General features: G+C 62.5%; 1 protein-coding gene across 2 annotated transcripts; it reads right to left on the bottom strand.

Moving 5' to 3' along the window:
• Positions 1–12,600: 12,600 nt before the first annotated feature.
• MUC5AC (mucin 5AC, oligomeric mucus/gel-forming) lies at positions 12,601–43,347 on the bottom strand. Of its 2 annotated transcripts, XM_085010421.1 has the most exons (50): positions 43,243–43,347; positions 41,732–41,806; positions 40,992–41,051; positions 40,555–40,816; positions 40,157–40,271; positions 39,826–39,916; positions 38,995–39,104; positions 38,691–38,901; positions 38,471–38,596; positions 38,168–38,285; positions 37,751–37,889; positions 37,460–37,570; positions 37,032–37,101; positions 36,637–36,774; positions 36,390–36,554; positions 35,977–36,071; positions 35,508–35,634; positions 35,068–35,326; positions 34,938–34,990; positions 34,592–34,692; positions 34,269–34,420; positions 34,003–34,141; positions 33,798–33,911; positions 33,533–33,712; positions 32,213–32,452; positions 31,880–32,036; positions 31,397–31,525; positions 31,026–31,188; positions 30,569–30,612; positions 30,290–30,478; positions 29,035–29,643; positions 20,347–28,320; positions 19,844–20,046; positions 19,191–19,365; positions 18,605–18,855; positions 18,328–18,511; positions 17,696–17,903; positions 17,139–17,317; positions 16,685–16,772; positions 16,478–16,581; positions 16,243–16,274; positions 15,704–15,875; positions 15,305–15,406; positions 15,155–15,192; positions 14,650–14,772; positions 14,463–14,561; positions 14,071–14,190; positions 13,868–13,928; positions 13,644–13,752; positions 12,601–13,209 (listed from the first exon to the last, which is right to left on the bottom strand). In XM_085010421.1, exons 1-50 carry the CDS (start codon positions 43,313–43,315, stop codon positions 12,942–12,944), a joined length of 15,105 nt encoding a protein of 5,034 aa, XP_084866547.1. In that variant the 5' UTR covers positions 43,316–43,347; the 3' UTR covers positions 12,601–12,941. The 2 variants fall into 2 exon arrangements, with proteins under 2 accessions (XP_084866547.1, XP_020938242.2); XM_021082583.2 differs by having other exon boundaries at positions 20,347–29,643.
• Between the last annotated feature and the right edge of the window lie 24,377 nt (positions 43,348–67,724).

Below are 67,724 nucleotides of genomic sequence, written 5' to 3'. Positions count from 1 at the left end.
TTCTCTTTCACCTTGAGTATGATTTTATCTTTGGACCTTTCATACATGGCCTTTAATATATTATATTGTATTTCCTTCTAGTCTTCGTTTGTTGAGTGTTCTTTTTTTAATCATAAAAAGGTATTGAATTTTGGCAAATTCTTTCTCTGCCTTAATAGCAAGATGGGTCTTTTCCCTCTTCAAATTATTAATGTGAGGCCTGGTTGACTTTCGCGTGTTGAACCTCCTTGCATTCTGGGAATAAAACCTTCTTGGTCATGGTGTATAATCCTTTTAATATACTTCCGAATTTGTTTGCCAGCGTTTTGCTGAGGATCTCTATTCATAGGGGATGTTGGTGTGTAGTTTTCTTTTCCTGCAGTGTCTTTGTCTGGCTTTGGCGTCAGGACCATAAGCGCCTGATAGAAGAGTTAGTAAGTATTCCTTCCTCTACCATTTTTGGCAAGCATTTGAGAAGGATTGGGATGGATTCTTCTCTAAATGTTTGGTAGAATTCTCCTGTGAAGGCCTCTGGTCGGGGCTTTTCTTTGTGGTGGGGTTTTTGATTATTAGGTACAGGTCTACTTAGCTTGTCTATTTTTTTGTGAGTAAGTTTTGTTAAGCTATACGTTTCTGGGAATTTGTCCATTTCTTCCAGGTTGTCGAATTTCTTGGCATGCAATTGTTCATGCTCTTTCCGTTCGTCATATTTTAAAAGTGTTGCCTGTGTTATATTTCTTCGTTAGTCTCAGCGTTTGTGATTTGGGTTTTAGTATTCTATATTTCCCTTGCTAGAGGACACCTTCATATTCACAGAATGGCATAAACCAATGCCGATAGTAATGATAATACTGGGATACAGAAGATCCTGAAGACTTTTCTCCTTACCTTTTCTTTTTTGAGCAACCGTACATAGTATTTTATTATTTTTATTGAAGTATAGTTGATGTGCAATATTATCTAAGTGACAGGCGTCTAGCGTAGGTGATTTACAATTTTTAAACATTCTGATTCACTTGCAGTTATTATAAAATATTGGCTATATTCCCCGTTTGTACAATATATCCTTATAATGTATCTATTTTATACACAATGGTTTGTACTTCTTAACCCCCTACCCCTATTTTGACCCTCCCCACTCCACTTTCCCCAATGTTGTTCGTTTCCTATATCTGTTGTTTGTTTCCTGTATCTGTGAGTCTGTTTCTCTTTTCTTTTTCGTCTTTTTGTCTTTTCTGGGGCTGCACCCGTGGCATATGGTGGTTCCCAGGCCAGGGGTCTAATCGGAGTTGTAGCCACCAGCCTACGCCAGAGCCACAGCAACACCAGATCCGAGCTGGGTCTGTGACCTACAGCAACGCTGGATCCTTAACCCACGGAGCGAGGCCAGGGATCGAACCCACAACCTCATGGTTCCTAGTCGGATTTGTTAACCACTGCGCCACAACGGGAGCGCCAGTCTGTTTCTTTTGTTAAACTCACTAGTTTGCTGTATTTCTTGGGTCCCACACACGAGTGAGATCATACAGTCTTTCTGTCTGACTTACTTCGTTTAGCGTAATACCCTCCAAGTCCATCCGCGTGGAGACCCTGAAGCATAGCCATTTCTGTGAAATAACTCGTAACTTCCCTTTCAGAGTTCCCTGGTGGTCTGGCAGTTAAGGATTCAGTGTCGCCACTGCTGTAGCTCTGGTTCGATCCCTGGCCTGGGAACTTCCATCGGCCGTGGATGTGGCCAAAAAGACGTAGCAGTGTTTCTCTCATTTCTGGTTTTAAAATCTGATTCTTCTTTCTGTTTGTCTTAGTGCATCTCACTGAATGTTTGTCAGTTCTGTTGATCTTTTCTAAAAACCACATCTTGGTTTTGTTGTTTCCTTCGTTGTTTTTCTATTCTCGGTTTTATTTATCTCTGCTCTAACCTTTATTATTTCCTCCCTTTCGCTCGTCTGAGCTTGATTTTCTCTTTTTTTCCCCCCTAGTTCTTTAGGATGTAAAGGTAGGTTATTGACTTGAGATCCTTTCCTCTTTTTGATGCAGGTTTACGGCTATAAATTTTCCTCTTAGCACTGCCTTTGCTGAGCCTCAGGTTTTGGTAGGTTGTGGTTTCGTCTTCATTTATCTGTAAGGATTTTATCATTTCTTCTTTGACCAGTTAGTCGTTTAAGAGTATGTTGTTTACTTTCTATGTGTTTGTGGATTTTACAATTTTTCTTTTATTATTGATTTGCGGGTTCATTCCTTTGTGGTCAGAAAAGATACTTTGTATGTTATTAATCTTTTAAAATGTACTCAGACTTGTTTTAGAGCACGGCAGTTAGTCTATTCCGAAGGCTGTTTGAGAAACTGTCTATGCTGCTGTGATGGTTACGTGTTCTGCAGAGGTACGTCAGGTGTAAGAGGTCTATAGCATTGTTTGAGTTCTCTGTTTCATTATTGATGTTTTTTTTTTCCTTTCTAATGATTTTTATTTTTTCCTTGATAGCTACTGCAGTGTTCTGTCAATTTTCTACTGCACAGCAAAGTGAGCCAGTCACACATACACATTCTTTCTTCTCCCATCATCAGGCTCCATCGCAAGTGACCAGACTTAGTTCCCAGTGCTTCACGGCAGGATCCCGTTGCTTATCCACTCCGAAGACAGTAGTTCGCATCTATTCACCCGAAATGCCCAGTCCATCCCTCCCTCCCCCTCTGCTCTGCATCCCCAAGTCTGTTCCCCAAGCCCATGGTCGTCTTTTCTGTGGAAAGGTTCTTTTGTGCCACACATTAGATTCCAGAAATAAGTGATACCGTGTGGTATTTGTCTTTCTCTTTCTGACTTACTTCATTTTGTGTAAGAGTCTCTAGTTTCATCCATGTTGCTGCAAATGACATTATTGATCTTAACGTTCTAGTCATTATTTCAAGTGTGGTATTGAAGTCACCAACTATTGATAGTAGTTTTACTATCTGTCCCTCCTTTCAAGTCTGTCAATGTTTGCATCATATATTTTGGGATTACATTGTTTGATGCATGTATCTTTACAATTGCTGTATTTTGTTGAAATTTTTTCTCTCTTTTTTGACCACACCCATGGCATGCAGAAGTTCCTGGGCCAAGGATCGAACCTGTGCCACAGCAGCAACCTGAGCCACTGCAGGGACAACACTGGATCCTTAATCCACTGAGCCACAAGAGAACTCCAAAATTTTTTTTCTTTTATCAGTAAGTATTGTCTTTCTTTGTCTCTTATAACCTTTTTTTTTTGTTTTGTTTTTAACTTAAAGTCTATTTTGTCCGATATTAGTTTAGCCACCCCAGCTCTCTTTTAGTTTTTATTTGCATGGAATATCTTTTTCCATCCTCTCACTTTCAACCTATTTGTGCCTTTATTTCTAAAATGAATCTCTTGGAGTTCCCGTTGTGGCTCAGTGGTTAGCAAATCCGACTAGGAACCCGTGAGGTTGTGGGTTCGATCCCTGGCCTTGCTCAGTGGGTTAAGGATGTGGTGTTGCCACAAGCTGCAGTGCGGGACGCGGCTCAGGTGTGGGGTTGCTGTGCTTGTGGTGTAGATCTGCAGCTGCTGCTCCGATTTGACCCCTGGTCGGGAACTTCTATATGCTGTGGGTGCAGCCGTAAAAAGAAAAGAAGAAAGATAAAGAAAAGATGCTGAGAGGGGAGTTTAAATCCATTTACATTTAAAGGGACTACTGGCAAGAATGAGCTTACCCTGCCGGGTGCCATTTGTTTTCTGTGTGTCTCTCAGCTTTTCCTTCCTCGTTCCCTCATTCCTGCCTTATTTCATGTTTAGTCGATTTTTGCAGTGACAGATTTTGATACCTGTATTTCCTTTTGTGTGAACCATGTAGATATTTTCTTTCTGGTTGTCACAGGATTACATATAACACCCTAAAGTTATAACAGCTGAATTCGAATTGCTACCAATTATGTACAAAACTCTACTCTCCTATAGCTTTATCCCCTCCCTTTGCTATGGTTGAAACAAATTACATCTTTAAGACTTGTATGATAATAACATAGATTTGTAATTCTTTTAAGCATTTGCCTGAAATCATAGAAAGTAAAAAGTAGAGGTACAAACAAAAATTGCAATAATATTGGCTTCCGCGCTTGCCCACAGACTTCGGCCTTGTCGGAGGTCTTTATTTTCCTGCAGAGCTTTAGCTTACCGTCTAATGCTTTTCGTTTCAACCTGAAGGGCTTCTAACATTTCTTGCAGGGTGGGTTTAGTGGTGAACTAAACGCAGTTTTTGTTTATCTAGAGATGGCCTAATTTGTCTCTCGCTTTTGAAGGATAGCTTTGCCAAATTTAGAATTCTTAGTTGAGTTTTTCTTTCATCACTTCAGATAGATCGTCAGTGCCTTAACGGCCTCGGAGGTTTACGATGATAAGTCAGCGAACAACCTTAAGGCGAATGCCTTGTGCGACAAGTCTCCTTCTCCTTGGTGCTTCTGAGAGTTTTCCTTCGACTTTTGACTGTGCGCGTGTAAAGTGTGTCACTGTGGCCTCTTGGGCCTTATTCCACCTGCAGTTTGTTGAGCTGTCATCTCTTCACACAGTATTTGTACCTCTTTCTCTTCCCTGCTGGGATTCTCAGAGGTCGACGTGCTTGATGCTTTCCCACAAGTGCTTTGGACTCTGCTCATTTTTCTTCATTTTCTTTTTTCTGTTCCTCAAATTTGATCATTTAAGTCATCCGGCCTTGAACCTATCTACAAAATAGAAACAGACTCATAGGCATAGAGAACAGACTTGGGGTTGCCAAGGGGGAGGGGAGGGAGTGGGATAGATGGGGAGTTTGGGGTGAGCAGACGCAGACTATTGTATTTAAAACAAATAAGCCATGGCATCGTACATTACAGCGCAGGGAATATACCCAGTCTCTTGTGATAGAACATGATGGGAGATAATATAAGAAAGGAAATGTGTACATACGTATGACTGGGTCACTTGGCTGTGCAGCAGAAATTGGCACAACATTGCGAATCAACTATATTTTAATTAAAAATATAAATAGATGCAATTAAAATTACTTTATGCAGAGATGCAAAAAAAATCGTCCTGTCTTGGAGTCCACGGAACCCGTCTTCTGCCTGACCAGGTCTGCTATTGAACCCCTGCAGAGAATTTTCCATTTTAGTCATGGAACTCATCAGCTCCAGAATTTTTTTTTAAATAATTCCTATCTTGTTAATATTCTCGTTTTGTAAACGCATCATTTTCCCGATTTCCTTTGGCTTTTGTCCATGTTTTATGTTAGTTCTTTGAACATAACTGAAGACAGTAGTTTCAAAGTCTTTGTCGAATGAGACGGATGGCTCAACTTCCTCATGAATGATTTCTGTGAATGTATTTTTTCCTTTGAATAGGCCGTATTTTCTTGCTTCTTTGTAAGCTTCGTGATTTTTTTGTTGAAACCTGGGGAGTTGACCCTTATAATCGATAACTCTGGAATTCAGAGTCTTCCCTTTCCCAGTATTTCTTTCTCTTTTTCTCTTTCCTTTTGCTTTGTTGTTATCGAAGGCTGTGGTGGTGCATCTGTTCTGAGACTTTTCCAAACAATTTCTGCAAAGGCCATTCCTTGTTGTGTGTGATCATTTAAACTCTGTTCATCTAGCTTGTGTTCAGCTAGTGTTTGGGGAGAGTCGCCTTGAGTAGCAGGCGCTTTCCCAGTCCTCCCAGCCTGGATCCGTCCTTCAACACCTAGTAGACCTGCTCTGAGCCTGGGCGCCCGCCCAGAATGGAATCTTGCCTGGGCCTGGGTGCGGCTTTCGGATTTCCTGCGCACATGTGGCCGCTTTTCAATGTCCTGACTTGCCAGAGTCTTCCTTGAATTTCTCCAGGCCTTAGGTGGTCCTTATGCATCTCCAACTGCCATCTCTTGCCCTAGGAGCCCGCGAGTCTGTCGTCACCTCACAGCTTTTATGAGCAATGCCTGCCACTTTTGCCACCTGAGTTCCAGGTTAAACGAATCGGATGTGTGTCTTGTGTCGCTCGTCCACGCATCCGAGAGGTGTACACAGCCCTCTACAGATGTGGTCATCTCTGCTCCTTCTGGTTCGGGGTGGAGGAGAGGAGTGGACCTGGGCTGGCAATGCAGGATCAACACTGCCTCTGCCCTGGGGGTGGGCCAGGATGGTGAAAATGCCGCAAATCTTTCCTACCCTCCTGAGGACGGCTTTTGCATTGGATTTTGGCTGGACTGTCTTTGGAGCTCTGATAAAGTAGCCCAGACAGATCATCTGTCTTCTTCTTCTTCTTCAACTTCGTGTGTGTGTGTGTGTCTTTTCAGGGTCACCTCTACAGCAGGTGGAGGTTCCCGGGCTAGGGGTCAAATCAGAGCTGCAGCTGCCGGCCGACACCACAGCCACGCTAATGCCGGCTCCTTAACCCACTGAGCGAGGCCAGGGATCAAACTCACGTCCTCATGGATAGTAGGCAGCTTCATGACTGCTGAGCCGCGGTGGGAACGCGGTCTTTTTCAGTGTCTCTGGGGGAATGAGATCCTAGAGCTTCACCACCCACCATAGAGTTATTTTGCGAATAGAAGTTCATGCGGCTAAAGAAATAAAAGGGAAATGGCTAGATAGGAGCAATGAAGCTGCAGAAGGCAAATAAGAGGAGAGAACGTGATTAGAAAAGCGCCAGTGGTGCTAACACTGGTGGCGACGGGCCTCGAGGGTGGGGGCCCTCCAGCAGCCCCCAGGCACCTCCCGCAGAGGCTCATTAGCTCCAAGGGGCAAGCGGCCACGCTCCAGTGGAGACGCTGCCAGGCTCCCCACAGCCAAAGCGAGCATCGCAGTGTGGACCCGGGGGTGCCCAGGAGTGAGGCCTGAGAGGCGTGTGCCCCACCCCCAGCACGAGGAAGCCAAGGCAGCCCCAGAGGCGGGGGTGCGGTCCGACGCCTCAGGCAGGTCGTGGTCAAGGAGCCCAGAGAAGGGCTGGGGACAGGTTCCAGGGTAAAGTTGCCAAGGAGGCGGCACTCGCGTGACCCCAGACGGGCAGCAAGGACGGGGGCAGGACAAGCGAGGGGTGCAGAGGCCTGGCAACTGGGTGTGGTGGGCGGCACGGCGTCATCGCTGACCCCTGCCTGGACCCACGCCCTAATTAGGGCAAAGGGGCAAAAGCTTCGTCAACTCCAGTGGCACAGAAAAAATATGTGGACGCAGAGAGGGGAGAGGGCAGGTGCCCAGAGCCCGAGAGCCAAAGGACAGCAAAGCGAGAAACCCCAGCGCTGGTGAATCAGGGCCAAGGGCAGGTAGGACGTCTAGGCTGTTTCTGCCCCTTGTTCATAAACTCAAACTCATATCAGCACGTTCTCCAGAAAGCTCCGTGCTGGTTGTGACTTGGGGAGCGGACTACAGGGAGGCCAGTGGGGGGGCCACTGCCGTTGGACGTGGCTGGTGGTGAGTGGTGGGGAGGGCCGAGGGGAAGGCGGGGAGGACACAGGGAGAGCAGGGGAGGGGCCGCTGTCCTACCTCCGGGCACAGCCAGCAGCACAGGCCCTGATGTGGCAGGTCCCCAGGCGGGTGCAAGACATGCCTCCCCACCCCACCCCCCGCCCCCCGGTCCCTTCCTCCCTCTCCATCCCTCCCCCAGCTCCTCCCCCCCCGGCACCCCCCAGGACCAGGGTCGTGGGGAGGGCCGTGGGGTCCTCCGAGGGGGCACAGCCTGGGCGAGGGGCAGGCCTGGCGCAGCGTGGCCACAGCGTGGGCAGGCAGGTGTGGTCAGGGGAGACAGTCAGGCCCCCGGGCCCACGTTTGCTCAGGATTAGGACAGCATGAGGGAGAATAAACAGTGGTGGGGCAGGATGTCCTGGCGGCGGGCAGAGATGACCAGGTGTCAGCGGGCAAACGTGCCCGCCCTTCCCTCCAGGAACCCCAGTGTTGACTCGGCACCGCACTGCTGGCAGCACGGCTCCAACGCAGCCCGCACATCCCCGCCACCTGCCCCCTCGGCCCCTGTCGCAAGGGGCGCCTGGCACCGAGGCCCCACCTGCGGGCCCTCCCCCAGTCTCAGGGCCCCGGCGGTGACCAGTGACCGGAGTCGGGGGCCGGGAGGCGCACCACCGTCCTGAGCCCGGCCGCCCTGCCGTGGACTCAGGCCCTGGGTGGAGGAGGGTGCACAGCAGGGCGCGGCCCCCCCCGTGGAGCCCAGCCCTCCCCAGGTCACAGGCCCAGGCCTGACCTGCCATCTCCTGGGGCCCCCGACTCACTCTTGCTTTTTCTTGGGGGGTCGATGGGGGTCCCTCCCATCCGGTTGTCTCGCCTGTTCTGTCACAGCCCCTGCCTCGCCCCCACCTCTGGGTTGTGGTCGATGCGGTCAGTGAAGGGACACCCCGGCCACTGGTGAACTTGGACTCTGAACCGTAAGCAGAGGGCATGTTGGGCAGCGGGGGTCCTGGTGGCCTGGAAAGACCCCGAGGGGCCGGACTGAGGGGGCTCAGACGGAGGCGTCTCAGGCGCCCCAGCCCGTGGGAGGACACGCTGGAGCCACCACACCCGCGTCTGACCCCACGTCGTCTGCTCCATCAGAGCTCGGGCCCCTCAGGAGCCACCTTACTGGGCAGCAGAATGGCAGGGCTGGCGGGGGGTGGGGGGCAGCAGTGGCCAGAAGCCCTCGCACGTAGCCCCCTGCCCCAGACCCCTGCCCAGGGAGGCTGCCTGGCCTCTGGCAGAGGGGCTTCTGCCCAGGGGAGCGGTCCCTGCCCTCCATTCCTAGGGCTCTGAGGCGGCCACCCCGTGTCCCCGTCCGCACATCGGGCCAGAGACTGTGAGTGACACACACATCCAGGCGCGATGTGAGCAGAGACACCGGAGCGGACCTGGCCGGCCATCCCAGAGCAACTCCGCTTCCTGATGCCCAGACGTGGAGGCCTGGCCGCCGCCCTGGGGGCAGTTGGTGGTGGCGGCCCTGGGAGCAGAGAGGGGCTGGGTGGGAGCTCTGAGTGGAGGTTGTCCAGATGCAGCCAACAGGAAACAGAGACCCCACCCCAGGGACAGAGCCCCAGGCCCCACCTCCTGCTGAGACCAGTTGGGGCTGGAGGCTAAGCGCCTGGAGAGGCTGCAGGAACCACCCATCTGGAAGTCCCTCCACCCGGGGCTCAGCTTGCGGCCTGTGAGACGGAGTCTAGGGGCCACGAGGCCCAGGCCAGGGCTGTCACCTGGGGGACAGTCTCCAGACCCCCAGGCTCCAGTGGGTGCTCCCGGGTCTGTCTTCGCTGCAAGAGGGGGGCTGTCCCTGTCCCAGCGGATTGCTGGTACTTCATGGCCTCCAGTGGGCTGGGCCCCTCGGCTCGGATGGGGCCCCTGATTTGGACGCAGGCTGTGTCCCCCGAGGGAGCCCCACCAGCTCTTCGTTGCGTGGGAGGGGGTGTGTCACTCATGGGACAGGGTGGCCCTGAGCTTGGCACGGGTGGACCCTTCAGGACCTGTCAACTGTGGGGGGCCCGAGTTGCCTGAGCCCCGCAGAGGGTGGCACCCAGGCTCTTTGTCCCAGAGGAGGGGAGGCTCCCGTCCAGCCGTGTCAGCTCTGACCTGTCCTGGGGACCTCCCTGCTCCGCCCCTGGGCCCCTGGGGGTGGCTGACGGGTCCGAGTCCACACGGCCGATCACACCCTTGGTCCGGTTCTGGACTGGCCTCCGGGCGCCTCCCTCGGCATCATCCGTCCTCGTCGGGTTCTAGGACCTGCGCTCCTTAGAGGGAGCCTCAGTCGCCAGTGCCTTTCCTCCGGAGCCCGGAGCCCCGGCCCCGACAGTAAGGCCCCAATGTTTGCTTTGTATTCTGTTCTGTGAGGAGGTGGAGCTCTGGGGAGGCCCCTCCAGGCGGCTCCTGTCACCTTGACAGGCCCCCAGCCCAGCCCCCAGCCGGTGGCCCGGGCCTCCTGAGCCCTGCCTGTCCTCTCTCAGGTGGGGGGGGGGGTCCTGAAGGACAGAGAAGCGCCTGGCTGCTTCCGGCTGACCCCGGCCACCTTCCATCCCCTCTCCCTGCTGGGGTCCCTGTGCTTCCGACCTCTGACCTCCGACCCTGCCTGGCCACCTCCCCTCAGCTCCCCCCCCCCCCCCCCGCCTCCCTCGCTGCTGAGCGGGACACCTGAGCACAGCCGCCTTGGGTCCGCAGGTCCCTGCACTTGCCACTTCCTCAGAAGACCGGCCGTGCTGGCGGAGGGGCCTCTGTGACACCCGTGTCCCCGGTGTCACCGCCAGGTCGGTTGTGAAGGGCCAAACCGCTGCCCAGGCCAGTGGCCAAGGAGGCCAGAGCTGTGGCCTGCGTGTGCCCAGGGCCAGGCTGGCCGCGGGAGCCTCCTCTGGCCTGAGACCAAGCGACCCTCTCCTGGGGGCGGGGCCGGGGGGGCCCTGGCCGGGTTCTGAGTGTCCCTGGGTGGGGTGAGCGTGCTGGGGGCAGAGGTTGGGGGGCTGCAACCCGGCCTGCCCACCCCGGTCACAGGCTCCCCAGCGCCCGGGCCCCCGCCATCCCCTTCCCTGTTTCCAGGAGCCCCCAGCGCTGTATCTGGGCAGGAGCTGCCCTCGGTCTGGGCGCCCCCAGCACGAGGTGGGACACCCCTTCCCGTCGACTGGGGCAGGACCCAGAGCCACAAACACCTCATCGAGCCCCTGAAGGGATGGCCTGCCAAGGCCAGGCTCCAGGGGCCACAAGTGGTGGGGTGGGAGCTGCCCAGGCCAGCCCTGGCCCCGGGACCTCTTCTGACCCTGAGTGTCCACCCCGGTGGTGACAAGTCGTCCCCTTCTCTCCCAGCATTGGGGGGTGGGGGGCACGCGCTGGCTGGAGGAGCTGCCCTGCGGGCAGAGGGCCCATGCCCGCCCCTGCAGCCCTCCTGGCGTAACCGGCCAGGCTGCGGGTCCAGGGGGCAGCAGGGACCCGCTCTCTGCTTACTCCTGCTGCCGGGTCTTGGTTCCAGGCAGGGGAGGGGCGTGTGCTCCGCGGGGGGTAAGGGATTAGTCACCCAAGTGAGGGCACCCAGCCCAGGAGGAAGAGGAGGCTCCCTCAGACACCCAATCCCCCCCGTGGGGCAGTGGCGCTGATTAGGCTGCCGCCTGCGGCTGTGGGGGCAGCGGGTCACTGGGGCAGCGGCTCCCAGCAAGATGTGGCCAGGAACTTCCTGCTCCCAAGAAGGCATCCCATGGGGGCCACAGCGAGTTCCCCGTACCTGCCCCCGGCTGCGTCCGTCCACCTCCCAGTCAGGCCATCTCCTGGGCCCAAGGGGTCATGGGGTCATGACTGCGGGAGCCCCTTGGCCCCTACCTGGTCTCTGCCCACGTGGCTGGAGCCAGCATCTGGGTCAGGCAGCCCTGGGGGCTGGGCCCATGGCACCTGGCGCTTGCTGGTCAGGATGCGGCAGGCAGCGGCGGGAGGGGGCACGCCAGCCAGGGGGGTGCGTTGCTGTAAAGGGTGGGTCCCTCCCTTGACCCTTGAGACCCCTGACCCTGCTTCCTGAGCCCCAGGCCCAAGCTGGAGGCGGTGGGACCATTGTGCTGCCGCCTTGTGAGGGCCTCAGGGACTGCAGCCAGGTCCCAGACCTGGCTCAGCCTGGGCCTGGTTCTTGTAACAGAAGCAGCATGAGTGGACGCAGCAGGTGTCAAATCCAGGAGCCAGGGACTCAGCTTCCTGTGTCCCCACAGCTGACCTCCAGCCAGCTGCCCTCCCCAGGACTCGGTTCCCTTTGTGCTGTGAGGGGCCCACCCCCTCGTATTGTCCTGGAGGACAGGTGGTGGGCGTCTGCCCCCTGCCCTGCATCCATGCCCGGCCCCTCGAGCCCACTGCCTGGTGTTCACAAGTCCCTGAAGCCCTCTGGCCCAGCAGTGGGGTCGGGGGGAAGCCCAGCCGGACCCTGAGCCCAGCACTGTCCAGCGCCCCCTTCCCTCCCAGCTGTGGCTCAGGTCAGCTGGCTGGCGCCTGGCCCTGTGGGCTCCTCTGCTCTGGGGGCCCCTCCCACAGTCAGGCGTGGGGAGTTTGGGACGCCCCTGGGCACTGCCGGGCTGGACCCGTCCCACCACTCTCTGCTGCCCTGCTGGGCAGTGGGCTGCCTCCACACCTGGGGAGGCATGTCCCCACAGCCCCTGCCCTGGAGATCCCTGGCCAGGCCCTGGGGCACAGGGCCAGCCCCGCTTGCTGTCCCAGTGCTGCCACGGGCTGGGCCCAGCCTGAGGCCGCTGTGTCACAGGGCAGGTTGGGGGTTCCCGGGCCTCCAAGGAAGAGGGGGCTGGGCTCAATCGTGGAGGTTCTCAGGGCAAGAGTCAGGGGCCGTGGCGGGGGGCGGCAGGAGGATTCCTGGGGACTGGGTCTTCCCTGGGCCTGAGTGTGCATGCGCCCGCACACGCAGGCTCGCCTGCCCGCCCCACGCCAAGCTTGCTTGGAGGTGATGAGCACGGAGGTTGGTGCAAAGAAGAGCGCCCCCTGCTGTCTTCTGCTCGGCCGGATGGATCCAGGCCTTGAAGCCCTGGCGGGCCCCGCGGGCCCCATCCTCCCGAGCACACCCCCTGTCATCTGCACTCGCAAGGACGAGGCAACGGGCCTCCCCAAGCGGTCCTGCGCCGCCCCCGCCCTGCACCCCACTCCTGAGTTTTATGGACAAGCTTAAAAACCACTCGGGGTCCACAAGCTGCAAAATGCTCCAAGTTTATTGACAAAATCGAAGGCCCTTTCCTGAGGCCCAGCCTCCAGGTGGCCGGCCGAGCAGTCCATGGCCACGTCCGCGGGACCGCGGTGGAGCAGACCCTTCTGTGACGGTGAGGCCTGGCAAGAGGGAGCTGGATGCCCAGGCTGGGCCCCTGGACCCTGGAGAGGGACCGGGTGGGTGGACAGTGCATCTTAGATTCAGTCACCTGGACCGGGGACTCAGGGGCCACTGGCCTTGGAAGCTGAGATTTGCAGAGACCACACAGACGCTCTCGTCAGTGTGTCCAGGAGGGAGGGCCCGAGGGCAGGGCTGCGTCCGCCGGCTCTACTGGAGAGGCCGGGGCTGCGGGGCCCCTGTCCTCCAGAGCCCGTGCCCAGCATCCCGGCTGAGCTGGGGCGCCTCCTCCTCTGAGAGGCTGAGGTCGCCGTGGGAGTCGCACCGCTGGCCCACGCAGCCACACTTCTCTACCTCGGTGTAGCTGAAGGCCCGGCTGGAGCCGTCGGGGCAGTGCAGGGTCACGTTTCTCAGGGCCACCTGCAGCTCCTGGCAGCACTTGCACCTGTGCTCTACGGCGTTGGCCTCCGGGGAGTACCTGGGGGCAGAGCCCACTCAGCGCCAGTGCCACGCAGCCACCCGGCCTCACCCGGACGGCACCGTCGCACCACCCGTGCTGGGGGCACACAGACGGTGTTTGATGCTGGCCCCACGTGCTGGTCACGTGCTGGTGCCCCTGTGGCTCGTTCCAAGCCCCCCCGCCAAGGGCAAGGGAGGGGGGACGAGGGGCTCTCACCAACCAGTTGACCAGCAAGTCACCAACGGGGACCCTGAGCTCAGAGCCTCAGTAAACGGAAGAGCGTGATTCCAGATGGGCTGGGTGGGAGCCACTGTCCCTGGACCCTCAGCCCAGCCCCCCACCCTCATCCACTGGCCTGAGCCCTGGGCGGGCCCCGCTGCGCCTCCCCAAGCAGAACCCTCTGTGGGTCGGGTGGGGGCTGGTCTGCGCCGGCTGAGCCAGGGCTCACTTACATGGAGGCGGTGTCCCCGCAGTTGCCCTGGCAGTAGGTGAGGCGCACGGGCCCCGCGGAGCGGCAGCTCTGCTGCTGGAGGACCTGGTGCTGGTGGTACACAGCGCAGCCTGGGGAGGAACATGCCGGGGGCAGGGGGGTGCCAAGGTCAGCGCCGGCCTGGCCCCCCGGGGCCTCGGGGGCAGTGGGACTCCGTGCCCCCCCCCCGTAGACACGCCCACTCACTGCTTTGGTTCGACGGGGGACAGAACAGGCAGCAGCCATCCTTGCTCAGCTGAGCCTGGTCCTGCGCCAAGAAAGGGCGCTGTCAGCGCTGGAGCAGCCCAGGCGGGCACGCAGGCCGGGTGCGGGCCTGGCCGGTGCGCGAGGGCAGGGCCACTCCGCCCGGGCCTCCCCCGCCCCCCGCGCTGTCCTCTCCCGGGACTCACCTTAGCGCAGGTGAGGGGGGGACATGCCTTCCTCGTGGTCACCACCACCAGCCCCTCCTGGTGCTTCTCACACTCGTGTGTCACGCAGCGGTTCCCTGGGTCTGACCAGGACTCGCCGGGCTGCAAGGAGGCCCGCCGGCAGGTGAGGGCTGTGTCTGTCCGTCCGTCCGTCCGTCAGCCCCGGCTGCGGGCTCCCCCAGCCCCTGCCCTGCACGTGCCTCGCATTGGCACTGACGGCTCCCTAGGACGCTGCCCGCATGGCGCCCCGCTGTCGGTGTCCCAGCCTTCTGTGCAGGGCTGGGGCTGGCCTTCCTGGAGCCCAGGGTCTAACCCACCCAGAACCCACCCTAGGCCCGGAAGCCCTCTGCCTGGGCCCTGTGGCCGCCACTCACGTAGAAGAGGTGGACGGAGCTGTCGCTGGTGTTTGTAACACAGGCCACCTGCTTGCAGAACCCACAGCACTGCCCTTGCCGTTCCTGGTACTCGAAGCCCTGGGGGGAGGGGGGCGTGAGGCCTGAGCCCCGGCGGGCGGGCGCTGGCAGGCTGCAGCCGGGGGAGGGCGCAGGGGAGGGCACTCACCACGGGGCAGTAGGTGCTGCAGATCTGGGTCTCACAGCTGATCGCGAACGTGTCTGACTCGGGGCCCCCAGGCACCTCACATCGGCAGGTTTCACACAGGGTCGAGGAGACCACAGCCCCGGGCTGGGAGTTGGGTGGCGTGTGAGGGAGCCGGGAGGAGCCTGGCGGCCCAGCCCTCCAGGACGTCCCCTCCAGGCCTGGCCCTGCCAGGCTGACCCGTCCCCCTGCGGTGACCCTCTGCCATGCCTCCTGGCGGTGGTCCTGGACTTGGGGCTGAGCCCCCAGGCTGTGCCTGCAGGAAGGTCCCCTGCTCCAGAGGACGCGGCCCAGAAAACCAAGGCTGAGGGCCTCGTCCCTCTCAGGACAGGGATCGTGGTCCCAGGAGAGCCCACAGCTTTTCCAAAGGCCGCCCGGGTCCACGGGAGCCCAGCCTCGGGAGAAGCTGGCAGCACAGGGCACTCCGGTCCCTGTACACCACGAGGGCCTGGCCTTGGGTGGTTCTTACCTGGTACAGGGTACCGTTGACGCTGCAGGAGGTCCAGTCTGCACGGGGAGAGATCAGACCTGCAGACCCGCGCTTGGTGCCCGGCCCCCGCCACCGCCCGTCCCCAGGTCCAGCTCCCAGGCCCGTGCTCCTCCCCCGCCAGACACTCACTGCAGCTGTAGCTCGGGCAGCAGGCCCCCTCCTCATAGGTCAGGACGAGGTGGGAGCCCTCAGGACATTCCACGGGCACTGGGCAGCGTGTGCTGTTGCAGGCTGCATGCGACGGGAGGGGTGTCAGGGCTCTTGCCTCCCACCCCAGCCCAAGAGTGGCCCCCAAGGCTCTCCAGGAAGGCTGACCACCAGCAGGCAGGTGGTGGGCTCTGGGGGTGCTGCTCACTGCCTCTAGGGGTGAGGCTTCCGGGCAGCCTGGGCACAGGAGCCCCCTGACCTCCACACGCCTTCTTGCTGGGGGTCAGCCGACGAGGCCACAGAGGGGGAGGTTGTGCCCCCGGGGCCAGCACCTCGGGACCCTTCAGGGCAAAGCTGGCCCGCCCAAAGCCTGGGGCTTACCGCAGCTGTACTGGGGACAGCACTGGCCGCTCTGCAGGGCCTCGGGCACAGGCACGAGGCCGGGCTCCTGGCAGGCAGGGGGCAGGGGGCAGGTCTGGCTCCGGCAGCTCACTGTCCGTGTGTGGCCATCACAGGAGCACTCCTGGCAGTCGAAGCTGACGGTGTGGCCAGGCTGTGAGTGGAAGGACATGTGAGCCCCGAGCCCTCGGTCACCTGCCTGTCCCGGGGCGGCCGTGCCGGCGGGCGGGGCAGGGAGCCAGTGGCCTAGGGCTGCAGGGGGTCTTCGCAAGCCGGGTGTGGCTGTGGGCTGGTGGGGCCAGGAGGCGTGGGAGGTCAGGGGACCAGAGGCCCCCCCCCCGCCGCCACCGCCGCCTTCAGTGTCCGAGCAGAGCAGGTGGACGGGCATATGGAGGACAGGCCCAGCCAGCCCCCTCACCACCCCGCACGGCTCCCGGCGACCTCCTGCATCTTGCTGGGGAAGCCCATCCTCCTCCCGGCCCCTCCTCGGAGGCCCCAGCCCCCCAAGGAGCCACACTCACCTCCACAGGCTCCCCGTGGGGGCCCAGGCACCCTGGAGGGAAAGGGGAAGGGTCACTGCCGGGCAGCACAGCCCCAGCCCGTCCCGGGCCGGCCCGGTGTCGGGGCCGGGGCGGTCCCAGGCCGCAGCAAAAGCCCTGGGGTCTGGCTGAGATGCGCAGACCCCGAGGGGGCAGCTGGTCCTGGCGCTAGCATGCAGGACGCGCCCTGCCAGCCCGAGCCCAGCCCTGAACGTACAGGAGCAGTCGGCCGGCACGCAGACCTCGGAGCCCGTGCTGAAGCGCATTGTGCCCTGGGGGCAGAAGCAGCCTTCCGTGATGGAACCGGCCTCCGGAAGGGCCCTGCAGGGAGCCGAGGGTAAGCTGTGGCCCCTCCGGAGCTGGAGCCGGAGCAGCTGGGGAACGGCGCGGGGGGTGGGGGTGGGCGGTGAGGGCAGGTGCTTACAGTGCGTTGGCGCTGTTGCTCATGTAACAGTAGGGGGGGTTAGACGGGCCGCAGGGCTGGTACACGGTGTCAGCGGGGCAGGGGAAGGCTGCACGGAGGACAGAGCACACCTGAGCCGGGGCGGGGGCAGGGGAGCACCGCAGCAAAGCCCAGGCTGGGTCGGCCAGGGAGCTCTTTGAGCCAGGTGCCTGCTCTGTGCCCTGCAGCAGCTGGCATGTCGGAGCCCTCGCCTGCCACCCTGCACCCTGGACCCAGGCCCTCTGACCCGGGTGGCGGCTCTTTTCTCTCCAGGAAACACATGCACTCTGTCCTGGACTCAGCCCTCCTCCCCCCAGAAGCCCACCGTGACCACCCAAGCCCACCCACTGATTGCCCAGCGTGCCTGTCCCCTGGCCACATGCTGACGGCCCCTGCCCCACAGGAGGGGCTCTCCGAGCCGGGGAGAAGCACTCACGGCACGTGTGGTTGGTCCGGCCCCTCCAGTCGATGCACACGCCCAGGGAGGCACAGAGCGCGGCGTACAGCTCCAGGCCAGAGCACAGCACGTCTGTGTCAGGCATGTGGCAGTGGTCGAAGACGCAGCCTTGGAAGAACGGCCACGGGGGGATCTCCGCGTGGCACGGCGCAAAGACCCTGCGGCCCAGGGACACACGCTCGGGGGCGGCTCTGCCGTGGGGCCGCGGGCTTCCCCAAGGGAGGGGCCTGGCTAGAACCACCACGTTGTGCCAGGCGACCCGGCTTCAGGGGTGATCTGTGTGCAGTGGGGCAGGCGTCTGGCGGCAACACAGTTTTCTTTCTGCAACTGCCCCCGTCTCCCGCCCGCCACACTGGCTGCTGCCTCTGCCTGAGGACGTAGGCGGGGACCTCCCTGCACCAGCCCCAGCCGCTGAGACTCCGGCTCCCTGGGCAGCCCCTGCAAGCCCGCCTCCCCCGTCCCCCTGAAGGGTGGGGCCTGCAGGACTACTCGCCCCACCCCCTCACCCAATCCCAGCCCCTGCCCAGGAAACTCACTCGCTCAGAATCAGCTGGCAGATTGGCGAAGGTGGGCACGAGGTGGGCGGAGTCGTGGGCTCCACCACAGTGGGCCTTGGGGGAGGCGCGTGGCAGGGTGGCTGGCCAGGGAGGGTCACCTTCCAGTGGCTGGACATGTCAGAGCAGGAAGCCACCACGGCGCCCCCAGGCAGGCGACACTCGTCCTTCTGGTCATTGGTGCAGGTGCCTGGGGCGTGGGGGGGGGGCGGTCAGGCACGGGAACCACAGAGGCACCTGCCCCCCCCTCCAGGTGCAGCATCCCTGAGCTGGGGGTCAGCCCCCATATCTCTGGGCAGCCGGTGCTGCGTGGCCATGGGACGGCCCCTGACCTCTCTGGGCCTCCTTCTCCCTGCAGGAAGCCGGGCCCAGGGGCAGCTCCCCAGGAGGTGTGGGCCTCAGGTGTGGGTCACAGGGCCAGGCCCCTGTGCCTGTGGCCGCGCGATCTTGGTGCAGCAGAGTCGCAGGCGGCCTCGGCCCCGGCCGAGAACGCGGATGCGGAGGGACACGCCCCAGGCCCACCCTTCTCACGCCGGAGCCTCTCGGCCACGGTCGATGACCAGGGAGAGGGCCCGGGTGCAGAGAGCCGGGCGGGGCCGCGGCAGGACGCTCACCGCACTGCCCCTCCGTGTTGTTGGCGAACTTGCTGAAAGGCACCTCCACCGAGAAGATGAGGCCGCTGAACATGACCTGGACGCCGATCTCAGGGATGGCCACGTACATCTTGATGCCGACTTGGGAGACGACGATGCCGTCTTTCCGGAAGCCGGGGCTCACCACCTCGTTGTTGAAGATGATCTGGACGGGGAGACGGCGGGGGCGGGGGGGCGGTCAGCCGCGGCCGGCGCCCCGGCCCGGCTGGGGCGCGCGGGGCGGCCCGGGGGGCCCCACCTGGTTGGTCATCACCCCTCGGACGGGCCTGCGGGTCAGCACCACGCGGTCCTGCTGGTACTCGACAATGATGGACTGCGGGCAGGACAGCCCGTCCTCGGCGCCGCAGAAGTAGTTGTCCACCAGCACCCGGAAGTGCCCGTACACGGGCACGATCTGCTGCACCAGCACGTAGGTGCAGTTGTCCAGGAAGGTGTAGTAGGTGCCGTCGAAGGTGATGTAGTGCGGGTCGCCCCAGCCGCTGCACACGCCTGCGGGCAGGAGCCACCTTCAAGGGCCGCACCACGGGCACCCCCGCGGGCTCCCCCGGGCGCGGGTCCCAGCGCCCAGGGAGCCAGCACCCACCCTGGCACCAGGACCCACACGCCAGCAGCCACACAGAACGCCGTCCAGCAGGAGCTTGATGTGGCCGAGAGGTGGGAGCAGACCCCCTGCCCCGCCCCAGGGCTCAGAGCACCAGCAGGGCTCCACGGGGCGCCCCCGCTGCTGCCCGCTTCTGTCCTGGGGAGTCCCGCCCGACCCCGCCACTCCAGCACAGTTCCGGCCCCGGCCACCCGGCGCCCACCCGCCCAGTGTGCCGGCTCACACTGGCACTGGTAGTCCTGGCAGCAGCCCTCTGGCTTGGCCACCTTCACCGCGGGGTAGCCATTGGCACACGTTGGCTTCTGCACCTTCGGGCAGTGGCGCGGACGCACGGAGATGACACCGTTGCCCTCGCAGGAGGCCTCGGTGCAGTTGGGCATCGGCCAGGTTTCACCCTTCTGTGGAAGCAAAGTCAGCTGCAGGGCCCTGCCCCTACCCCCACTGGCTGCCAACCCCTGGCCCCTTGGGGCTCAGCGCTGGCCTGGGTCTCCCCCAGAAAAGACCCTCCTCCCCCATCCCCGCCGCCCCTGGGGGCTGCGCTGGCAGGAGGGTCTCTGGGCCGCCTCCTCCCCGATCTGCCCATTTCCATGGCGTCCCCCAGGCCTGGACTCCCCGTCTCCGTGCCGTGGCTGTTCCCGCCCCTCTGGCCCCATGGGACCTCAGGAGCCACGCCCCTGTCACCCCACCCCCCGGCCCTGCCAGCAGTTCTGGAAGAGCACCAATGGCCTCTTCCCAAGGTCAGCCTATGGTCAGCCTGCATCGGCCCAGGGCCTGTGACCTTCAGCCGCACTTGACCCCACAGCACAATTGGAAAGAGGCCGAGCACCCCTGCACGGGCCCCTGAGCCCCTGCGAAGGGCAGGAAAGGCGAGATTACCATTCTTGGGGGGACGGCATTGGGGCATCCATGCTGAGGGACGTGGGAGGAGGGGGAGGACCCGGGTCGGGGCGTGGACGAGGCGGGAGGCGGCCTGCTGGTGGGACAACTCAGGTCTGTCCGCCTGACCACGCGGCAGGCCAGGCTGCACACGGCGTAGTAGCAGTGGCCCGAGAGGTCGGTCTCTTCGTAAATGATGGATCCTGGAACAGGAAGAAGCAGGTGGGAGCTCCCAGGCCAGCAGCTGACGCCTAGGCGGGGCTTTCGCCAGGACCACACTGAGAGGGATCCAACCAGGCTGCTGGTACACTGGGTGTACCAGCTGGGTGGGACTGGCAGGGGGCCTTCCACCCAGATAGGAATCGCAAACCCTCACAGATGCCTTCGTGGGTCCTGCAGGCAGAGCCCAGCCCCTCGGACTCCCATCAGACACACAGCCTTCAAGAACACAACAGCACCGGCAGGCACATAAGCACACGTCACACACCAGGCAGATCACCCACCTGCGGGGTACAGCCTGTCGGACACGCTGCAATAGCAAGTCTGGCTGGAGGGTGATGGGGAGCTGGTGGATGTCGCCAGAGACTGAGTAACCGTGGGCTCATGGGGAGACAAGGGCGGGGTAAAAGGAGACGAGGGGGAGCGGCTTGGCTGCACAGAGGTTGCACTGGTGGTTGGAACAGAGCCTGAGCTGCTTGGCTGCACAGAGGTGGTACTGGTGGTGGGCACTGAGCTGGAGCTGCTTGTCTGCACAGAGATGGTGCTGGATATTGGAGGTGAGCTGGAGCTGCTTGACTGCACAGAGGTTGCACTGGTGGTTGGAGCAGAGCCTGAGCTGCTTGGCTGCACAGAGGTGGTGCTGGATATTGGAGGTGAGCTGGAGCTGCTTGGCTGCACAGAGGTGGTACTGGGTATTGGAGCTGAGCTGGAGCTGCTTGACCTCACAGAGGTTGCACTGGTGGTTGGAGCCGAGCTGGAGCTGCTTGGCTGCACCGAGGTGGTGCTGCTCGTGGCCCCATGGGAGCTGGTCTCAGGGGGGCTGGTGACCCTCACGCTGGTGGTGGTGGGAAGTGTGATCGGGCTGACAGGGCAGTCTTTCTTGGGCTCACAGCAGAGCACACGCACCTCATAGTTGAGGCAGATCCTGAACTTGCCCCCCTGGTCCTGGTTCCTGCACACCAGGCCCACCTCCGGCCTGCACTCTACCACCTGGCCCAGCTTCTGGATGCTGACCTCGGGGTGGTTCTGGGCTCGGCACTGCAGGTCGCTGATGTACTCAGGTTGCCGGCAGATCTTTTCTCCGCTTCGGAGGATATTGCTGTAGGTCTCAAAGTCTCCTCCGTGGGGCCCGGGGGACGGGAAGTCCACGTCGAACCACTTGGACCAGGAGCACTGGGGCTGACACGGCGTGGGGCTGCGTGAGGAAGAGGTGGACCCAGGAACAGAGGTCGAGGTTGCACTGGTGGTGGGCGCTGAGCTGGAGCTGCTTGTGTGCACAGAGGTTGCACTGGTGGTTGGAGCAGAGCCTGAGCTGCTTGGCTGCACAGAGGTTGTACTGGTGGTTGGTGATGAGCTGGAGCTGCTTGGCTGGACAGAGATGGTGCTGGATATTGGAGGTGAGCTTGAGCTGCTTGGCTGCACAGAGGTTGCACTGGTGGTTGGAGCAGAGCTGGAGCTGCTTGGCTGCACAGAGGTGGTGCTGGGTATTGGCGTTGAGCTGGAGCTGCTTGGCTGCACAGAGGTTGTACTGGTGGTTGGAGCAGAGCTGGAGCTGCTTGGCTGGACAGAGATGGTGCTGGGTATTGGCGTTGAGCTGGAGCTGCTTGACCTCACAGAGGTTGCACTGGTGGTTGGAGCAGAGCTGGAGCTGCTTGACTGCACAGAGGTTGCACTGGTGGTTGGAACAGAGCCTGAGCTGCTTGGCTGCACAGAGGTGGTACTGGATATTGGAGCTGAGCTCGAGCTGCTTGACTGCACAGAGGTTCCCCTAGTGGTTGGCGCTGAGCTGGAGCTGCTTGGCTGCACAGAGGTGGTGCTGGATATTGGAGGTGAGCTGGAGCTGCTTGGCTGCACAGAGGTTGCACTGGTGGTTGGAGCAGAGCCTGAGCTGCTTGGCTGCACAGAGGTGGTACTGGTGGTTGGTGATGAGCTGGAGCTGCTTGGCTGGACAGAGATGGTGCTGGATATTGGAGGTGAGCTGGAGCTGCTTGTGTGCACAGAGGTTGCACTGGTGGTTGGAGCAGAGCTGGAGCTGCTTGGCTGCACCGAGGTGGTGCTGGGTATTGGCGTTGAGCTGGAGCTGCTTGTCTGCACAGAGGTTGCACTGGTGGTTGGAGCTGAGCTGGAGCTGCTTGGCTGCACAGAGGTTGCACTGGTGGTGGGCACTGAGCTGGAGCTGCTTGGCTGGACAGAGATTGTGCTGGATATTGGAGGTGAGCTGGAGCTGCTTGTCTGCACAGAGGTTGCACTGGTGGTTGAAACAGAGCCTGAGCTGCTTGGCTGCACAGAGGTGGTACTGGATATTGGAGCTGAGCTGGAGCTACTTGACTGCACAGAGGTTGCACTGGTGGTTGGCGCTGAGCTGGAGCTGCTTGGCTGCACAGAAGTGGTGCTGGATATTGGAGGTGAGCTTGAGCTGCTTGGCTGCACAGAGGTTGCACTGGTGGTTGGAGCCGAGCTGGAGCTGCTTGGCTGGACAGAGATGGTGCTGGGTATTGGCGTTGAGCTGGAGCTGCTTGACCTCACAGAGGTTGCACTGGTGGTTGGCGCTGAGCTGGAGCTGCTTGGCTGCACAGAGGTGGTGCTGGATATTGGAGGTGAGCTGGAGCTGCTTGGCTGCACCGAGGTGGTGCTGCTCGTGGCCCCATGGGAGCTGGTCTCAGGGGGGCTGGTGACCCTCACGCTGGTGGTGGTGGGAAGTGTGATCGGGCTGACAGGGCAGTCTTTCTTGGGCTCACAGCAGAGCACACGCACCTCATAGTTGAGGCAGATCCTGAACTTGCCCCCCTGGTCCTGGTTCCTGCACACCAGGCCCACCTCCGGCCTGCACTCTACCACCTGGCCCAGCTTCTGGATGCTGACCTCGGGGTGGTTCTGGGCTCGGCACTGCAGGTCGCTGATGTACTCAGGTTGCCGGCAGATCTTTTCTCCGCTTCGGAGGATATTGCTGTAGGTCTCAAAGTCTCCTCCGTGGGGCCCGGGGGACGGGAAGTCCACGTCGAACCACTTGGACCAGGAGCACTGGGGCTGACACGGCGTGGGGCTGCGTGAGGAAGAGGTGGACCCAGGAACAGAGGTCGAGGTTGCACTGGTGGTGGGCGCTGAGCTGGAGCTGCTTGTGTGCACAGAGGTTGCACTGGTGGTTGGAGCAGAGCCTGAGCTGCTTGGCTGCACAGAGGTTGTACTGGTGGTTGGTGATGAGCTGGAGCTGCTTGGCTGGACAGAGATGGTGCTGGATATTGGCGTTGAGCTTGAGCTGCTTGGCTGCACAGAGGTAGCACTGGTGGTTGGAGCAGAGCTGGAGCTGCTTGGCTGCACAGAGGTGGTGCTGGGTATTGGCGTTGAGCTGGAGCTGCTTGGCTGCACAGAGGTTGCACTGGTGGTTGGAGCCGAGCTGGAGCTGCTTGGCTGCACCGAGGTGGTGCTGGGTATTGGCGTTGAGCTGGAGCTGCTTGACCTCACAGAGGTTGCACTGGTGGTTGGAACAGAGCCTGAGCTGCTTGGCTGCACAGAGGTGGTGCTGGTGGTGGGCACTGAGCTGGAGCTGCTTGGCTGGACAGAGATGGTGCTGGATATTGGAGGTGAGCTTGAGCTGCTTGGCTGCACAGAGGTTGCACTGGTGGTTGGAGCAGAGCTGGAGCTGCTTGGCTGGACAGAGATGGTGCTGGGTATTGGTGTTGAGCTGGAGCTGCTTGACCTCACAGAGGTTGCACTGGTGGTTGGAGCTGAGCTGGAGCTGCTTGACTGCACAGAGGTTGCACTGGTGGTTGGAACAGAGCCTGAGCTGCTTGGCTGCACAGAGGTGGTACTGGATATTGGAGCTGAGCTCGAGCTGCTTGACTGCACAGAGGTTGCCCTAGTGGTTGGCGCTGAGCTGGAGCTGCTTGGCTGCACAGAGGTGGTGCTGGATATTGGAGGTGAGCTGGAGCTGCTTGGCTGCACAGAGGTTGCACTGGTGGTTGGAGCCGAGCTGGAGCTGCTTGGCTGCACCGAGGTGGTGCTGCTCGTGGCCCCATGGGAGCTGGTCTCAGGGGGGCTGGTGACCCTCACGCTGGTGGTGGTGGGAAGTGTGATCGGGCTGACAGGGCAGTCTTTCTTGGGCTCACAGCAGAGCACACGCACCTCATAGTTGAGGCAGATCCTGAACTTGCCCCCCTGGTCCTGGTTCCTGCACACCAGGCCCACCTCCGGCCTGCACTCCACCACCTGGCCCAGCTTCTGGATGCTGACCTCGGGGTGGTTCTGGGCTCGGCACTGCAGGTCGCTGATGTACTCAGGTTGCCGGCAGATCTTTTCTCCGCTTCGGAGGATATTGCTGTAGGTCTCAAAGTCTCCTCCGTGGGGCCCGGGGGACGGGAAGTCCACGTCGAACCACTTGGACCAGGAGCACTGGGGCTGACACGGCGTGGGGCTGCGTGAGGAAGAGGTGGACCCAGGAACAGAGGTCGAGGTTGCACTGGTGGTGGGCGCTGAGCTGGAGCTGCTTGTGTGCACAGAGGTTGCACTGGTGGTTGGAGCAGAGCCTGAGCTGCTTGGCTGCACAGAGGTTGTACTGGTGGTTGGTGATGAGCTGGAGCTGCTTGGCTGGACAGAGATGGTGCTGGATATTGGCGTTGAGCTGGAGCTGCTTGGCTGCACAGAGGTTGCACTGGTGGTTGGAGCAGAGCCTGAGCTGCTTGGCTGCACAGAGGTGGTGCTGGATATTGGAGGTGAGCTGGAGCTGCTTGGCTGCACAGAGGTTGTACTGGTGGTTGGTGATGAGCTGGAGCTGCTTGGCTGGACAGAGGTTGTACTGGTGGTTGGTGATGAGCTGGAGCTGCTTGGCTGGACAGAGATGGTGCTGGATATTGGAGGTGAGCTTGAGCTGCTTGGCTGCACAGAGGTTGCACTGGTGGTTGGAGCAGAGCTGGAGCTGCTTGGCTGCACAGAGGTGGTGCTGGGTATTGGCGTTGAGCTGGAGCTGCTTGGCTGCACAGAGGTTGTACTGGTGGTTGGTGATGAGCTGGAGCTGCTTGGCTGGACAGAGATGGTGCTGGATATTGGCGTTGAGCTGGAGCTGCTTGGCTGCACAGAGGTTGTACTGGTGGTTGGAGCTGAGCTGGAGCTGCTTGGCTGGACAGAGATGGTGGTGGATATTGGCGTTGAGCTGGAGCTGCTTGGCTGCACAGAGGTTGTACTGGTGGTTGGTGATGAGCTGGAGCTGCTTGGCTGGACAGAGATGGTGCTGGATATTGGAGGTGAGCTGGAGCTGCTTGGCTGCACAGAGGTTGCACTGGTGGTTGGAGCAGAGCCTGAGCTGCTTGGCTGCACAGAGGTGGTACTGGATATTGGAGCTGAGCTGGAGCTGCTTGGCTGCACAGAGGTTGTACTGGTGGTTGGTGATGAGCTGGAGCTGCTTGGCTGGACAGAGATGGTGCTGGATATTGGAGGTGAGCTTGAGCTGCTTGGCTGCACAGAGGTTGCACTGGTGGTTGGAGCAGAGCTGGAGCTGCTTGGCTGGACAGAGATGGTGCTGGGTATTGGCGTTGAGCTGGAGCTGCTTGGCTGCACAGAGGTTGCACTGGTGGTTGGAGCCGAGCTGGAGCTGCTTGGCTGCACCGAGGTGGTGCTGGGTATTGGCGTTGAGCTGGAGCTGCTTGACCTCACAGAGGTTGCACTGGTGGTTGGCACCGAGCTGGAGCTGCTTGGCTGCACAGAGGTGGTGCTGGTGGTGGGCACTGAGCTGGAGCTGCTTGGCTGGACAGAGACGGTGCTGGATATTGGAGGTGAGCTTGAGCTGCTTGGCTGCACAGAGGTTGCACTGGTGGTTGGAGCAGAGCTGGTGCTGCTTGGCTGGACAGAGATGGTGCTGGGTATTGGCGTTGAGCTGGAGCTGCTTGACCTCACAGAGGTTGCACTGGTGGTTGGAGCTGAGCTGGAGCTGCTTGACTGCACAGAGGTTGCACTGGTGGTTGGAACAGAGCCTGAGCTGCTTGGCTGCACAGAGGTGGTACTGGATATTGGAGCTGAGCTCGAGCTGCTTGACTGCACAGAGGTTGCCCTAGTGGTTGGCACTGAGCTGGAGCTGCTTGGCTGCACAGAGGTGGTGCTGGATATTGGAGGTGAGCTGGAGCTGCTTGGCTGCACAGAGGTTGCACTGGTGGTTGGAGCCGAGCTGGAGCTGCTTGGCTGCACCGAGGTGGTGCTGCTCGTGGCCCCATGGGAGCTGGTCTCAGGGGGTCTGGTGACCCTCACGCTGGTGGTGGTGGGAAGTGTGATCGGGCTGACAGGGCAGTCTTTCTTGGGCTCACAGCAGAGCACACGCACCTCATAGTTGAGGCAGATCCTGAACTTGCCCCCCTGGTCCTGGTTCCTGCACACCAGGCCCACCTCCGGCCTGCACTCCACCACCTGGCCCAGCTTCTGGATGCTGACCTCGGGGTGGTTCTGGGCTCGGCACTGCAGGTCGCTGATGTACTCAGGTTGCCGGCAGATCTTTTCTCCGCTTCGGAGGATATTGCTGTAGGTCTCAAAGTCTCCTCCGTGGGGCCCGGGGGACGGGAAGTCCACGTCGAACCACTTGGACCAGGAGCACTGGGGCTGACACGGCGTGGGGCTGCGTGAGGAAGAGGTGGACCCAGGAACAGAGGTCGAGGTTGCACTGGTGGTGGGCGCTGAGCTGGAGCTGCTTGTGTGCACAGAGGTTGCACTGGTGGTTGGAGCAGAGCCTGAGCTGCTTGGCTGCACAGAGGTGGTGCTGGTGGTGGGCACTGAGCTGGAGCTGCTTGTCTGCACAGAGTTGGTGCTGGATATTGGCGTTGAGCTGGAGCTGCTTGGCTGCACAGAGGTTGCACTGGTGGTTGGAGCAGAGCCTGAGCTGCTTGGCTGCACAGAGGTGGTACTGGGTATTGGAGCTGAGCTGGAGCTGCTTGACTGCACAGAGGTGGTACTGGTGGTTGGTGATGAGCTGGAGCTGCTTGGCTGGACAGAGATGGTGCTGGATATTGGAGGTGAGCTGGAGCTGCTGGACTGCACAGAGGTTGCACTGGTGGTTGGAGCTGAGCTGGAGCTGCTTGGCTGCACCGAGGTGGTGCTGGGTATTGGCGTTGAGCTGGAGCTGCTTGTCTGCACAGAGGTTGCACTGGTGGTTGGAGCAGAGCCTGAGCTGCTTGGCTGCACAGAGGTTGCACTGGTGGTTGGCGCTGAGCTGGAGCTGCTTGGCTGCACAGAGGTTGCACTGGTGGTTGGAGCCGAGCTGGAGCTGCTTGGCTGCACCGAGGTGGTGCTGCTCGTGGCCCCATGGGAGCTGGTCTCAGGGGGGCTGGTGACCCTCACGCTGGTGGTGGTGGGAAGTGTGATCGGGCTGACAGGGCAGTCTTTCTTGGGCTCACAGCAGAGCACACGCACCTCATAGTTGAGGCAGATCCTGAACTTGCCCCCCTGGTCCTGGTTCCTGCACACCAGGCCCACCTCCGGCCTGCACTCCACCACCTGGCCCAGCTTCTGGATGCTGACCTCGGGGTGGTTCTGGGCTCGGCACTGCAGGTCGCTGATGTACTCAGGTTGCCGGCAGATCTTTTCTCCGCTTCGGAGGATATTGCTGTAGGTCTCAAAGTCTCCTCCGTGGGGCCCGGGGGACGGGAAGTCCACGTCAAACCACTTGGACCAGGAGCACTGGGGCCGACATGGCGTGAGGCTGGGTGGTGTTGGCCCGTGCCAGCTAGATGTGATGCTGGAGGCTGTGGGTGTGTGTCCTGAGGTGGCAGTGCTGTGCTGTGTGGAAGGCGACACCACCCCTGGGGTCCAGGCACTGCTGCTCTGTCGTGTGCTCTCAGGTGTGAAAGGCTCTGTTGTACTTCTCAGGCACGTGTCTACCATCTCGCAGCACAGGATCCGTATTTCGTAGTTGTAGCAGATGGGGGGCAGCTGGTCTTTGTTCAGGCAAACCAGCCCCACGGTTTTGTCACAGATCACGTCCTGCCCTAGGGCCTGCAGCGGGGTATCAGGGAAGCTCTCGGCCCGGCATTCCACGTTCACGGGCTTGGCACAGAATCTGTATCCCTTGGCTCTCAGATTCTGAAAAGTATCAAAATCGCCACTGTTTCTGTCTGGTCCGGGGTAGCTGCCGTCAATCCACTTGGTCCACGTGCAGGATTCTTGTAAACAGGTGACTGGGCTGGGCTCGTGTGAGGTGGGCTTACTTGGGACCACAGAGGTTGTTGTTGAAACTGCTGTCGTGCTGGGAGTCCAGATGGTTGTTTTCACAGTTGTGGAAGTACCTGGGACAGGTGTAAGGGAACCTGGGCCAGAGGTAGAGGCACCTGCGGCAGGTGTAGGGGTTCCTGGGCCAGAGGTAGAGGTACCTGGGCCAGAGGTAGAGATACTTGGGGTAGGTGTAGGGCTACCTGGGGCAGGTGTAGGGGTACCTGGGCCAGGTGTAGGGGTACCTGGGCCAGAGGTAGAGGTACCTGGGGCAGGTGTAGGGGTTCCTGGGCCAGAGGTAGAGGTACCTGGGGCGGGTGTAGGGGTACCTGGGGCAGGTGTAGGGCTACCTGGGACAGGTGTAGGGGTGCCTGGGCCAGGTGTAGGGGTTCCTGGGCCAGAGGTAGAGGTACCTGGGGCAGGTGTAGGGGTACCTGGGCCAGGTGTAGGTGTTCCTGGGCCAGAGGTAGAGGTACCTGGGGCAGGTGTAGGGGTTCCTGGGCCAGAGGTAGAGGTACCTGGGGCAGGTGTAGGGGTTCCTGGGCCAGAGGTAGAGGTACCTGGGCCAGAGGTAGAGGTACCTGTGGTAGGTGTAGGGCTACCTGGGGCAGGTGTAGGGGTACCTGGGCCAGGTGTAGGGGTTCCTGGGCCAGAGGTAGAGGTACCTGGGGCAGGTGTAGGGGTACCTGGGCCAGGTGTAGGTGTTCCTGGGCCAGAGGTAGAGGTACCTGGGGCAGGTGTAGGGCTACCTGGGGCAGGTGTAGGGCTACCTGGGCCAGGTGTAGAGGTACCTGAGATGGGTGTAGGGGTACCCGGGCCAGGTGTTATGCTCGTTGTAGGGACAGTGGTTGGGCCAGTCATGGTGACAGGGACTGAGGAAGCTGTGCTCCCCGTCAGCACAGAGGTGAACCCGCTGGTTCCTGGCGTGGGCCCGGTTTCAGTTGTGTTGAAGGCTGGAGGGGGAGAGGTCGCTGTGCTGCCTGGAGGGCAGGCCCTGGGTGAGCAGCACAGGATCCTGATCTGATAGTTGTCGCAGTGCCCCGAGGGCTGGTCCCTGTTGTAACAGATCAGCCCCACCGTCGGGCTGCACTCCACGCGCTGGCCCAGGGCTCGGAGGGGCACCCCCGGGGCATCCTCAGCTTGGCACTCCACGGCGCTGGGCGCACGGCAGACCCGGTACCCATGGGCACGGAGGTTTTCCAGCGTGTCGAAGTCACCGCTGTCTATGCCCAGTCCCGGACGGCTGACATCCAGCCATGGCGACCACAGGCACTCCTCCCCACAGTGGGGTGTGGGTCCGGGGGGTGTGCCTGGGGTGGTGAGCGAGGCCCTGCTTGGCGTGTGTGTCGAGCTCGTGGCAGGGCTGGGGCGCGTGCTGGGCGGAAGCGTGGAGCTGACAACTGAGGGCAGGAGAGAGATAGGGCGGGCGTCAGGGCTCCCCGGGGCTCTTGAGGCCCCCTGCGCTGCCCCCTCCATCCCGCCGTCTCTGCCCAGGATGGTAACGTGGGAGAGAGGGGACCAAGCCCCCAGGATGGGCCCACCCCTGGCAGGTGTGAGCTCACCACAGCAGGATCAAGGGGTAAACTGAGCACATCTAAGAGAAGGCGGATCCCCAGAATCTGCATGTGGGACCCGAAAGCCAGAGTCTCGGGGCTTTCTACCTGCAGGGAAAGCCCCTAGCAAGGCCCTAAGGGGGCCCTGGGAGAGGCGGGGGCTCAGAGGCACGCGGCACTGGTGCGACGAAGGGCGATTGACAGCCGTGGATCCGGGTGGGGGCTCCCCGCTGTGCTTCCGGGGCCTCGTCCCCGGGCCAGCCTGGGACCCCATTGCGAGCGGCCCCTCCCCCCTGCTGGGAGCCGGGCGGAGGGGTGGGAGTGGGCAGGGAGGGCAGAGCAGGGGAGGTTGGTCCTGCCAGGGGGCCTTGAGGCCACCTCTTGAGGAGCCGGCCCTTCCCGGCTGCGGGGCGACCAGGCCAGGGACTTGCCCTCTGCCCCTCCTGCCCCTCAGGGCGCGGGCAGCCCTGCCGGTGCTGGGTGTGTGCCTTACCGAGCGGGGACGTGGAGAACACGAAGGTGGTTTGGGGGGTGGGGGTGGCAGGGCTGCAGGCGGAGACGCCCCTGTCGATGGTGCCGTTGGCCCCACAGCGGGCGGAGATGCAGCCCCCCGTGCCGTCGCTTGTGTGGTAGATAACTTCCCCCGGCCGGAAGCGCCGCCCGTCGTAGGTGCAGACACAGGCTGCGGGGAGCAGAGCGCCCAGGGGTTAGGGGCTGGGGCGCAGGCAGGGCCCCGAGACCCCCGGGGCGAGGGAGGCCGCCCACCACTCACCGTCAGGGTCGTAGGTGCACTGCACGCCGCTCACGGTGCACACACTGGCGACGGAAAGACAGATGTCCAGTCTGAGGGCACAGGGCCGGCCCCCGCCAGGGGCTGGCCTCAGCCCCAGAGGTCACGCCCGCTCAGGGAGCCCTTCCAATCCACGACCCGAGGAGGCGGGTCCGAGCATGGCCAGATCCTGCGGGGCCTGCTCTCCAGGGAGTCTGTGCCCTGGATCCTCGGGCAGCGTCAGGGCTCAGCTCCCTTCCCGCCCCCTGCCTTCACTCCCAGGCCCCCCACCGTCATCCTGCAACGAGGAAGCTCCCTGTTGGACCCCACAGGGAACGCAGGCTGGGGGACCCCTTGGGCCCTGCTGGAAGGTGGCGGGGTCAGGCCTTCCCCAGGGGCAGTGGGCTGGGGTCGAGTCCCCCCATGCTCCAGGCTCCTCGGGGCTGGCCCAGCCGCTCACCAGGAGTGGCAGTTCTCGTCTGAGGGCACGGTGGAGCCCGGCCGGTAGGTCTTGCCCTGGACACGGCAGGGCGCTGGTGGGGGCGGGGTCGGGCAGGAGGTCACACAGTGCATCTGGTCCTCGTCAAAGATGGGGGCCTCTGGCGGGCACTTGGGGTAGCAGCCTGTGGGCCAGAGAGGCCTGAGTCCCAGCTGCCTCGCCGCCCCACCAGCCCCGGCCCCAGCCCACAGCACCGCGGGGAATGCGAGGCCACACCCGCAGAGACACCTCCAGGTGTCAGAAGGAGTGCAGCCAGGGCCCCAGGATGCCCGGGACAGACCCCAGCCCGACCCCCAGGGACGGCCCCTCCCGGCCAGCAGGGCAGCACCCACCTTCCAGGCCCTGGATGTCATGCAGGCACTGGCCGCGGGGGTTCCGGCAGGTCCTCATGCAGGGTGCCCCGCAGGGTAGGTAGTGCCACTCGCACTGGCCCTGGGGGTTGTAGTAGTCACAGAACAGGGCTGCAGGCGAGAGGGCAGCTCAGGGCGGGCGCCCAGCCCGGGGGGCGCTCAGCCTGGGGGGCACGGCGGCAGACTGCTGGCCCTGGGGGGCAGCCCGGGCCTGGCACCCCGAGCTTGACCTAGTCCTCGAGCTGCTCTAAAGACACCATAGCCTCCCCTGCAGCTCCCAGGGGCCTCAGAGGACGTGGGCCGGGAGCGCTGTGGCCAGGGGCCAGTGGGAGGGTGTCCGGCCGCCCCGATACACCCCCCCGGCTGGGCTCCCTTCAGCCCTCCCCCCCCCGCCCCGCCACATCCAACAGGGCTTGTAACTCCCTGTGTCCCACCCGCCCGGACAGACGCATCCGGGGCACTCACGGCAGATGTCCGGGGTCCGCCAGGACACGCACACGCCCACTTCGTGGCAGGCCCGGGCGTAGGCAGCCACGGCCGTGCAGAAACACTCGCAGTCGCCCCCTGTGTCGCAGGCGCAGGCGTCGCTCACGCAGGCCTCGTAGTACCTGGCCGGCTCCACCTGCGGGAGAGAGAGGCTTTAGACGCCACTGTCCCGCGGGCTCTCGGGGAGCACGGCGCCTTGCTGCCGGCTGGGCCTCCTGCCCCTGGAGTCTGTGGTCCCACATGGCCAGCCGCACAGGTCCTCGTGGCCAGAGCCAGCCCCCACTTCTGTCCCTTCCTCCCCAGCCCGCGTACGTGGGCGCGGCAGGCGCTGAAGGTGGCGCTGTTGATGATGCTGCACTGCTTCTGGGCCCAGGACTTGCGGTACGGGTTGGCCGTGCAGGGGTCCTTGGGGGCCCGGGCGTCCGGGCAGGACGGGGAGAATTTCCAGCTGTTGCCGAACTCCAGCACGTCGCCCACCACGGACTGGCTCCGCGTGGTGAAGTCGTTGAGGGCGTTGCCGTCGAAGTTCCCGCACAGCCCGCAGACCCTCCCCTGGACGCAGAGAGGGACGGGCTCAGGGCGCACGCGGGAGGGGTCCCGTGACCGCCCCCCGCTCCCCCAGGGCCCTGCATGTCCCCCAGGGCATCCCCTGGGTGCCGGGGTCTCCGAGAGACAGCAGGGCCCCACGCGTCCGGATGAGGTGTCCCGTGGGGGCAGCCAATCCAGCGGCTGGGGTCCTTGCAGGACAAGAGGCACACGAGCGAAGGCAGATGGGACGTCAGACACAGGGCCTGGGTGGCAGCGAAGGAGGCGGGAAGGACCCTCCCCTGGAGCCTCCGCATGGACTCCCGGGGTCCAGACGGACGGAGGGGCCACCAGACTGCGATCGTTTCTTGCAACAACCGCAGGACCCGGACACAGCTGGGGGCCTCCCGCTGTCACCTTTCGGTCCTCCTGCCTCCGTCTCTGTGTGTGTCTCTCTCTGTCTCCCTCTCTCTGACTCTCTCTCTGTCTCTGTCTCTGTCCCTGTCTCTGACTCTCTCTCTGTCTCTCTGTCTGTCTCCCTCTCTCTGTCTCTCTCTGTCTCTCTCCCTGTCTCTCTCTCTCTCTGTCTCTGAGTCTCTCTCTCTCTGTCTCTCCCTCTCTCTCTCTGTCTCTCCCTCTCTGACTCTCTGTCTCTCTGTCTCCCTCTCTCTGTCTCTCTCCCTGTCTCTCTCTCTCTCTGTCTCTGAGTCTCTCTCTGTCTCTGAGTCTCTCTCTGTCTCTCTGTCTCTGTTCTTGGAACAACCACAGGACCCGGACACAGCTGGGGGCCTCCCGCTGTCACCTCTCGGTCCTCCTGCCTCCGTCTCTGTGTGTGTCTCTCTCTGTCTCTCTGTCTCCCTCTCTCTGACTCTCTCTCTGTCTCTCCCTCTCTGACTCTCTGTCTGTCTGTCTCTCTGTCTCTGTCTCTCTGTCTCTCTCCCTGTCTCTGTCTCTCTCTCTCTGTCTCTGAGTCTCTGTCTCTCTGTCTCTCTCTGTCTCTGTCTCTCTGTCTCTGTCTCTGACTCTCTCTCTGGCTCTGGCTCTCCCGTCCCGCACCCCATCTCCAGCCGGCCCTCGGGGGTGGCATCCGTGCGGGCGGGGCCTCACCTTGAACTCCGGACTGAGTGTGAGGAAGATGCTGGTTTTCTTGTCCCACAGCAGCACCAGGCCGGCGTCCGTGTCCACAACCAGGTAGATGCCCATCTGGCGGATGGCGAAGGGCGGCGGCTGCCCGGGGTCCGTCTCAATCACCTCCACTTTGCCGTCGCTCAGCTTCAGCTCGTCGCTCTGCCGGGGTGGGGCCGGTGAGGACGAGTCCTGGCTGGGCCGTGGGGGAGCGGCCTCCTCCGGGCCCCCGCCCAGCCCTGCTCACCCCCAGGAAGAGCTTGATGGCCTTGGAGCAGGTGGTCCCTGTGGTGCCGCAGGGGATGTTCTCGGTGATGACACGGAAGCCATCCTGGGCGCTGCCGTTCCCGCTGCAGTGGTCCTGGGGGGCAGGGCGAGGCGGGCACGGGCTGAGCGCCCAGCCTGGGGCCGCGCAGCGGGCCGCGGGCTGGGAGAGCTGGGAGGCCGCGTACCTGAACCAGCGTGTACTCGCAGTCCCCGCTGAAGCTGTAGCGCTGCCCGTCGAAGGTGAGGTAGTGGCCGTCCCCGTAGACAGCACAGGTGGCCAGGCAGGGCTGGTCCGTGCACTGCCACGTCCTGTTCTTACAGGTGCTGGGGGAGCACACCCGTTAGGCCCAAGCCTTCCTCCTAGGGGCGCCAGGGGCCTGCCGGGGGGTGCAGTGGGCCTCGCGGGCTGGGCTGCCCCTCCCGCTGCAGGGGGCCCTCCCCGCCCTCATACCAGGTGTTGCAGCCCACGCGGATGGTCTGGCCGGCCGGGTAGCTGGCCTCATTGTGCACACAGGGGCAGTCGGACGCGGGGATACAGCCGCCTTCGCCGCTGGCCACCAGCCCGCTTGGACACACGCAGCCGGGCACGCACTGGGAGCTGTACTGTGGGCGAGGGTGACGGCTCAGCAGACCCCGGCATCTGCAGCTCGGCCTGGGTTGCCAGGGGCCCCATGGATGGTGGGTCAGCAGCCCTCGGACGGGGGTCCCCCAGGTCGGCCTGAGTGAGCTGCTCCACAGGGGTGTGGGGGCTGGGGGGATCCCTGGGGCACTTACACAGTCCATGTCCAGGGTGTGACAGCTCTTCTGACAGCCGGCCCCAGTGGCCCCGGGCGTGGCATTGCGACAGTCAAAGTAGACCATGGGCGGAACACAGACTGGGGATGGAGGCACCGGTCAGGGACCCCGGTGCGGCCTGCCAGCCTTGCTCAGAGGGGGTCCCCAGTGGCAGAGCCTGGCCACCCTGGGGCATGTGTGCCTGCACGTGCAGCGTGTGCGAGGCTGTGTGCCCACACAGCCCTGCCACCCCTCTCTGGCTCAGCCTGGCTGACTCATGGACGTTTAACCCCTAGCTTCAGGCAGAGGTAGCTGAGGGCCCCTGCCCCTCCCTCGCCCTGCTCACCTGGAGTGGGGTCGTGGCCTCCGATGCAGGCCAGTGTGCCCTGGGTGCAGGTGCTGCAAGGAGAGGGTGTCAGAGCGTCCCTGGGCCTCACCTGCCCCGCCCTCCCCGCCCCCTCAGCAGGGGCTCTTACCAGACAGCCCCTCCGTCGTGCAGTGACTCCCCGTTGGGCACCACGGAGCCCCGGTAGTAGCAGGGACAGCTGGTGGCTGGCACACACTTGCCAGTGTCATCCAGGAAAGTGTCATTGGAGCAGGTGCAGCCGTCCACAGGGACGAAGCTGACACTGCAGGTGGCGTCCCCCTCATCACTGCGGGCCCGGCAGGTGGCCTGGCAGGTGCTGATGTGGTAGCGGTAGGTCAGCGACTTGGGGCAGGTGGCCGTGGGCGTTGCTGCGGAAGGCCAGCAGGGGACGCACTCAGGACAGAGGCAGTGGTCGTCCCCCGGCCCTTCCTCTGTTCCCGCCAGGCCTGTTGTCCTTGACGGGGGCCCCGGGGGTCCTGGCCTGGGTGCTCCTTGGTCCCCGAGTCTGGTCAGAGGATGGGGCATGGACCATCTACCCCGCACACTCACTGCACACGCCGTCCCGCCAGCCGCTGAGCAGCACGCCCCGGGCGGCACAGGCCCGCACGTAGGAGGACAGGGCCGCACACATGCAGTCCTCGCTCTTCTCACAGTTGCACGTGTCGAACATGCAGTTCTGGGGGGGGAGGAGGCACATCAGGGACCCCTCAGCACGCCGAGCGCCCCCACAGGGGCCCCGCTCCCTCAGCAGAACGTGCACACCGCCTCTTGCCGCCACGTCTCCGCGGTTTGGCGGGGGGCGGCGCTGGGAGGTCCAGCTCCTCGTCTCGGTGGCCCAGCAGTCTACGTCCAGCCCCGGGCGGTCAGCCTCAGACCCCAGGCTCGTTCCCACCCGTGCCTGCCTGGCTCAGTGAGCACGTGAGTGGGGTCGGGGGGCTGAGCCCAGAGGCCATCGCCACGCCCTGGGACCCTGAGGCGGCCGCGTGGCCCGAGGGGAGAGGCAGGGGGGTGGCAGTACCGAGTAGTAGGTGCTGGGGTTCACAGCCGCGTGGCACCTGGCGAAGGGGCCGTGGGTGTCGGTCAGCCGCGAGCACCAGTGCTGAGCGTACTTCTCTGTGGACAGAGGGGGCGCCATCAGCGCTGCTGGGAAGCGACATCAGCCAGATTCCCCCGGGGGCACGCAGCCTTTCATACCCCAATTCCCGCCGCTCCGTGTAGAGTGATGCCAGCTGCGAGCAGGCCCTCCTCCCCTAGCGCCCCCCAGCCTGGTCGCAGCGCGAGGGTGCGGGGATCCTCCGCCGCCCTGCGCCCTGCTCCCCTCCTCCAGGTGGACAAGCCTGTCCACCGGCCCGACGCTCACCTCGGGCCGGTGGGCAGCGGAGCCCGGAACCCAGCGCCAGGTGGGCCCTCGGGGCTGCTGGACACACGTACCGTTCTCCACGCTGAGGGAGCAGGGGTCCTCGAAGTTGTTCTTGATGTTGGGGCAGGCGGCCTGGGTCTTCCAGGTGTTGGCGAAGGCGGCGGCCGTGCCCTCCACCAGGCCGCTGATGGTCCGGAAGTCGTCTGCCTGGATGCTGTTGAAATTCCCACACAGGCCTGGGGAGGGGAGGGCAGCGTGAGGACCCCCTGCACTCGGCCTCATAGGTGGGCTGGGGGCCTCGGACCGTGACCCACTCACCGCAGGTGTGCCCCCGGAGCTGGGGTGCCAGCCTCACGAACACCTGCATAACGGGCACCAGCTGGACGTCCAGCTGCAGGCCCAGCTGGGTCTGGGCGATGATGAAGAAGGTGGAAGGTCTGAAGAGCATGACGTTGGCTGTGGACGCAGGGACCAGGTCTCAGGGGACCCGAGGGACGGGATGGGGGGTGGATGCAGGGATGGGATGGGGGGGACACAGGGACCAGGTCTCAGGGGACCCGAGGGACGGGATGGGGGGTGGACGCTGGGATGGGATGGGGGGGGATGCAGGGACCAGGCCTCAGGGGACCCGAGGGACGGGATGGGGGGGGACGCAGGGACCAGGTCTCAGGGGACCCGAGGGATGGGATGGGGGGCAGGGCGGGCGCCCTCACCTGTGGAGACGGGCAGCTGAGTATAGATCTGGTTCACAAACACCTCCCCGCTGGCCTTGACCACGATGACCTGGAGAAGCAGAGCTGGCTTCACGCCCTGACCGCCCCTGCGGCCCCAGGCTCCTGACCCAGCCCTTCCCGCCTGGCTAAGCTTTCTGCGAGGACTGGGTGTTTTTTGGTCACATGCAAACCAAGGAGATTTACTCATATAAAGAAGTGGACCTCAGTGATGCTTCCTGGGCCACTCGGGGCAGGCAAAGCCGGTGCCTGTCCCTGAGCTGTTCCTTCTGGGGACTGTCACTCAGAAGGCCCACAAGAGGGGGAGACAGGGAGGGGAACATGCCTCAGGCCGTGGCGGCCACCTGCTGCCCACGTGGGATGAGGGGTTTGGGCAGAGGCCGCACCCCCAGCCCCAGGCCTGCACTCACCGTCTGCCCCCCGGCCAAGCTGAGAGTCAGGCTCTTCAGGCAGGTCTCGCTGTCCGTCAGCCCGCACCTGCGCAGCTCGGCCAGCACGGTGAAGGCGCTGCTGTTACAGGGCTGCAAGCACAGGTCCCCACGCGGTGCTCAGAGGCCCCCAGGCGGCCTCGTCCTCCCCACCACCCCGCCCGCCGGGAGCTGGGTGCCCTCCTGGAGGACTCAGCTTCAGGGACCCCAGGGTTGCCCCGGGCCCAGCCCCAGGCGGGAGGACCCGTGGCCCAGGCCGGACGCCTCCGTTACCTTGGCCAGCACATAGCTGCAGTCCCCATGCACCGTGTACTCCCTCTCGTCGAACGTGGAGAAGTGGGCGCCGCCCAGCACCGAGCAGGTGCCTGGACATGGCACCTCCTGGCAGCTCCACCGGCCTCCAGAGCAGGTGCTGAGAGCAGGGAGGGACCACGTGGGTGCTGGCTCAGGGACACCCCTGAGGTGGCAGGCAGGCAAGAGTCTGGCCCAGGCCCACCTGCGTCACCTCAGAGACGGGAGCCCCTCAGCGCCTCTGGAGCACCGCTGGCTTCCGCCCGGGGCCCCGAGGGGGGAGGACGGACAGTCTGGGCCACTGTCCCAGAAGGCCCATCCAGGAAGGTTCTGGGGACCGGAGAGCAGGGCGGCCCCAGGGCACATCTAGGGAGGGGCGAGCAGGGCCCCGGGTCCTACCAGCTGCTGCAGTCCGTGGAGTAGCCAGTCCCCGGGGCGTAGGTCACCCCGTTGTACACACAGGAGCACTCTGACACCGAGATGCAGCCGGTGTGGCCGACGTCATCGAGCACCATCCCTGCAGAGGCAGGCAGGCCGTGTGGCAGGCGTGGAGGGACCTGGCCTTCTTCCCGCGGTGGCCCTGCCCTGCGGGGGTCCTCAGACCCAGGCGTGCTCGGGCCGGGTCAGAGAGACCTTCCTTCCAGAGAAGCCAGGACACACTGGCGTGATTGGGGGTGGGGGGCCAGGAGGGGTCCCTCTCACCCTTGGGGCAGAAGCAGCCGGCGACGCAGTGGTCCTCGCAGAGCTGGGAGTGCTCCAGGTTGGAGCAGGTGTCCGCGCAGGGCGAGCCGCACTCACGATACTCCGTGTTCTGGGGGCATGTCTGGGCTGTGGGGAGGGGAACCGGCCCACGTCACGGCCTGCCCGCCTCTGGCGCGAGGCGAGACAGCTTGGCAGGGCCGGGGCCGCGCGGGGCACTCACGGCAGAGGTGGGGGCCCCGCCAGTCCAGGGGCTGCCCCCCGGCGTGGGCGCATTGGCGGGAGTACTCGGCGAGGGTGTGGCAGAGACAGCTGGTCAGGTTGGCCTGCTGGCAGCGGCAGAGATCATGCTGACAGGCGTTCAGGTAGCTGCTGGCATCCACCAAGGCGGCACAGCCTGGGAACAGCTCGCTGAGCATCTCCTCGCAGATGCCCTGGGGGACAGCAGGGAGCCGGCTCAGTCCAGGCACAGGCGGTCCCCTGGTTCACAGCCCCCGCCCTGCACAGCCCTTCACTCGGGGACTCACGGAGCTGGTCGAGCAGTTCACGGGGGACTCAGGGACGGGGTCCTGACACTGCTCCATGGGGCCGTCCATCTTCTGCAGGTTCCCAAACTCGATAGGGCTCAGCCTGACATCTGCCGGAAGCACAGCGCTGGGCTCTTTGTGGGGTCCTACCCCCCGCGCACCTGGGGTGTCCTGGCTACACCCGCCTCCCCATCCACACCGCCAGGCCGGGTGGCAGCTCTGGAGTCCAGAGATGAAACGAGGAACCCCCAGGCTTTCAGGGCTGCAGGACAGCGGGCTGAGGCCTGCCCATTAACGGCCTCTGAGAGCCGGGGCCACACACGGCCAGGGGACTGGACCGTGAGCCCTTGCCCCGGGGCCCTCAGCAGGCTTCGCATATGGCAGCCCCACATGGATGGCTTGTGGGGGGCTTCGTGGGCCTGGCAGAGGGGACCCCAGGATCAGAGGCTACGTGGGGTATGGGTCACGGGAAAGGCCACTGCTTGGTGGCCAAGTCTCAAGGACCAAGAAGCAGTGACAGGGTCTGGCTGGAGGCAGCCTTCGATTTTGGGGGAGGGTGTGTGCACAGGCACTGAGATCGGGGGCCCAGGGGCTGCCCTCCTGCGAGCGTGTGGAGGTGGGTGTGTGCCCGTGAGCATGTGCAGCGTGTGTGCACGCTGGACCAAGAGTGCGCAGGGCTGTGTGCGCTGTTAGGACTGAGACCTGGGACTTGGTCGCTGGAAGACAGCCCCCCGGGGAGCGCCCACCGGGGCTCACTGTGGGGGGGGCAGTGGGGGCAGGGCGACAGCCCGGGGAGCCTGGGGGGCACGGAGCGGATGGCCCTGGGCTTACCGTGGGAGAGGAACTCGTTGAAGACAGGGATGCCGTTGAAGTCCCCGCAGAGCCCGCAGGTCTTGTTGGCGTATTTGGCATCGAGCTCCAACTGCAGGAGGAGGACCCGTCAGGGAGGACAGACGAGGGGCCCGGCTGGGGGGCTCCTCCCAGAACCCCACGAAGCCGTGGCCTCGAGCTGGGCTCTGCCCTGGAGGAAAGGCCGCCACACGCAGGGTCTCCACGGGGCGTGCGGACCCCGGGGGCCCATCGTCACTGGCGCCGGAAGTCCTGCCCGCCTCCTTCGCCCAGAGCCCTTTCCTCCCTCCCTGGCGAGGCCCAGCCCCCTCACCAAGAGACTGTCGTCCTGGTTCCACAAGAAGACCAGCCCCAGCCGGGCCACCACCTTCACGTAGCTGCTGCTCTGCTCGACGAGGACCCCGGACTGGCTGAAGGGCAGCTGAATTCTGTGGAGAGAGGGCCCAGCTCAGGCCACAAAGGTCTGGACCTTGGGCAGTGAGGGTCCCTGCAGTCGCAGGCTTGACAAGGCCACCGTGCCCACAATCGGGACGGGAGACCGGAGCTCTGGGGTCAGAGCAGGAGGAGGGACCACTTCCAGGGACAGAATGAGAGCTCGGGGGCCCCCGGGAGGGGCAGGGGTCTGGGGGGGGCGCCACGCCTGGCCCCCCTCTGGGGCACCACCCCCACCGTGGCCCAGAGGCGCGCTGGCCGTCCCGGGCCCAGACTCACGTGCGGCCATTGACCAGGACGGAGCTCTTGGTCAGCTCGACGACCATGCCGTCCAGCTTCATGGTGACCCTGCTGGGCGCGGTGGCGTTCGGCGCCGGGCCACGGCGCAGCTGGATGTTGAAGTCCTCATAGGCGGCGCCGCAGTGCGCCGAGAAGACGTAGTTGCACAGGCCCGGGAAGCGGAAGACGTCGCCGTCGAAGGTCTTGTAGTGGAAGTCTCCCCAGGTGCTGCACACCTGGCCGCCGTGCGCCGCGTTCAGGGCTGCGGGCCGAGCAGAGCAGGGCCTTTCTGCCCGTGCCCAGCCTGCACGCCCACGAGCCCGGGTCCAGGCTGTGCCGCTCCCCGGGCCCGGTCTTCCGGGACCTCGGGCCCTGTCCCCCCGGAAAGCCGCACCCCCCAGGTCAGCACAGGCCCCGCCCGGCCTCTCGGGTCTCACCTCGCACCACGGGGGTGGTCCTCAGAGGCGGGTGGACGGTCACCTTGCGGAGGAGGTCACCTGGGGAAACAGGAAACAGGGCGGGTGACACACAGCCCCCTGCCCCCCCCCCCCACAGCTCGGCCGCCAGAGACTCCGGAGTTGGCGGCTCCAAGCCGCCTCTGGATTCTGCCGCGTGTGCAGAGCCAAGCAGCAGAGGAGCCCGGCGGTGGCCGACGACGGCTCTCATGCCTGCGTGACCCAGGGTGCTGTTTGCACTGGGGGCTCCCTGCTTCTGGAATCCCAACCATGCCTGAATCAACAGCAGGCTATAGGGGCTGTGGCGCTGAGATCAGGCACAGGTGAGCCTCCCAGGAGCCCGCTAGGGACAGGCTCACGGAGGCTGGTGGGTCTGTCCCCCAGGCCTCGCCTTGCTCGGGGACGTCTGGCCATGCCAGGAGCTGCCCCTCACCCACCCCCAGCCTCCCCGGAAGCAGCGGGAGTTAACCAGGGAGAAATGAAGAATTCTGTACGTCTCCTGGCCCTCAGCCGGCCGCCCTGTCTGCGGCCACGACCGACAGGCAGCCTGCAGGGGGCCCCAGGGGATCGACCGACCGACCGACCGACCGACCGGGGCTTGGGTAGGGGGTCCTCCCAGTTCCAACCAGTTCCAGCCGGCTGGAAGCCACCCAAGGCAAATAGGGTGGGTCTCTTTGCCCGCCTGGGTGAAGGCAGGGCTCCGACGTGAGGGGTCCACTCACCACCGGGCCCCTGGAGAGCAGGAGGCGGGTCTGGGCTCTCACGGCCGAGGTCTGCAGAGCTGTCCCCGGCCTGGCCTGTGTGAAGAGAGGGCGCAGCAGGGCCTCAGGGGGTGCACGGAGTGGGGACAGAAGGGCCAGGATGGTGGGGTTCTCGGGGTGCCGGGGGGGCCGGGAGGGTCTCTTTCAGGCAACCAGAGCCTGAGGCCGCCCGGGCCCTCGGTTGAGTCACGCCATCCCCGACCACCCCTCAGCGGGTTCCGTGAGCTTTCGGGGGGTCTCTGGGCCTGAGCTGGTTTCTCCAGGGGCCGCTGCTCATTCGTCATGCATTCAGGTCCACTGAGTGTCCAGCAGGGCCAGGTACGGATCCCCCGCTCGGGACATCGGGGGCAGACGGCAGCAGCCGTCCACTGAGGGAGTGGACGGGGGAGATGCGGGGCTGAGGCGACTCGGGTTGAGCAGGGATGGTGGGTGCTGCGCCCAAATGGGGTGCTCGGGCCTCTGCAGGGGCGGGGCCCAGGGACGGCCGGGTGGGCCCTGAGGCCACCCCGAGAACCTGATTCCGGGTCCTCAGAGGCCACCCCTGAGGTGCCGCGAGCCCCGCGGGCAAGGCCCAGGCTCGGCTCTGGAGCTGGGAGGGTTGGGGGGGGCGCAGAGCTTCACTCACGGCCCCTCCCTCCCTTCCGCACCGCGCCCAGGGCACCCTGGCTGCGTCCGACATGTGTCGAGGGGACACACGGTGGGGCTGCCTCGCTCGAGGACCAGAGAGAGGTCGTGCTGGCTCTGGGACTGCCCAGCAGCGGCAGGGGCTGGGGACCGGGCTGTGTGGGCCGTCTGGGGCAGCGGGGACCTTGCGCCATGTCGTGGCCCCCAAGCTGCCAAGCGCTCAGGATGCGCCCTGTGGTTCCAGGAGCCGGGAGCCACCCCACAGCCATCGGGGCCCGGCTGTGCCCTGGGAGGCGTGGGCCCAGAGGGGAGGGGGCCCAGAGGGGAGGGGGCCTCAGAGGGGAGAGGGGAGGGGGCCCCAGAGGGCCATGGGGGGCCGTGAACCTCTCCCATCACCCTCGTGGCCTGGGCCTTGCTGTCACACCGAGCACCCAGGACTGAGTCCCCCAGGCCCCCCCACCCCGAGGCCCAGACAGGGAAGGGAGCAGGTGAGGGGATGTGTGGTGGGGGGCGGGGGGGGGGCGCAGCTCTGCCAGGCCCTGCGGGGCGGGGGACTGTGAGAGCAGACGAGCACGCGCAGTCCAGGCCCTGGGAGCTCAGGGGGCTCAGAGATGCTGGGCTGCTCCCCCAGCCGAGGGCAGCAGCCCAACCTCAGAAGCCCCTAACCCCTGCAGGTGGAGCCCCTCCCCAAGCCCACGAGCTGGAGGCGGCTGGAACAGGGGCCCTTGCAGACGCACTCGGCCTGACCTCTGGCCAAGCGGGCCCAGGGCCGCCCTCGGACGGGGGGCAGCTGCAGGGGCTCCAGGCCGTGGTCAGGGACCGCCCGGGAAAGCCCGCGTGAGCCTTACCTGAGCGCTGGGCGCAGGCCAGAGTGAGCGCCAGGGCCCAGAGCCGGGCCAGCTGCCTCCGGCCGACACCCATGGTCTGGGGGAGTCCCCGGGGCAGCCTCTGAGGAAGGCTCAGCGTCGGCAGGAGCCTTTTGTAGTCCCAGCGCTGGCACCAGTCCCAGTGGCTACACGTGGGAGGGCGGGCAGGGCCCGTGGTTCCCTCACCCAAGTAAATATTGGGCACTCGCCTCAGGCTGGCGGGTGGCCGAGGGTGGGCAGAGATGGGTGTGTCTGCCAGGAGGGACGTGGCTCCTGAGGGTCCCCCAGTCCTGGCCTTCCTGTGTCCTCCTGCCCCCGTCCCTGGACCTTCCTGGGCACACGTCCGTGCCACCGGACCCCTGAGTTCCTGCTGCCTGGAGAGGCCACTGGCAGCCACCTGCTGCTAGGCAGCCTCAGCCCACAGGGAAGGGGCTCGGGGGGCATCCCCTCCCTGGCTGTGCTGCCAGCTCCTGGCTCAGGCGGGTGGTGGCCCCCCCACCCGGCCCACTGGAGTCACACGATGGCTGCACGCAGCTGCTGGGGGAGGTTGGCCGGAACTGCCCAGACGCTGGCCCGGCGGTCCTGGCCCTGAGGGGCTCTGGCTGAGAAAGCACCCTGGTGTGACAGCCACCGGGCCCCACACCCCGGATGTGTGAGCCCTGGGCCTGTAGGGCGCCAGGCTGGACCTCCCTCCCAGGCCTCCAGGGCTGCGGGCTCCTCTGCCACGGGGGAGCCCAGCAGGATGGGGAGGGCTCTGTGGCCCAGGGCCCTGAAGATGCTCTGAGCACTGCTTCTGGCCTCTTGGGGCCTGTCCCACGGCCCTTCTGGTCCCCCCACATGGCCTTCATTGGCCCTGCGACCTGGGAGAAAGCACCTCACACTGAGCGGGAATGGGGGAGAGTTCCCTCGTGGTGCCATGGGTTAAGGACCAGCATTGTCACGGCAGCTGCTATGGTGTGAGTTCGAACCCTGTCCCGGGAACTTCCACATGCCGGGGCACAGCCAAGGAAATGGCAGAACTGGTGAGGGATGATGAGTGAGAGAGTGAGAGATTGAGACAGTGATTGAGGGAGTGAGTGAGAGAGTGAGTGATTGAGGGAGTGAGAGATTGAGTGGGTGAGTGGGTGGGGGATCTCGGAACAGGAGGTGTGAGTGGGGGATGGGGGAGCGGGTGCCCCCACCCCGCAGGCACCTGCTTCACGTGCCCACCCCCCAGCCCAGCTGCCTGGCTTTGGAGCCGACGCCAGGTCCCCTGAGCAGGGCAGGTCCCTGGGGCCAGGCTGGGGGGAGAGGGCCTGCTCCCACGGGCTGTGTGGCTCTCGCAGTCAGGACAGAGGACGCTGGGAACAGTGCCTGCGGGGGCTCCCAGGTCTGCAGTGGGGGCCAGGATGCGGGCAGAGGGGAGCGGGAGTGACGGGGGGGGGCTGCCTTCCTCACGACCCCAGGAAGGCCAGGGAGGCCACAGGCCAGCCCGGGTCCGCGCTCCCGACAAGGGGGACAGGCCTGAGACCACAGCACAGTCACCCGCCTGGCCCGAAGGGGGCACGCCCTGCCCCAAGGTTAAGGCCCCTTCCTGCCGGCGGGGGGGCATAAGAGGGACCATGGGGGGTCTGGAGTGGGGGCAGGTACGGGGCCAGTCCAGCCTCGAAACAGCCTCCTTGCCTGTGAGAGCTCCTGGGCCTGGGAGGCTCTGGGGGGTCGAGAGGTCCCTGAAAGCGGCCCAGCCATGACCCCACCCTCTGCTCCCACAGACTTCTTGCTGGGTGACGGCAGCCTGGGGAGGGGGCAAGGCTGGGGCCAGGGAAACCCTCGCAGGACAGCGCCACACACCCGGGGGCTCACACAGGGAGCAGGAGCCACACACGGGAACCGCCTGGCCCAGGGTGGTGGCCTCAGAAGCCTTTGCTGCCGGGGGCCCCTGGGCGCCACGCAGCCTGCACCTGGGCCACCACCCGCCGCCACCTGGACCCGACAAACGAGCGGACTTCCTGGAGTCCAGCGAGGCAGGGCCGGTTTGGACAGAGGGCTGGCGTCCGGCCATGACGGGGTCCCCCGGGGGGTTGCCGTGGTGATGGGAGGACTGGGGAGGGATGAGGGATGGGATGCAGGCCTTGGCCCAGATCCTCTCTCTGTGTCACAGCTGTCGCCAGCCGCTGACTCATGCTGCCAGCGCTGATTTGGGGCAGGAAGCATTTGGACCCTATTTGTCATGAGTGACTGACCCAGGCGAGGGTGACAAGCCCTGCCGGGCTGGATCCGGCCACGAGCAGGGCCCCGCTGGTGGGCAGGACCCCATGGGTGGGGTGCGCGTCCTGTGCCTTCTTCTTGGGGCAGGTGCAGGCCAGGGCCCCCGGGCCAGCGTGTCCCTCTCTCTTAGACACAAGGGACAGAGAAGCGGCCCCCAGGGCCCTCGGGACCCTGGGCTACCGGGACCACAGCCCAGCCCAGCTCTTACTGGCCAAGCTGACCAAGGCAGGGGACATTGGCTTCGGCATTAACTGCCCCCGCCCCCCGCTACACCGCCCCCACTCCTGTCACTTCCCTTCCAGCGTCTGTCACCGCCAGGGTCCCAGTGCCAGTGACCTGTGGGAGGTGTGGAAGTCACCCTGCTGTGACCGCGGGACCGGTGGCAGCCCTCAGCCTGGACCCTCCCTCCATCCCCCACCCCCTCAGGCTGCAGGGCAAGGGCTCTGTCCTCGGGGGCAGGTGTAGCTTTGGGGCAGCACACAGGGTCGGCTTCAGGCCCTTCCCGGGCTGGGCTCTGTGGGGTTGGCCTCCTGCCCTCTGGGGCCAAGAGGTGGGCACAGTGTGGCCCGGTGGCTGCCCAGACTCTGCTGCAGCAGCGGCGAAGCACCTGGAACCCAGAGCTTTGCTACCCACCTGCCCATGCACGTCCGGTGCCCTCGAGGGGCTGCAGTGGGGAGAGGCTCGAATGCCAGCCCCTTGGGACACACCCTGACCGGAGATCAGCGCCTGCTCCCAATGCTGGGCCCCTCCGCCCCCTCCCCCCAGGAAAAACCCCCGGCCCGGGGCATCTCAGGGCAGAGAATCTGCGAAGCTCCTGTTTTCTGCCTGCAGAGTGGGGCGGATGGCCGTCCCCAGGCCCCTCCAGGCGCCATTTGCCTCCCTGTCCCCGAAGCTCTGAGTACAGGGCCAGCTGCTCTGAGCCAGCAAGGACCAGCCTGGTGGAGGCCCTGGCAGGCCGGACACGCATCTCAGAGGCTTCACTGCTTCATTCATTCAGTCCTCAGAAAAGCGAAAGCCCCTGATGGCCGTGCCTGCGGTTATCCGCCTGTTTGGGCGACACCCGACCTCAGAGGGGCTGGGACGACAGAGGAGGGACGAGGTGTGACCCCGGCCCCACGCGCATCCGCCGTGTGGCCTCAGGCCGGCGCACCACCATCTCTGTGCCTCGGGCTTCTCCCAGGAAGCACTGCTCAGAGGACGTTGTCCCGCCGACAAACCAGTCAAGGCATCAACGAGGGTCGCGTCCTCCGAGCTGTGCCAGGACCCCAGGAGGAGCCCCTCCGCCCCCGCGGCGTCCACCCCCTGAGACGGGCGGCGGGATCGAGGAGCCTCAGGAAGCTCCCGTCTTCCCCTCCTGAACTGGGGCGGTGACACCGCAATGCGCCTTTGGCGTTTTTCACATTGTAACGTGTCTGGAATCGCGGTGCATGTCGCGTTGGGGGCTGGAACATTCACCGTTGCGTTGTGGATGGAACATTCTCTCCTGGTGACGCCCAAAATCACTGCTGGGTTTCCGCTGAATGTGACTTAGCATCGCCACCTGCAAGGGTGGCCTGCAGGGGACTCTGAGGATCCGGGGGCGGGGGGGGGGGGGGGAGCCAGCTGCCGTGATGGCTGACGTCACCGGTGCGGGAACTGGCAGTCGGGGAGGGGTTACAGGGTGTCTCGTGTGACAGAGAACGATTTCAGGACAAAGGGAGACGGAACCCCTGTGACCCGAGAGGAGGAAGTGGGCACCGCCTCGGCCGGGAGGCGCTGGGGGCCTGATAGCTTACAGGAATTATCACCACTGTTGACAGAAGGGGCCCGGCAGTGGCAGGGAACTTCCTTGATAAGTGTCCTGGCCCCTCCCGCGTGGCCTCGGGCGAGGGGGAGAGCTTTCTGGGCGATGCCCACGGGGGGGCGGGGGGGGGCAAGACCCTCCCTGGCGTTCGGGCTGTGGCGGGGGGGGAATGCGCTGCAGAGAGAGGCCGCAGGCCGCGGAGGGTAAGTTTGGTTTAGCGGGGGGGCCGCCCTGATCCGGAGCCTTTCTGCGTGTGTTTGTTTATCTGAATCACTGGGCAAACCGAATTCCTCTGAGGCCTGGCCTGGCAGCCGAAGCCCTGGCCCCCAGATCCCTGTTCTGGCCCGAGGGCCAGCCCCCCATCTGCAGTGAGGGCCCTGCCGCCGCTGCTGACGGTGGCTCCCCCACCCCTTGTGGCCGAGCCCCTGTCCTCCGAGGCCTGGGTCTGCCTGCTCTGCGCACCGGGCTCCCATCTCCTGGGCTCAGCTCGGCCCTTGAGCCCCGTCCGCCTCCTCCCTCCCGCGCCCCAGAAAACACAGGGCTGCTCAGCCCCTCCCTTGGGTTTAGCTCAGCAGCCACCTACCCCTGGGGTGAGGGCGGGGGGGGGTGAGGGCGGGGGGGGGCACTGTCCTTTGAGGTTGCTCCCTGGAGTACCTCTTGTCCCTCGCAACCCCCCAGTGCCCAGGGCTCAGAGAGCAGCCGACCTTCGAGCCCCTCCTCTGCCCTAAGGGACTGGGCCAGCCCCTTCCCCAAGCACTGCCCTTTGGCAGCCAGGGAACTGTCAGGCCGCTTCCTGCGTGGGGACTCTCCCTTCAGGGAGGGGGGCCAGGCCCGAGTCCAATGCCGTCTGTCCATCTGAATGCCCCTCGCTCTGCCCCCGGGCCTGACGCGGAGTGGCGGCTGGGTCAGCCCCTGACCCCAGGACAAGGGAGCATCAGGGCTCGGGGTGGGGGTGTGACACCATCAGCACATTTAAAGGCATTGCTCACACAGTGAAGCCAAAGTGGAGAAATGAAAGCACCCCGGGTGGGTCCCCAAAAGAACTGAAAGCAGTTTCAAAGGGGAATTTGCACACCTGTGTTCGCAGCAGTGTCACGGTCGCCAAGAGATGGAGGCCCCCAGGTGTCCACTGACAGATCGGTGGACACACAGAAGTGGTCCGTCCACCCAGTGGGCTGTGACTCCGCCTTAAAGAGGAAGGAAGCCTTGGAGTTCCCGTGCTGGCTCGGTGGTAACAAACCCAACTATTCTCCATGAGGACGCAGGTTCGATCCCTGGCCTGGCTCAGTGAGTTCAAGACCCTGCGTTTCCGTGAGCTGTGGAGTAGGACACAGACGCGGCTCAGCTCCTGCGTTGTGTGGCTGTGGTGTAGACCGGATGGATCTCGGGGACCTGTGCTCAGTGAAATAATCCAGACTCAGGGCAAATCCACCCGAGCCCCCTCACATGAGGTCCCCAACACAGCAGAAACAGCACGTTAAGGGTGGGCAGGGTTGGGGGGGTGGGGAGGGGTCCATGGGGCAGAAGGTCGGCTTGGGAAGATGGAAAGTTCTGGAAGTGGATGGAGGCAATGGTTACACATCGTGATGCGCCCAAAGCCACTGAACTGTGCGCTTTTAAGATGGTCAATCCTGCTACATGTGTTTTTTTTCTTTTTCGGCCGCACCTGCAGCATATGGCAGTTCCTGGGCCAGGGGTTGCATTGGCGCCGCAGCCGTGGCAACGCCAGATCCTCCCCACTGAGAAAGTCCAGGGATGGAACCGGTCCTCGCAGAGACAGCGCTGGGCCCATAACCCGCTGAGCCACAGCGGGAACTCCTGTTACATGGGCTTTATCCCAGTTTTTTAATGGGGAGAAAAACAAGCAAATGTGCCGCTCTCAGCTTGAGAAAATACCTGTACCCGCCTTGCTGTCTGTCTGGGCGGATCATAAGAGCAGGTGTCTCCCCCCAGGGGCAGCCCCTCTTCCCCCCAGGGACCTCCGCCTGTCCCCTCTCCCTGGTTCGTGTGAAGTACAGACAGAGGGGTCGCATCTCCAGGGATGCCCGTTAAGGTCGTGGCTCAGAGGGAGCTGACCCACAGGGGCTGGGCTGGCACCTCCTTAGCCCAGGTGGCACTGAGCCTTCCCCGGGCGGCGGGATCCCACTCTAAGAGCACCAGTGCCTGGCACCCACTTCGGGGTCAGAAATCCAGAGAGGCTGGGGACCCACCCTGCCTGGAGCCCCCACCCGGCAAACACGAGCCGGGACCGTCCGCTCGCTCACACCTGGAATCTCTGGGGAAGGTGTGGGCAGGTAGGCACAGGTGCCCTGGGCACACCTGTTGCGAATCACGGTCCTGAAGGCCCAGCTGGGGAGCCCTCCAGCTGCCCCACCTGGGAACGGAGGAGGGACCGCGGCCCGAACATGCTTGGCCCAGGGACGAGGGACTCGAGAGCCAGCAGTGATGTGGAGAGGACGGCCCAGCAGATAACCACCCCCGCGCCAGCCCCACCCAGACCGTAAAGATAAGACAGAAAGACGCTGAGGGAAATCACAGCAGGCCAGCGGGCTCCTTTCAGAGAAACCGGTGCACGAACCGTGGAGCTGAGACGTAGCTGGGACCCAGTCACTGACCCTACTACACAGATCCCCCCAAGGAAACACACAAACACACATGCAACCCCCCCCACCACCACCACACACAGAAGGAAGGGAGAGAGTGAGCAGGCCTCACGGCGACCCGGGGCCCCCAGCCCAGGCCGCCCCTCCGCCCTTGGCCTCAGGGCCCTCACGGTCTCTGCAGAGTTGGGGTTGCACAGAGACCCCTGCCATCCTCCCCAGACCGAGCCTGGACAGCGCGTCGGAGCCCCGAGCCCTGCAGAGACACCCCCCCACACACCCCCCGGGCTCTACTCCCAAGGCCCCAGGCTGGAGGCGCAGATGCTGGGACCGGCCCCGAGGGTGGGGTCAGGGCCGTGCCCGCGCCGCCAGGAGCAGCCCCCCCCCCACTGAGGAGCTTAGGACCTCAGCCCCTTCCCCCACGGGCCGTGGTCCCTTGGGAACTTGTCCCCAGTCCGCTCCCCGAGGCCAACCTCCCCCCTGCTCGGGCCTCTCTCCTCCTGCACGGCCTTCGGTCACTGACCCCTGGCCCTGGTTTTCCTGTGGGAAACGAGGGCACAGAGGGCCTCTGGGGGAGGAGGGTCCCGCTGTAGGCGGGATCCCGTGGGCCCTCCTGGGCTGCAGGCGGCCGGGGCCCTACCCAGAAACCTTCTCCCCCAGAACCTCTGCTCCACCAGGAGGACGACCAGCCCCGGCTTGTCCAGACCATCCTGTGCTAAAGCTGAAGGTCCCACATCCCGAGAAACCCGGGACCGGGATGGCTGGTCGCCCTCGCGCTGGCAGCTGGCCTTGCACGGACCACTCAGAAAGCCACGGGGCAGGAGCAGCTGGGGCTGGGGGCCTGGGACGAGGCGGACAGGAAGAGCCCCCTGCAGGCGGCCCATGGCCAGGCCAGGATGGGTCTCCAGTGGTCGCTGGTCTCAGCGGGCTGTGTCGGGCCAGCTGACCCACGGAGCCTGCTCTGGGGGGTGTTCCCTTCAGGGCCCCATGGGGGCCCTGCTGGTGGGGGCCAGGCGGGGCCAGGACCACAAAGCCGAGCTTCTTCCCGCAGGTTCTACGATGCCCGATGCTCAGAGCACTTCTGCTTGGTTTTTTTTTTTTTTGGTCTTGTCTTGTGTCTTTTTAGGGCCGCACCCACGGCATATGGAGGTTTCTAGGCTAGGGGTCCAATCGGAGCTGTAGCCACCGGCCTACACCACAGCCGCAGCCACGCCAGACCCAAGCTGCCTCTGCGATCTACACCACAGCTCACGGCAATGCCGGATCCTTAACCCCCTGAGTGAGGCCGGGGATCAAACCCGCAACCTCATGGTTCCTAGTCGGATTCATTTCCGCTGCACCAGCACGGGAACTCCTGCTTTTTTAAAATTGTTTTGTTTTTCTCTTCTTACTGGTTTGTAAGAGTGCTTTGTGCATACTGGAGGCAAGTTCTTTGTCAGGAGTTTGTACCATAAACACCTTTTCCACGTGTCTTTGGATGAAGTTCTTAACTTTTTTTTTTGGCCACACCCACAGCGGGTAGATATTCTCGGCCAACATGCTGAGTCACCGCGGTGATGCCAGGTCCTTAACCCACGGGCCGCAGGAGGACTCTGAAGTTCTTGATTCTGATGGAGGCTTTTCTCTTACGTTTTCCTTCCGTAGCTGAGGTTCCCGTGTGCTTGGTCATCTTTGCCTCTCACAGCCCTGAGGACACGCGCCCAGGTTTTCTCCCCCAAGTTTCCTGTTTCCAGAAACACTCTTCCTCGAAGACCGTGGCCCAGCCAGAATCCTGTCTGTGGGTTTCCTGCTGCGACGCAGTGGGTTGAGGATCCAGTGTTGCTGCAGCTGCAGCTCAGATTCAATCCCTGCCACATGCCACGGGCATGGCTGAAAAAGAAAAAAGAGAATCCTGTCTGCGTGGGGTGAGCCTGGGTCCGGCTCCTGTTTTTCCACCTGGGGTCCCAGGGCGTGTCCGTCACAAACCGGGGCTGCGGGTGTGGGTCTCTGCCTGGGCTCCTGGTTCTGCCCCGGTGCTCACCGTGTCCCTGCTTCTGCGAAAGCCAAGGCCACGCGTTTTGATTCACCCAGAGGGTGTGGCCACTGCTGACTCCATTCTTCTTCAAGATGGTCGTGCTGGGAGCTCCCTGGCTGCCCTGTGGTCGGGATTGTTTTCCTGAGTCCTGATTGTGCTGGTCGTGGTTACGCAGAGCAAGGCCTGACTCTGCACCTTGACGCAGCCCGGCCAGTCAGCATCCCTCGTAGAAACTCTAAGTGACAGGATTTCGTGTCACGGCTCACGGCAACCCGACAAGCATCCCTAAGGACTTGGCTCCATCCCTGGCCTCGCTCAGGGGGCTAAGGATCCGGCGTGGCCGTGAGCTGAGGTGTAGGTCGCAGATGCGGCTCAGATCCCGTGTGGCCGTGGCTGTGGTGGAGGCCGGCGGCTGCAGCTCCTAGCCCAGGAACCTCCGTATGCCGCCAGCACGACCCTGAAAAGCAAAACGGGAGAGAAAGAGAGGGAGAAATCTCAGTGACAGACACCCGGGGCGATGACACCTCCCTGGAGTCCTGAGCCCGGCACAGCTTATGCCGCTCAGGGCTGCCCGGGTTTCAGCTGCCCATTGCGCAGCCTTGCAGGGGCTGTGGGGGACGATGAGGGGCACACGAGGCGGGTGGAGTGAAGCCCGACTTATCAATTCCTTCTCTTATGGGTCTTGCTTTTAGTGTCATGGCTAAAAAATGTTGCCTAAACCAAAGTCCCCAAGAATCTCTCCTGCTTTCCCCAGGAAGTTTTCTAATTCTAGGTTCTACCTTTATTTATTTTATTTTATTTCTTTATTTATTTTTTTGTCTTTTTGCCATTTCTTCGGCCACTCCTGCAGCATATGGAGGTTCCCAGGCTAGGGGTCCAATCGGAGCTGTTGCCGCCGGCCTCCACCACAGCCACAGCCACGCCAGGTCCGAGCCGCGTCTGCGACCTACACCACAGTGCACGGCAACGCCGGATCCTTAACCCACGGAGCAAGGCCAGGGATCGAACCCGCAACCTCATGGTTCCTGGTCGAATTTGTTAACCACTGCGCCATGACGGGAACTCCTAGGTTCTCCATTTAGATCCTCGTCTGTCTCGAGTTAATTTATGTGTGAGGCGTGAGGTGAGGATTGGGCTTCTTTTCTTTATGTCTTTTCTTTTTTGTGTGTGGATAGCCAATGCAGCCCTATTTGCTGAAAAGACCATTTAAAGTATTTTTATCGTCTGGGTTTTTTGGATTGAGGTGTTTTTTTGAGGTAATTGTAGAGTCTCATGAAGCCCCGAGAAATAATCCGGAAGGATTCCAAGGGCCCTTTGCCCAGCTCCCCAGGGGTGACATCTTCCGAAGCAAGAACCGGGCGTCCCCGCCAGGAGGCTGGCGCCCCCAGCGGAGACTCCCAGGGTCCTCTCACTCGAACCACCTGCTTGAGCCCTGTTCTCTGTCCCCAGAAGTTCATTGTTTTAGAAACAGCGCGTCATTTTTAGGGACCGGCCTTTCTCACTCAGCAGAACTCTGTGGAGACTCGCTCAGATGCTGTTGTGCCCACTGCTTTCTGCCGCCGAGGGCGGGTCAGGGCACGGATGGACCCCGGTGTGTCCGTCGGTGCACCTGCCGAAGGACATCTGGCGTGCGGCCGCCTCTGGCTGTTGTGGACGATGCCGCTGCCGCTGCGAGGTGTGCATGCCGGCCTTCTTGTCTCTGGGATAAATAACTGCCTGGATGTGACGGCTGGGTTGTGCCATAGTTGCGTGTTTAGATTTTTAAGAACCGGACAAGTTCTCCGGGGGGAGGCTGTGCGTTCCCGGCGGCGGCGGCGGGTGAGGGAGCCACTCTCTCGGCCTCCTCACCGGCATCTGGTGTTGGGGTCTTCCTGGCCATCCTGAAAAGCACGTCACGCTGTCCCACCGTGGTTCTCCTCGGCCCCTCCCTCCCAGGCTAGTGACAGTGCGGTCTTCCCGTGGGCCTGCTCGCCATCTCCGTGTCCGCGTCAGAGAACTGAGTCCTCGCGTCTTTTCCCCATTTTCTAACTGGTGTGTTTGATTTTTAATGTTGAGTTTTGTGAGTTTGTTGCAGATCCTAGATGCTAACCCTTGGCGCCATGTGGGGTTTGCAGACAGGGTCTCCCAGCAGTACTTTCTCTTTTTCCCCCCAACAGGGTCTTTCTCAGAGCAGGAGTTTTTAACTTTGATGAAGTCCGAATCACCTTTTTCTCCTTCTGTTAGTGTCAAGACTAAGAGCTCTTTGCCTAAAACCTTAAATCCCGTAGCTTGTCTCCTAATTTTCCTAAAATTTTAGGGTTTTGCCTCTTACCTTTAAGTGTATGACCGTCTTGAGTGAATTGTTGCATAAATTGTGAGTTAGGTCCACAATTGTTTGGTTTGGTTTGGTTTGGGGGCGTGGTTTGGGGTGTTTTGGGGGGTGTCTATGAATACCCAGGGGCTCCAGTAACTTGTAGAAACAACATCCTTCATCCCTTGAATTTGGTGCCGTTTGCACCCCCACGTTTGTGGGGGTCTGTTTCTAGGTTCCTTTCTGTCCCCCTGATCTGCCCTCCCCCTCTGCCAGTGCCGCACAGCTGTGGCATCCGGGACGTGAGGGGTCTTGGAATCAGCTGTGCCAATTCTTCCCACTTTGTTCTTTTTCATGCTTACTTGGCTCCTCTAATCCCGGCATCTTTCCGTCGGAATTTTAGAAGAGTCTCGTCTGTATCTACACAAGTTCTTGCTGGGATTTTCTTTTTTAATGGCCGCACCCACAGCATGCGGAAGTTCCCAGGCTAGGGGTCCAGTTGGAGCTTCTGTTGCCGGCCTCCACCACAGCCCCAGCAGCACTGGATCCGAGCCACATTGTGACCTACGCCGCAGCTCACGGCAGCGCCGGATCCGTAACCCACTGAGCGAAGCCAGGGATTGAACCTGCACCTTCATGGACACTAGTTGGGTTCTTAACCTGCTCAGCCACAGTGGTAACTCCTTGCTGGGGTTTTGGTAGGACTCGTGCGGCACCTGCATGTTACTCTGGGGAGAATTGGTGTTTTTATTTTATAACATAGGATGAGTTTCCGTCACTGAGGAAGATTCTCTGGGGACAGACCCCACCACCATCCTCCATCCGCCTCTTGTTTGTAGCAAAACTTTAGCCTCCTAGGCCCTCCCTGAGGTTCCAAAGAATAAATGTAACCAAAGAAGTGAGAAGATGCAAAAGCAAAGGAAAAGAGTCAAGCGAGACAGAATAACGACAGTACTAATAGTTTAGCCATGAAACGAAGCCAAGAACCTTTATTTCCTCCTCAAGGGCTGCAGAAAACACTCTGAGCCGCATCCTCTGAGCTGTGTTGCAGGCAATGAAACTGCCACCATGTGGAAAAAGCTAACTGCCTGATGACCAGACACCATGTAGCCATGATTATGTAGCCATGACCTAAGCTGCTCTATCTTGCACAATTCCAAGAAATGGCTTCAAGGAAATGGGAACAAATCGACCCTAAAGTTGAAGATTAACTGCGCTTAAAACAATAAAGGTGACGCTGACCCACCCACCGCACGACCAGTTTCACGATGGCCGTTGGTGTGGACTGTGCTATTCCGCATGTAGCCCCTGCCTCTGCCCACACACACACCCCGAAACTCCCCTTTAAAAGCTCTTGCCCCTTGGAGTTCCCGTTGTGGCGCAGTGGTTAACAAATCCCACTAGGAACCGTGAGGTTGCGGGTTCAATCCCTGCCCTTGCTCAGTGGGTTAAGGATCTGGTGTTGCCGTGCTCTGTGGTGTAGGTCGCAGATGCGGCTCAGATCCCATGTTGCTGTGGCTCTGGCATAGGCTGGCTGCTACAGCTCCGATTAGACCCCTAGCTTGGGCTGCGGGAGTGGCCAAAGAAATGGCAAAAAAGACAAAAACCAAAACCAAAGCAAAACAAAAAGCTCTTGCCCATCCATGGGCAGCTGGGAGTTGGCTCTTTGGGACATGAGTCCACCTTCTCCCCAGGATGGCTGGAGTCTCAGTAAAGCTGTGTCTCCTTTTACCCAGTACCCCCTCCATGTGGGAGTCTTGCATGCCAGGCAGCGGAACCTGAGCTGGGTTACATTTCCATTTGTTCAGAGCCTCTTTGATTTCTTTCATCAGCGTTTTGCAGTTGTCAGCACACAGGTACTATATATGCCTTGTTGGATCTGCACCTAAGTTTTTCATTTTATGTGAGCAATAGAAAATGGTATTGAATTCTTGTACAATACTTGGTGACCACACTGGTCATCCCTGGGTTACAGACTTGCAGTTCAGGGTTGCATGCTTATCTTGTACCCTTGAAGCTTGCAGAACTGGCTTGTTAATTCTCGGGATTTTTAGCAGATGATTTGGGATTTTCTGGGTAGATAATTGCATCATTTGCAAACAGGGACAGCTTTGTTTCTTCCAAACCAGGTGCTCTTTATTTCTCTTTCTTGCCTCATGGCACTGAGTAGAATGCCCGGCCAGCTGGATAAGAGTGTTGAGAGTGGGCATCCTTGCCAGGTCCCCACCATTCTCCTCTCGTCAGGAAGTGTTAACAGGGGGGTTTCTCTTCATCCAGCTGAGAAAGTACCCTCCATTCCCATTCTTCTGAGACTATCCATGAACGGATGTAGAACTTTCTCCAGGGCTTTTTCTGCATCAATTGATGTGCTCGTGTGATTTTTTTTTTTTTTTTTTTTTGGTCTTCTTTGGCCTGTTAATGCGGTTGATTTCAGTGATTATTGAGTATTGAACCAGTCTTGCATCCCTGGAGTATACCCCACCTGACTGTAATGTATACTCCTTGTGTACTGGTGAGCTTTGTGTCCTGTTTCCTTGTTAAACATTTTTTTTTAATTTTTCAAATTTTTTATTAGAGTTGATTGACAGTGTTCTGCCAATTTCCACTGCACAGCAAATGACCCAGCCAGACACCCATATACATTCTGCATTTTCTAATCTGTATTTATGAGGGGGTTGATCTGTAGTTTTGGATTTGGTTTTTAGTTTTTTTGTACTGTCAGTTTGATTATAGTATCTGAGTAATTCTAGCCTCATAAAATGAGTTGGGACTTGTTCCCTCATCTTCTCCTTCCTGGAAGGTGTTGCACATACTCGGTGTTAATTCCTTTAAAGTTTGATAGAATTCTTTGCCAAAACCCTCTGAGCCTGGAATCTTTTTTTGGAGTTTAAAATTACGAATCCCATTCCCTTAGTTGTTATAGAGACACATGAATAATCTGTATTGGGTGTGTCATGGTAATGTGAGGAATTGGTATGTTTCATCTAAATGGTTAAGTTTCTGTGGTAGAGTTATTCCCAGCATTCGCTCACGCTCCTTTTGATGACTGTGGGGTCTGTAGGGGTGGCCTCTGCTTCATTCCCGATGTTGGCAACTGGGGTCTTCTCTTTTTCTTCGCTGCAGCTTCTCCAGAGGTTTGTCAATTCTGCTAATATTTCTCTCCCTTTCATGTCTTTCATTTGAATGACTTAAAACCCACTTCTTCCCCATTTTCCCGGCTTCAATTTCATTGTTTTCTGCCATCTGCTATTTCTTTCCTTCTGCTTTGAGTTCGTTTTGCTCCTCTTTTTCTAGGGTCTTGAGTCGGGAGCTTGGTGCCCTGATCTGATAATTCTCCTCTTTCCTAGCGTATGCATTTGCGGATAGAAAGTTCCCCCAGTCCTGCTTAGCTTTGCCCCTCGATTTTTGACCTGTTGCGTTTTCACGTCAGTTCAGTCCAGTGTATCTCTGCTTCCCCTAAGCCGTTCTCATCGGTCCATGGATTACTGAGTACTACGTTTCGGAGTATTTGGAGATTTTCTTGTTGCCTTTCCGTTACTGGTTTCTAGTCGGAGTCTGTTAGGGTCGGAGAACAAGTCCTGCGTGGTTTCAGTTGTGCTGAATCTGTTGAGATTTGGTTTCGGTCCCGGGAGATGCGATTTGCGGGCACTTACTTGGAAAGTGTGTTTATTGAGGAGTTCCTGCTGTGGCACAGTGGGTTCAGGATCCTGCAGAGTCTCTGTAGCAGCTTGGGTTGCTGCACAGGTGTGGGTTCAATCCCCGGCCCAGTGCAGTGGGTTAAGGATCCAGCCTTGCTGAGGCTGTGGTACAGGTTGCTGTTGTAGCTCAGATTCAATCCCGGGTCCAAGAACTTCCATATGTCGTGGATGTGGCCAAAAAAAAAAAAAAAAAAAAAGAACAGCGTGTGTATTCGGCCACTGCTTGGGTGGAGTGTTCACACATGTTACTAGATCCTGTTGGTTGATGGTATTAAGTTCTTCTACATCCTTGTTGATTTTCTGTCTAGTTGTCCCATCAATTGTTGAGAGAGAGGCGTGGACACCGCCAGGCGTAATTTTATATTTATGTATTTCTTTTAGTTTTTTTTTTTTTTTTTTTTTTTTTTTGTCTTTTTGCCTTCTCTAGGGCCGCTCCCATGGCATATGGAGGTTCCCAGGCTAGGGGTCGAATCAGAGCTGTAGCCACTGGCCTGTGCCACAGCCACAGCAATGCGGGATCCGAGCCACATCTGCAGCCTACACCACAGCTCACAGCAACACCAGATCCTTAACCCACTGAGCAAGGCCAGGGATCGAACCCGCAACCTCATGGTTCCTAGGCGGATTCGTTAACCACTGAGCCACGACGGGAACTCCTTTCCTTGCAGTTTTATCCGTTTTTAGTTCACACGTTTTGCAGCTTTTAGGGTATATCTCACAGTGACACATTCTCCGACGTTTCCTCCGTCTCAGAATGATTTTTCTCTCCTTTCCTTTCTGGAGGACATTTCCACTGGGTAGAGCACTCAAGGTTTTTCTTTAAACACTTGAAAAATGTCATGCTTTTTTTCGGCCCTCGCGGTTTCTGATGAAAAACCTGTCTTTCAGATTCGCTGTTTCCATAAAGGTGAAGTGTCCCTTCTCCCACTGTTTACATTTCTTAAAATTGTCTTGCCTTTAGGTTTCAGAAGTTTGACTGTGATGTGTCTTGGTGTGGTTTCTTGGTGTTTAACTTGTTTGGGGTTCACTCTGCTTTTTTTGTTTGTTTGTTTGTTGTCTTTCTAGGGCTGCACCCATGGGTATGGAGGTTCCCAGGCTAGGGGTCGAATTGGAGCTACAGCTGCCAGCCTCCACCCCAGCCACAGCAACGTGGGATCTGAGCCGAATCTGTGACCTACACCACAGCTCACGGCAATGCAGGATCCTTAACCCACTGAGCGAGGCCAGGGATCGAACCTGTGTCCTCATGGATAGCAGTCAGATTCGTTTCCACTGAGCCACGACGGGAACTCTGAAAATGTTCTTTTTTGACTGACTTTTCCAGGCCCGCCAGGGCGTGGATGTTAGACCTTTTGTTATAATCCCATAGGTTTCTGGGTCTCTGTTCATTTCTTTCCGTTTGTCCAGCCGGATCAGGCCGGCTTCTCCCTACCGGCCCCGATCGTCTCCTGTTAAGCTGGTGAGCACCTTCGTGGAGAGGTTGTTGCTTGTTGTTCCGTTTTTATTTCATTTATGGCAGATTTCAGTTCCAAAGTGTCTGCTGGTTCTCCTGCATATTTTCTACTTCTTTTCTGGGACTTCTTTATTTGTTTCGGGGTGTTCATAATTGAAGCATCTGGGGGCAGCTGCTTTGAAATACTTGCTGGCTCATCGCGCGTCCTTTCTCGTTCGCTCGCGTTCTGGACGTTCGCCGGGACCCTTTATGCTCTTCCACCTGCCGTCCTCAGTCCGCGCTGGGTTTACGCGCCCGCAGCCGCGGCTCTGTCTGCGGCCCCCGTCCCTTTCATGCTGCCGCTGGCTTCTAACTCCTCTGTGGAACATTTTTAGAGGCGTCCCTTGTCCATTGCGTGTAGTCAGTCTGTGAGTCTTCTCCGCTTTAGCCCCGCCGCCAGGTCTCTGTCCCCCGCACATCGGCTGTGGCTCTGCCGCCGTGGGTGCCAGCCGGCCTTCCGGTCTCTGTGGGAAGCGTCACTGCCTCTGTCTCCGGGGGGCAGGTCTTCTGCTGTTTGGCTCGTGTTTGCTCCGCCGTCCCTCCTGGGACACTCCTTCTGTCCTCGTTCGTCGCTGTGGAGACCATCTCTTTCCATCACAACACTGACCCGGTGCCCTGGGTGCGGAGAAGCCACCCCCTCCGTCCTTCCAGGCCTCGTTCTGGAACGTTCGCTCTGGGTGGTAACCATTTCGCCCCTTGGGTCTGTCTTTCAAGAGCTGTTTGTGATCTCTTCTTCCTCGATGGGGCAGAGGGTTAGGGATCCGTCTGGCAATGTCACTGCTGGGACACAGGTTTGATCCCTGGCCCTGGGACGTCCACACGCTGGGGGTGTGGCAAAAAAAAAAAAAAAAAAAAAAAAGCCTACGGTTTAAACTGGCGAAACCTTACTCGGGGCCACGTGGCGTGTGTGCTGAGGGCTGACTGGGGCCTCGCGTGCGGCACCCTCGCTGCAGGACCGTGCAGGTGGAGCGCCGCCGTGCGCCGGGCAGAGGGCAAGGCCCTGGTCCACGAGCCCTGCTGGAGGCGCTCCCTTCTCTCTTTCTTCCCCAGAGCGGCAGCGTCATCCTGAACACGTGGGGGCTGTGTGCCCAGGGAGGAGGCGCCTCGGCAGGGAGAATCCTGGCGGCTCGGGGGGTGGGGGGAGGCCGCTGGAGCAGGAGCGTGGGGATGAAGGCACGGGTCCCCAGCCCGTCCGGAGGCAGAAGCGGAACAACACCCCGTGAAGGTGGCCCTGGCCTGGCGGTGCGGGCACACCCGGGGAGGAGAGCCGGGAGGGCGTTCCTTGTGCAGAGCCGAGAGGAGGCTCAGCAAGGGCAGGGGGCTGGCACGCAGAGAGGCGGAGAGGGCCTGGGACCAGAGGGGTGTGATGCCCCCTGCCCCTGGGGCCCAGGGGCTCGAATCGTCTATGGCAGAAGCAGGGCAACACCATGCGCATGGCAGCCAGGCGGCTGGGGCGGCTGCCTCGCCCCAGGCCCAGCCCCGTAGCTCAAGTGACCCCACGGGTGGGGGTGGGGAGGGACAGCACTGACACTCGAGGCGGCCGTGACAGGGCCCGCAGGAGGGAGGCTGTGTCCTGCATCCTGGAGGAGGTGGCCGTGAGGGAAGAAGGGCCAGCGGGGGCGGGAGGAGGGCTGTGGGGCCGGACCGCAGCCTCGCGCTCCTCATCTGGCCTCTCAGCGGGTTCCAGTCTCCCCCAGCCGCCGCCACTCTGCCCTTCCCACTGCCCGTGGCGGGGGCGCTGTCTAGACAGCTGGCTCCTCGCCCCACCTGGCTTTTGTCCCCTGAGCCCCTCGAGCAGAAGCCAAGGCTGTAGACAAAGGGGTGTTTGCTTTCCTCTCCGAATGGCAATTCCGCCTTGGCTCCAGGCCAGCCGATGGGCGAGTCCCACCCTCCCAGAGCGGTGGGCAGAGCGGTGGACGGAGTGATGGACCGAGCGATGGAAGGAACGGTGGACGGAGCGGGGGACGGGGTGGGGGACGGAGACGGGGACGGCTGCAGCCGGCTCCCGGGCTGCATAAGCCACTCTGGGGCTTGGCCACAGGCCTGTATCTGGGAGCTCGACCTCCGAGTCTGCCGCCTGTCTGAAGACGAGGGCAGAGTCGGGTGAGAACAGAGCAGGGGTCCCGGCTGCGGGGACACGGAGGCCATCACGGAGGCTGCGGCTAGCAAGGCTCAGGGGCAGGCCGGGACGTCACTAGGAGGACACGGGGCGGGGGCAGGTGCAGTCCCAGGGACAGATTCAGAACAGGACTTTCGAAGAGTGGAGAAGTGGGAGACGGGGCGCCCTGGCCCACGGGGCTCAGCCTGGCCCGAGCGAGCGGACGTGGAGAGCCCCAGCGGCTGTGGGCCCACCGCGGCCTCCGCTGCCCAGCTTCCAAGCGCCCTCTTCTCCACCCCGACCCCCTAGGGCTTGGCTTCTCTCCCCAGCCAGCTGGACTCCAGCCCTCAGAGCAGCGATGGCTCCCTCTCTCTCTCCACGGCCCACCCCTCAGGTCCAGCCGGGAACGACCAAAGGGCCCACCGTCCAGCCCCCGGCCTGGGTCTCCCCGAGTCCCCACGTCCGAGGGCCTTTCACCCTGTCCCTCACTGGTGTGTTCTGTGACTCAGTAAGGCGCCCAGCCCGAGAGGAAGGAGGTGAGCTCTGACGGTGAAGGCTAAAGCCACCAGCCACCAGCCAGTGGCCTCAGACGAGGCAGCCAGGTCCCGAGACGCTGTCCTCCTCTGTGGGTCAGGATCCCCACTTGGGAAGCCAGCCAGATGGCACATGCGTGCTCTTGGTCCCCAGAGGCCCCCAACACCACTGCAGACACTGCCCAGCTGATACCCAAGGCCTCACCCCACTGGGGGCCCTGTGGCCCCTCCAGCCGTGCCCCCCACCTGCGGAAGCCCAGGAGGTGCCTGGGGCTGTTTGTGGGGATGATGGAGGAGGCCAGGCCAGAGCCCCACGCAGGGGGCACCCTGGCCTCCCCGGCCCCGGTGGCCAGCAGGCAAGTGGAGCGGATGCTGGTCCAGCCCCTGCCCCGGCACCCACTGCACCCGCCAGCCCGGGGTGGGAGGGGAACGCCCTTCTGCCCGGCTCCACCTGAGACAACATCCCTGCCTGATAAGGCTGTTTCACGCTCAGGCACACACAGTGCTAATCTGCTCACCTGCCGGCCTGGCCAGGCCGCACCCAAGAGGAGCCCACCTGGGCCGGATGGGGAGGGGGCGGGGCTCACTCCGCTGCCCAGCTCGGCTGTCCTGTCAGGCGAAGGCCAGAGCCGGGGGTCCAGCAGCCTCCCCTCCCCCTTCCCTGCGCCCCACACCTGCAGGGTCACTTTGGAGCCATGCCCACCTGCAGGGCATCTGGGCCAGGAGGTGACCTCCGTCCTTGGTAGCAGCCCGTCCCCAGGCCAGGAAGAGCCTGTCTGTGGGAGAGACGGCTCAGGACCCCTAACCCCTCCTGATGGCGGGATGGGGTTCCCACACCCTGGGCCCGCCTCCTCCACTTGGGCAGCTCTGGGCAGCCATGCTTGCCGGGTGACTGGGCTCAGGCCCCGGTGGCACATGGAGCGTCAGGGCAGGTGCACCTGCACCCCCATGTCTGCCCCCCGCCAACTGGGCCAGCTGACAGCATGAGCGCTGGGCACCCGCAAGGAAGGCCCTGAGATGGGGCAGATTCCTCGAGGTGTCGGGTGGCCCCTCACCCACCCAGCCTGTGTCACCTGAGAGTCGGGGCTCAGCCAGGCCGAGCAGCACCAGCCCTGACTCCAGCCTCGGGCCTCGGGGCAGCTGTGCCAAGCGCTGCCGGGTGGGGACTCTGCCCTTCAACGTGAGGTCATGCTCCCCTCCCCCGGGGGAGGCGGGGGCGCTGCTCGGGGCTGGGGGGTGGTGGTGAGCGCAAATGAGTCTCCCTCCTTCATTCAGGATTTCGGACAAGGGAGGCTCCGATGTGGGCTGGGGGGACAGTCACCCGCTGAGAGCACAGGACAGTGTCTGCCAGAGACAAACTTGGGAAGAGTTTGGACCATTGTGGGGGCGGGGGAGGGGACAGCAGGTGCCAAACATTAAGCACCAGTGTCCCCACAGAAGCCCCTCCCCCCAGAACGATGACAGGGGGACAGGGTGGGCACTGGGCAGAAGACGTGGGCCATACAGAGCCTTTTGCTCTGAGCTGCCGAGACGTCTGGCAGGGCACAGGCAGAGCTGCCAGGCAGGGACCGTGTCCTCCCTTGGGGGCTGGGAGGCCTCAGGGATGCGTGGCCTGCACCTGGCCGGGGCCGAGAGCGGGGCTGGAGAACCGGCACCTGGGGTCCGTCTAGAGCGGGGCCTGGCGGCTCCTGGCGGCACGGGCACGTCCATCGGGGGTCACTGCGGACGCAGACATGAAGAGACCGGGGATGTGCCCGGTCCCCAGTGCTCCAGCGACCTGAGGACTTTGTGGGAAGCGCTCAGCAGCCCAGGGCAGATGCGAGGCTGACCCGGCGGGGTCGGGGCCTCGCGTGGACGCGGTCCACACAGGCCGTGCGGGATGCCCTCCCAGAGGGCGTTTCCTTCGGAGTCAGACCCGGCTCCGGCCTCGGCCGCCTGTGGCCTGTGCTCATGCCCTCCCTGGGGTCAGGCTGACGTCTGCAGCCGACCCGAGCACAGATCTGGGGTTTTCAGGGCCTGTGGAACCTGTCCCAAGACACCTGGTGGCTGAGGCCACTGTGCCGGCTGCCCACCCCACGCCTGCTGGCAGTGCCTGCAAAGGGCAGGGGTCGCCCGGCATCTCCCCGAACCGGCAGGACGTCTCGGGCCCCAGCCCACACGAGGGACTTGCCCCCACTCCCCCGGGGGGTCTGACCACATCCACCAAGGGGCCTCTGCCACCTCCCAGGGTCCCAGGGCGGGGCCGGGGTCTCCCACCAGCTGCAGGCCTGCGGCCTCAGCCCCATCCGCTCCAGCTGGGCCCCAGGGCTGCACGCCTGCTGCTGCGCCCTTCCGTGGGTCTCCTGTGACCCCAGATCACGCCCGTCCACTTGATACAGGAAGCCGGCCCCTTGCACACCCGTGGTCACAGCGGCGTCACAGTCGCCAGGAGGTGAGGGAACCCAGGGCCCATCCAGGCCGAGTGGACCCACCACACGGGGCGTCACTCAGCCTTCGAAGGGAGGCGGTCCTGACGCAGCTGCCACAGGACGGGCCTCGGGGACACGACGCTCGGTCACAGAGGGACACACACTCTGTGAGCCCACGCACGGGGTCCCTGGAGGAGCCGGATCCACAGACACAGGAAGGAGCCGGCGGGGCAGGGCCAGGGGAGGGGCGGGGGCGTGTTCCATGGGGCAGAGGGTCCATTCGGGAAGACGGAAAGTTCTAGAGCTGGGCGGCGGCGAAGGTGACACGGCCGCGTGAATGCGCTCAGTGCCACAGAAATCGACAGGTGCGTGTGGTTAAGGTGGTAAGTTTTATGGTAAGTGCGTCTTGCCACAACTTTAAAAAATTGAAATAAATCAACCCTCCAGCTGACACGATCTAGAGAAGGCGAAGCCCGCAGGGCCCTGGTGAGGGCAGAGGGAGGGAGGCGAGAACGCGGTCCCGGCCGAGCCCTGGGCCCGGCTCCCCACACAGCACAGCCCGGCCCAGCCCGGTCCAACAGACGGACTTGACCCCCAGGCTGGGGACGTCCTGGGGGCCGCGGCGGACGCGGGTCCGGTGGACCGTGGGGCCTTCTCTCCCTTCCTTGTGCGGCGGTTCCTTACTGAGCCCACTGCGCGCTGGACGCCGGCGGCCGAGCCCGGGGCTGCCCGGGGGCGGGTGTGGGGGGCCCAGGCCGGCACTCTGGGCGGAGAGGACCGTCCCCAGGCGCCCAGCACGATGTCCGTCTGAGGCTGTGGCCGCGTCAGCGGGGATTAGCGGGGCGCTGCTTCCCCGAAGGGGGGTTTTAGCAGAAAAGACAGAGGCAGCGTGCCCGCCCTCTGGGGCTCATCCAGGACCTCTTCCGGCCTGGGGGCCGCGAGTCCGGGTCCTGGGGGGCCTGGGTCAGAGCTGCGGCCATGCGTGTGGGGCGCGAGGGCCTGGCCCCGGGGCTGTGAAAGGCAGGCCTCTTCTCAGGGAAGAAACGGATCGATTCAGGTCCCTCCCTGATAGAACAAAGGCAGTCGATGGGGCTCTGGCCCTGGGAACGCACCTGTGGCCAGGCACCGGGCCCCGCCCGAGGGTTGACCAGACGGCCCTGTAGCTGCCAAGGCAGGGACATGGCTGGGTCAGGGGTCTCCAGGTGCCCCAACCCTGAAAGCCCCGTTGGAGTCCCCACCCCTCCTGGCAAGTCAGGGGGGAGGCTAGGCTGATGGCACTCCTTACGCAGCCCTGGGCCCTGCGCTCTGGGCTGCCCGGCGCGGTGCTCACCTGGGGGCTGCGGCCCCTTCGGGCCTGTGCGGAAGAGAGGAGGCCCTGTCAGTTAGCCATGGTGGCCCAGGCACTGGAGGGTGAGGTGACAGCCACCTGCAGGCTGGGGACAGGGCAGTCCTCAACTTGCCTGAGCCCCTCCTCTTCTGAGGGCCTCGGGGACCCTGTGCCTGGCCCGCTGCCCTGGGGACACCTTCCTTGTCCCTGGAGGTGGGGGCTGGGGAGCATGAGATGGACAGGCCTGCCCTCCTGGGCCTCATGCCAAACAGGTGGTGACCAGACCGGACCACAATTGGTGCCAGGGGGATGCTGGGCCCAGGGTTGCTGTCCTGCGGCCCCCGAGCACCTCCAGCGGCCACTGGGCTGGCCTGCCCATAGGAGGGCCTGGGGGCAGGGTCCCACCCTCTGCACCTTTGGGGCACCCGCAGGGCAGGAGGGTGGCCTTGGGCCCAGCCACAGCCTCACGCCTCCCTCCCAGGGCTTCCCCAGCAAGGCCGCAGGGGGGCCTCAGAGGGAAGCCCTCCCCGCCCTCCCTATCACCCTCCGGCACAGGGCTCAGCAGTGGCAGGCGGCATGAGGCAGAGGGGTGGGGGCAGGGTCTACACGGAGCCCTGGCTCTGCCAGGCCCCGCTGGAGGTGCTCGGGGGCACCGAGGTCAGGGCCCTGGTGGGAACCCGCCAGCTCTGCCTCCAGCAATGGTCCCTCCCTTCTGCCCCTCCCCACCTCGTCCGGGGCCCGGCCGGGCAGCTGACGGGGTGACACGGCAAGGCCACCCTTCCTCCCCGCGCTGGTCCTTCCTGGCAAACCACGAGGCCGAGCTGCCCCCCTGCATGGCGGCTCGGCCCTGTCAGGCACCATCCCGGGAGGGAAGGTGATTTGCAGGACGGGTCAGAGTGGGTTCCCGGTGGCCCAGGACGCAGGAGGACGGGAGGACACGCAGAGAGGGACAATGGCCGTGCCCTTGGCCGCGCGCCCGGGGCCGCGGGCAGCTCACCGTGGACAGGAAGGTGGTGGTTCCCTGTGGCTCTGAGACGTGGCTGGGCTTTTGCTGAAAAGGTGTCCGAAAGGGAAGCTCGGCCCCTCAGGGACGCTCTCTCTGAGGGTCAGCGTGGGCCTCAGGCCTCTGACCCCACGACATGCTCCCTGACATCATGGCCCTCCGGGGGCGTGGGGTGGCCGTGTACCCCGTCACGTTGCCTCTCGCGTGGGACCCCCAGCCACGCTCCTCGGCTCACTGCCCCTCTGGGCCCCTGCCCCAGCCTTCCCCCACCCCTGTGAATCACCACACGGCCCCCGGGGAGGACTCAGGGCTGGGAGGTGCCGGCGGGTTTGGAGGGAAGGCGCTGAGCCTGGAGGACCAGCCCGCCCTCCCCACCAGTGGGTGGAGGCCACACGGAGGCCTCTTGTTTGCGCACAGGGCTGGCCTGGCCACCCTATTTAGTTATGAGATTTATGGGGTTTTAACTGAGCTCTATCTAGTGACGCAGTCACCGGTCAGTGCCCAGCATGGGGAGTGGTCTGAGAGAGACGCAGGGAGAGACAGAGACAGAGGGGGACAGAGAGACACAGGCCGCAAGACACGGACACACCGAGACGCCAGGGGGGAGCTCCAGGCTGCCTTGCCGGCCGGGCGGGCAGCTGGGCCGCGAGGGGGCCGTAGAAGGCCTCGGGGAGGCAGGCTGGTGAAGGCCTGGCGGCTGCTCTCTGGTCTCAACCCTCAAAAGGCTCCTGGGCCGTGAGGTTGGAGTTCGGAGGTCAGACGTCAGCAGAGATGTGGTCACCAGACAGGCGGTGACCTGCGCTCCTGGACTCTGTCCTCCCTCCCGCACACGCCCAGCTGGTGGGTCACGTGGGTCTGAGGGCCGGGGCTCCGCTCCTTCCTCCTCAAGGAGACCCTGGAGGGTCCCCAAAGCAGCAGGGACGTGGGGCCATGCTCAGCTCTGTTCACAGCAGCCGAGAGGTGGAGGCCGC

The sequence above is a fragment of the Sus scrofa genome, chromosome 2 (assembly GCF_054392235.1).
Source record: "Sus scrofa isolate SSC_HxYL_T2T_F1_AM1 chromosome 2, Sscrofa_HxYL_maternal_Yorkshire_Landrace_v2.0, whole genome shotgun sequence".
In the NCBI taxonomy this organism is placed as follows: Eukaryota; Metazoa; Chordata; class Mammalia; order Artiodactyla; family Suidae; genus Sus; species Sus scrofa.
Note: the sequence above shows the minus strand (reverse complement) of the source record. Positions and strands in the feature narration are given on the sequence as shown.

Bases quoted from the DNA above. Each gene is read 5' to 3' on its own strand.
- MUC5AC (XM_021082583.2), bottom strand. From the start codon at position 43,315: ATGGGTGTCGGCCGGAGGCAGCTGGCCCGGCTCTGGGCCCTGGCGCTC. The intron at 16,773-17,138 runs GTGAGTGCTTCT...TCCTCCGTGCAG, and splicing joins CCGGACCAACCACACGTGCC to CCTTCCCCTGCCCCGCTGAC. The intron at 16,582-16,684 runs GTAAGCACCTGC...GGCTCCCTGCAG, and splicing joins AGCAACAGCGCCAACGCACT to GGCCCTTCCGGAGGCCGGTT.